This window comes from Cajanus cajan, chromosome 3 (assembly GCF_000230855.2).
Source record: "Cajanus cajan strain Asha chromosome 3, NIPB_CcT2T_4, whole genome shotgun sequence".
Lineage (NCBI taxonomy): Eukaryota > Viridiplantae > Streptophyta > Magnoliopsida > Fabales > Fabaceae > Cajanus > Cajanus cajan.
In genome coordinates this window covers 8595156-8667244 of record NC_138519.1, presented here as the reverse complement: position 1 = coordinate 8667244, position 72089 = coordinate 8595156, and the positions used below count along the sequence as shown (strand labels likewise).

Below are 72089 nucleotides of genomic sequence, written 5' to 3'. Positions count from 1 at the left end.
GTGCGCATCCACGTGGCATCCACGTAGATGTCACGTGGCCAACAGTTAACTCCGTCTAAATCATTTGGACGGAAGTCCCAAATTGCACTAATTTAAGTTATTGGGGACCAAATTGAGACTAAAAATTAAATTGGGACTAAATTGAAACAAAAAAACATTGTAAGAGACAAAAAAAGGTATTTAACCTATAAAAATTGATGTATTATAATAATAAGTAAATTGTTTTCTTTTTCATTAGTCTTCAACATTTTTATAGTAACTTTTTAGTCCTTGACTTAGTTGTTAGCTAGTCTTTGTTTATTTGATTCTAGCTTAACTAATAAAAAGATATTTCACGCATGCCACATTGAAATACATTGGTGCAGTGTAGTGGGATTGGGAATGCACAAAGGCTTTTTACCTTGTGGAATGTTTATTTGTAATGTGGTTTCTTGGAATGCAATGATCACAGGTTATGTGCAAAACAAGAGGTACTATGTCTTCGTGGGATCAAATATGTCTTCGTGAAATACTATGTGCAACATGAATTAAGTGAAGTAACAACGAAAGTATTTAACAAAATTCTAAAGATGTTTACAGATATGCCAAACAATTTTTGTATAAGTGACTGCATCACTGATAAATTCTAAAGATGTTTACTGATATGCTAAACATTTTTTGTTCAAGTACAATTGCATTACTGAGGAATAAGTAAGAATGTTTTCGTCTTTTAAATATTTTGCACCTGAGATAAAAAGTTGTCTCCTATTTTATTTAAAGGTTGATTATTTATTAACAAGTTTCAACATGATTAAAGAATATCTTTATTGTAAACAAAATAGCTAGATATTTGTCATTTATATTTTTTCCCCCAATTTATGTTATCTGATCTTTTATTAAATCAAACATAAAATAATTATATTTATACCGTATTTTTTTTATATAAAAAAAAGTAAATCAAACAAACCCTATAATCCAGATTCCAGAACCATGTTGAGGTGATAATTTCTCCGATTTTAAGCAGGTAAAATGTCAAGACATTAAGAAGTGGGCATGTGCATGAATGAGAGAACTTTGAATTAAGCATATGGCATAACAAGTAAAAAGTGCTGCTTCTATTCTATATGCCAAGACAGCAAATACTTACCTGGATTCAAAAAGATTCACTACATTCATGTTGTTGATGTTATATTTCCACTACCACCTGCGTCTTATAAACTATTAAACTAATAAAAAAAAAGTATATATTCAAAATTATTGGGCTATAGGAAAATTCATACATAAAGAAAAACAAATAAAGTGAAATGCATGCAGTACAGATGCATAGATAAAAATTAAGCTAGTTTTTGTTTATGTATAAAATACAATGTATTGTTTATATAGCATATATATATTGTTGACTTTAAAGACATGGTCAACTGTATTCTATATCATCTTTATTCATGTCTGCCTAATCGTAAGGATTTTGTTAAATTTTAAATCATTGGCCGTGTTACCACTCAATAATTAAAATTTTATAATGGTATGTGACACGGTATATATTAGAATATTTAGGGCTAATTTTTTTTTTTGGTGAAGAAAGGGGTTAAAAGCCCAAAACAAACTCAGAGAACGCCCGCCAGATCAGCGTCTAAAGCGCGAAAGATGAAAATAGGAGGCGAATCGTAAGTAATTAGATTCTCCTCTCCTATATTACATTGTTTAGCTAAGAGATCTGCCACTAAGTTGGCCTCCCTACCAAAATGCAGGTACGAAACTATCTCACAGGAAGCCGCTAACTCTGATATCTCTTGAACTAGATCAAAGCATTCATTCTGATGGGGGCATCCATTCCTTAACAGCGTGATTGCTTCTAGTGAATCAGATTCTATTAAAATGTGCGTACCCAATTTTTTAAGGTGAATTAGTCGAAGCCCTTGGATGATGGCCCACAGCTCAACTTTAATGACAGGGCAACGGTCTAGCTTTCTTGAGAATGCCATGATGCACCTCCCATCAGGGTCTCGAATTAAACCCCCACATGAGCTTGTCCCCGAATATGACACAGCCCCATCGCCATTTAACTTGATAAACCCCGAAGGAGGGCAAACCCAGTTCCTTGTGATAAGTGTGTAATCTGACTGGTCTCCTGCATCAAATGAAGTGCTACTGTTGATTATAGAATTTGCACAGTTCGTTACCTTGAGTACTAGTTGGCTTGCCGATAAGGACGACTGCTGAAACACAACTTCGTTTCTTCTGTTCCATAGTGCATCAATTGTGATCGCAAAGGTGAGGGGCCAATTCATCAGCTCTGTACGACTCCTGGTTAGGTGGTAGATTAGCCATTCTTGAAAGTTACTTCCCGTGGGTTGACTGATGCAACTTCCCCAAGGTATCGAACTCCATACTTGGCGAGCAAAAATGCAATCTCTTAGAATATGCATGGTATTTTCCACGTCCCGCATGCAGATAGGGCAAATTGGGCTGGTCGTTAAAACTCTTCCAAAGCGAGCTTCATTCGTCATGAGACTCTCGTGAGCCACGCGCCAGAGAAAAAGCTTGATCCTCTCTGGTCCTTGCCATTTCCAAAGGACTTTGAAGATAGGGGCACAGGGAATTGAGTCAAATGCGGACAAGCTTGCATAGGCGGATCTTATGGTGAAAAGTCCATCAGTAGTAAGTCCCCACTGAATTTCATCAGCCCCAGCGCTAATCGTGGGAGGAGTTTGGGCTTCAATGTTGTTCAAGGACTCCCGAGGGAGCCAATTGAGAATCTTATCACTCTTCCACGCTCCTTGATCAATCACGTACTCTCTAACCTTTCGAAAATGTTCAACAGGTGGTACGAACGTAGTTGCATAATGAATAAGCGAAACCTGTTGTGGCAGCCAAGAGTCGTACCAAAATCGTGCAGATTGACCATCCTTTACTCGCCACTTAACTTGAGGAGTGACATGTGTCCAGTTCAAGCAGATGCCTTGCCACAGATTAGACATTTTAGCCTTCTACTTCTCAACTCTGGGTATTGCACCATCTTGACATTTATACTTTGAGCGAATAACTTTCACCCAGAGCTTGTTGGGTTCCGTAATTAAGCTCCAACAATTCTTCATCATAAAGGAGTTGTTGACCGTTCTCATTGACCGAAGACCTAACCCACCTTGATCTTTAGGCATACAAATAGTATTCCAACTAATGGCATGAATTTTCCTTGAGGTAAGGCTATCACCCCAGAGGAAGCTCCTACACAATTTATCCACTTCATCGTAGATGCTCCGGGGTATGTGAACTGTTTGCATGGTGTAACTTGGAATAGCCTCGATGACTGATTTGCATCAGGTAAGTCGACCCGCGAAGGAAAGCGTAGATGCTTTCCACCCACTAAGCCTCTTATTTACGTAGTTGATCACATTTTGGTAATCTCTCTGACAGACTCTGGAGTGGTGGGCCGAAATTCCCAGGTATTTTCCTAGGTTATTTGTACGTTGGAAACCTAGGCCTGAGCTGATATCATTTCTCACAGTATGTGCCACGTTCTTTGAGAAGAAGATCCTAGTCTTCTCTAGACTAACCTTCTGACCAGAGCTGGCACAAAAGCGATCAAGGCAGTCCTAGATTATTTCTACTTGATTCATAGAAGCTTCGGCAAATAAGATAAGATCATCAGCAAAAGCAAAATGGGAAAGAGGGCTTTTGCCAATCTGATCGGTTGCCATCTCTTCGCTTCAACCTCCTTGGAGATAAGTTGGAAGAGTCTCTCTATACATAGGATGAATAGGTATGGAGAGATCGGATCTCCCTGGCGAACACCGCGGGAGGGAAGGAATTCATCAAGGGTTTCTCCATTCCAAAGCATGCGCATTCTTGGAGAGGAAATACACGCCCAAATAATGTTAACAAATTGTGTTGGGAATCCAATATCTAGAAGGGTATCTTTCACAAAGTCCCACTTCAACCTATCGTAGGCCTTCTCAAGGTCAATTTTGATTGCCATCCACCCCTTTGCTCCTGATTTATATCTCATAGAGTGAATTACTTCCTGAAAAATTATGATATTGTCTTTGCTCTGCCTGTTTGGAATGAAACTGCACTGGTTAGGATGGACTAGTTTTTCCATCACCTGTCTAAGTCTATTAGCCAAGACTTTAGTTAGGATTTTGTACGAAACGTTGCATAAACTGATGGGCCTCATCTGTTTTAGAGAGGAGACATTTTCCATTTTCGGGATTAAAACAATCAATGTCTCATTGATATCAGCAACTCTAGAAGGTACAACTTCGATCTCGTGGATTAATTTGCACATAGCATTACCCACAATGTCCCATTGGGATTTAAAAAACATAGCTTGTAGTCCATCTGGGCCCGGAGCCTTGAACCCACTCATACACTTCACTGCATTATGAATCTCTCCATTGCTGATGGGCGCTTCTAGAGTGGAGAGTTCGTCTTCGTTAAGTCGCGAGAAAGCATTAGTCAAGCTGAAAGGTTCCATATGCCCTTCATCAGTGAAGAGCATTATGTAAAAAGTAGTTACCATTCTTTCCAATTCGGCTGGTTGCTCCATCCAATCTCCATTTTCATTCAGTAGCTTAAACACCTTATTTCTTTTGCGCCGAGCAATGGTAGTTCCGTGGAAAAACCTAGTATTTTTATCTCCCATGCGAAGCCACTTACACCGGGATTTTTGAAACCAAATAATTTATTCTCTCTTGAGAATTTTGTCTAATTCAGTCCATAATTCGATTTTCAATTTTTCAAGAAAACGGTTAGGGCCTTGAAGTAATTTTGTAGTAATTCCATTTAGACGTCTGAGAAGTTTCCGTTTTGTGAAGAACACGTTCCCAAATGTGGACTTATTCCACTCTAGTAAGGAGTGTTTCGTATGATTTATCCGTTGATTCCATCCCTCTTTAGCATTCCACACGTTGCGGATAGGGGTCGGAAATTCCTTGTGGGTCATCCATGCAGCCTCAAAGCGAAAGGGTCGACGATAGGTATGGCGCTCATGTTTGTAGAAAATCTTACGAGTATTGGTGTGTGGTCAGATTTTAGGGGATTCAAATGTGAAAGCGAAGCATCCGGGAACCTTACACACCACTCATACGACACCAAGGCCCTGTCCAATCTTTCAAATAGGTTCCCACGGCGCCATGTGAAAGGGGCTCCGTTGTAACCCATATCCATGAGGCTGGTTTGATTAATGCAGGATCTAAAAGCTTGGACCCCTCTAAAGAAGGTTTGGCTAATACTTCCCACTCTTTCATAGGGGTGGAGTATTGCATTAAAGTCTCCCATCACTAGCCATGCTCCATCCACAAAACTCGCCAGCCGAGATATATCCCGCCAAAGTGGAATACGGCCTTGTGGGTGTGGGCTTGCATAAACAAAAGTGCAAAACCACAGGTTATCACCTTCATTGATCTTGATATGAATGAGGTGTGCAGTGTGCTCCAAAATGTCCACGAACCATCTGTTAGAGTCCCACATGAACCAAATCCCTCCTGCTTGTCCTTGAGCCTGCACCATGAAACACTTGTCAAGTGAAATCTTACGAGCAACCTTCCAAGCACAATCACCACTGATGTGGGTTTCCATAAGGCATAGGAGTCCAACATTATACTCCCTGATGACGTCATTCATCAAAGAGGGAAACCTTCTTCCCCTTGCTCCCCTACAGTTCCAACTTAAGCAATTCATTGGGAACTACCAGTGTTAGTGGGTTTTGAAACCCCCGGACTTCCATCATGCTTTGCTTCCGAAGAAGGTTGACTAGCAGAAATACTAGGATTATTCCTTAGCTTCGGGTCGAAATGCCTCTGTAATGCCTTCGCATAGATTTGAGTTTCCTCGTCAGGTAGAGACACTCTTGAAGCCATGCCCTGTAGTAATAGCTCTGGTGTAGGTTTATTCGTCATTAATCGTAGACCTTCGAAAACTCTACTGGAGTTCTCTTGTTGATTCAGTATTGTACTCGTAGGTGTATCTTTAAGGATGCTTTTGACTGTCTTGAGAGGGGCGTTAGATCGTTCTTTGAATTGGCCCTTTCTATCAACAAAAACAATGCACTCCATTAAAAGAGGGATTATATATCTTGTGGACGGCTCATGATATATATATTTAAGTACACTTCCTTTTTTAAAAAAAATTATAAATATTTTTAATTTTATACATTCATCATTCAATTTAACACCTTTTTCTTCCTTTCTCTTTTTAATTTTCACATTCACTATTTTATTTTCTCTCCACTTCTTAGTAAGCATTTTTAATTCTTTTAATTTTTACATTACTTTATTATCTCATCACCTTTTAGTTTTTACACTATTATCCTTTATCTCTCTTTTTTAATTTTCACATACACCGATATCTCTCTTTTACATTGTAGACGCATGCGGCTTCCTCGATAACATTGAAACTGTTGAGGCAAATGTTCATTTTTTTTAGTATTCCCCCTCCTCCCCCCCCCCCCCCCATTTACACGTCTAGAACAAACAACATTAAATATAGTGCTTCAAATAACTTTAGTGTTTCGAAAAATATTTTTTAAAATAGTGAAATTATACAAGAAATATTACATATAGTGATATATAAAAAATGTCATTATAGGTACAATATATGTAGGTATATATTTATTTAACATATAGTTACATACAATTTTATTGTTGATTTTGAATGAGATTTAACAATATATTTTGTATGTCACTATAACATATGCCCACACTTTTTAACAATATACCAACATATATTATGTTTATTGTGTGGGTAAAAATAATTTTTAGTGACACGTATTGTGTCACTATATGCCAATTTTATCGTAATGTTAGTGTTCTAAAAAAATATTTTTCATAATTATTTTTTTGAATAACTTTCAAAAATTACTTTCCAGAACACTAAATTTATTGTTTCAAAAAAAACTTTATGGAATTATTTAAACTAACACATTTTTGAAAGTACTTTTTGGAACATTGATTTTATTATTTTGAAAAGTACTTTATGGATGTGTTGTTTTACATAATTTCAAAAAGTTCTTTTTGGAACAATAAATTTAATATTCTGAAAAGTACTTCTCAAAAGTATGTAAAAGAAACAAATTTTTGGAAAATAGTTTTTGGAACACTAATTTTACTATTCCGAAAAGTATTTTTCAAAATATTAAAACTAATGTTTTGAAAAATATTTTTTCAATACTAAATTTAATGTTAAAGTTTTTGGAAGTGTAAAAGGATAGAATGTATTTGAAGAAAAAACGAGTGTTTGGCTTGACACATTCAAAACTGTTGAGGAAGTTGCAGTTCCTTACAACACTGTTGTGCACCAATTCTATAATTTGGGTGCATATAAAAGTTAAAAGAGATGAGGGAAAAGAGAGTAATATGAAAACCAAAATAATTCGAACTATCTGCTGAAATATGTAAAGAATGGAAAAAATGCAAGGGAGTTTATGTAAAAATAAAAAGAGAAAAAAAAAGGTGTGTAAAAAAGAAGAAGGAAGTACTAAATTAAAAGTTAGAAGTATAAAATTAAAAAATTAAAAAATAAGAATATTTAAAAAAAAATAAAAGAGATATACTTATTAAAAAAAAATATGTATTTATCATGGGCCAAAGGAAAGAGGAACCGAACGGAAATGGTTGATGAAGAGAAGCTCAATAACTCCATATAGAGCCCAAGAAACTAACAACAACTTCAAGCCCAAGAATTAGCATACTTTACTTCTTTCACTAATTTCTGTAGGCTGATGATATATACACTTCCATTTTTTTATACATACACCCCCTTTTTAAAAAAAAATATTAAATTCTTAAATTATCCTTAATATTATTTGAAATAAAAAAAAATTATCCTGGAAAATTTTTTTTGGAGGTGTATTTGTACATAATTATGGAAAGTTCTTTTCGGAATACTAAAATTACTATTCCGGAAATAACTTTCCATCGGAATAATTCTGGAAAGTACTTTCCGTAACACTAAAATTACTATTGCGGAAAGTTCTTTCTAGAATTATGGTAACAAATACAAACACTATTAATATTCCGGAAAGAATTTTTCGCAATAGTAATTCTAGTGTTATGGAAAGTATTTTCCATAATTATTTTGACGGAAAGTTATTTTCGGAATAGTAATTTTAGTATTCTGGAAAGTACTTTCCGTAATTATTCTGACGGAAAGTTCTTTTCAGAAGGCTCATGATATATACACCTCCTGTTTTTTTTATATTTATAAATACACCTTCTTTATTTTTTTAAAAAAATTATAAAATATTATATATATATATATATATATATATTTTAATTTTATACCTTTAACTTTCAATTTTCTACTTTTTTCTTTTTATTCACACATTTTTTTTTTCTTTCAATTTTTACATGCTACCAAAATATGTGGGGTGAAGGAAAGATAACAGGGTGCATGTAAAAATTGAAAAAAGAAAAAAAATAAGAAAAAAGAAAGATCTGTAAAAAAAAAGTACTAAATTAAATGTTGTGAATGTAAAAAAAATATTTTAAAATTTTAATTATTTTTTTTGAAAAGGAGGTGTACTTTATAGGAAAAAAGATGTGTATATATCATCAACCTTTGAAAAACACTTTCCAGAATAATTTTTTTTTATTCCAAATAATATTAAACATAATTTAAAATTTTAATATTTTTTTTTAAAAAAAAGGGGTGTATGTATAAAAAAATGGAGGTGTATATATCATCAACCATTTCTGTATATGGACTTGGAGGCTTTAAGCCCAAAGAACATTAGGTTTCGGCAAGAATTGTACACGAGGTTCCAAAAACTGATGTCCAGCTTTCGAATATCTTTATACTATATTTTTATACTTTCTACTACATTATTTTAGAATTTAATTAGAATGGATCAATCATTTTTTTAAGTTTCTTTTAATTATAAATCATCATATAAAGGAACATAATTAATTTTTAATAATTATTTCAAAAATTATATTTAAAGTGATTCTTAACGAGTTGACAATATAATTTATTTAATGAACTGATAATATATAAAAAATTTAAAAGATTATTTTTCACACATTTTATTGTTAATTAAAGTTTGTTATACATTATGATTAAAATAAGAGTAAGACTCACGCGCTTTACCTACTTAGATCTAACATGAGATTATAAGTTTTACTGTGATCATTGTAAAAAAAAAAAAAAAAAAAAAGTAAAAAATTACTAGAGTTAGCTTAATAATAAAGGAGGAAGAGATTGAAATAATAAAAATATATAAAAATAGGTTTAATATTTATTGAGATTATTTTTTGTAATATTTTTTATTTTTATAAAAAAATTGTAATCAAAAGAAGAAAAAAACTCACTAGTTCGGTATATTTTAGCAAACTTTAATATAAGACCCTTTATATGGTAAACTTATAAGAAAATTGGCGATCGCGATAGTTAAAAATTGTGACTAAACATTGCCAGTCTTAAGCACGGACAGATGGAGTGATTGTCTAAGGCTCTAATGTTGAAAGGGCGTCAAAATAAAAATATTATTTAGTCTATATTATATAAAAATAAAAATTTTGATAATTAAATTATATTAAAAATAAATTAAATATGAATAATTAATCAATAATTGACTTTTTCACTACTCAACGAAAATCTATCTATAATTACTTCATCTATTCTCTATTATAAGAAAAAAATATTTTTTTTAATATAAACAAATTTTAACTACTTTTCTTTGGACCGTTAGGTGGGGAGGGGTTGGGGAAGTTAGAAGCATGAGGACCTAGGTTCAATCCTCATTGCAACAATCTTTGTAATCTTCTTTACAAAAAAAAACTACTTTTCTTTCATTTAATGATACTTTCTAAAAAATATTCCTCATTTAATATATAACATTTTTGCATTAGAGCAACTCTAATGGGAGTTGCTTGTCCCATAAAGCAACTTAAATCCCGGTTGCTTGTAATTGGAGGACTCTGACGTGGCAACATGAGTTGCTTGAAGAAGAGAGAGAGTTGCTTCCTCAAACAACCGTTCCTTACCAGATTTTAAGTAGATTTTATTGAACATATTTGGGAACATTTCGGAAATAATAATGATGAAAATTAATTTCATATAATATCTATGTATTTATTATTATTTTATTTTATTTTTAATATCTACTTATTGTGTATTTTTTCTCATAATTTATTTTCTTTCATTGTAGTGCAATTATCCTTTTTAATAAAAATTTAAAATTGGTTCATAAATGATTAGAAAAAAAATTCTAAAAGTTGAATTTCTTAAAGTTTCTTACCATTGGAATAAATTTGTGTTTGAGTTGCTTAATACTGACATGACATGGCATACTAGAAACCATTTTTTTCATTTTTCAATGCATGAAGCAACTCAAATGAGTTGCTTCTATTGGAGATGCCCTTACTGATTTTGACATTTATTATAAAAATAATTTAGGAAAAATATTATAAAATTAATAGAATTTAATATAAATAATTAATTTTCTTTAATATGTGTAAAATTAGGTTTTTTTTTTAATTTTTATTTTTGCTTATGATAGAGAACGAAAGAGTATTAACTTTTTTTTTTATTTCATAGTGTGAATTTTTATAAGTATTAATGCAAAATTATAAATAAGAGTTATCTTTAATTTTTTCACTTTTCTTTTATCTCTCTCATTTTCCCTTTATCTCTATTTTTTTAAATTTTTTTTTTTAAATCATGACTTAGCTAACTTGTTGAAATCTCAAAAAATAGTGAATTTTCACCTTTTTTTTGTTTGTTTTGCAACTTTCTTTATGATGTGTCACTACTACAGATTAATCTTCTTATTGTGTAATGACTTTTAAAAATAACTCAGTGTCATATGAATGTAGGTTTAGTCTTTTATTTAGCAAATGTGTTTATTTATTTCCACATTTACACCTTTAAATTTAGGAATTAGGGTAATAAGTAATATTCAAATAATTATAAGGGTAATATTTTTTCACTTGACACAGGACACCAAAAAACGTGATCCTGTGACTAAAAATAAAAAAATTATATATATATATATATATATATATATATATATATATATATATTTTGTATTGATTTACAAATGATATATCCATCTATTATGCAGATTATATATCAACAATTTTTCATGTTTTATCTACAACAATTATATATACAAATATTTAAGTTTTACCTACACTAAATATTAATAAGTAGAAATATTTTTTTGTTTTACTCAATTATATGATTTTAAAAATAAAACATCTGTAGATATAAGTTATTTTTCTTATATAGTATAATTATATTTTAATTCTTATAGAAAATAAGGAGAAAGTTGATATAAAAAATTTTGAATTACTATTTGTGTTTATCTATATCTTATATAAAAAAAATTAATATCATAAAAAAATAGAAATACTATACAGCTGTTTTGAGTTTAATAATCATGCACTAATACTATTAATCAATTAGATATTGTCATTAATATAAATATTTATTTATTTATTATAAAAAATTAATTTTATTATGAATGATAATTTATATATAAATAACAATATAAAACTACTTTATACAATGAATGCATCATTTATTTTCTCATATGTATTGTCCTTCTGTATCTAAACCCTAAACGAACATAAACTTTGTATCTGCTTTATTGTGCTTCTGTTTTTATTTAATGTTAATAAATAATATACAAATGTGTAACCAGTCATTTATAATTAATTAATTGTATATAAACGATGTGACAACTAGGTTTGTCGTTAGATAAAAAAAAAAAAAAAACTAAGTTGTCGCCATAAGCAACTTAATATGGATTGATGGGAAAATTAATTTAAAAATGTACCTTTGTTAAACAAAACACGGAAAAAGGCAGTGAGAAATGCTGGTGCTCTATCTCTAACACTTTTTCTTTTATCATTGATGAAATTCATCAAATATTATATTTTTTTGTGATTTTTATTTTATTTAATAATTCTCTTTTAATTTAATGGTAAAATTTATCAAAATTTTAAAGTTTTCAATCAATAAAAAAAGAAAAACCACTAGAAAAGAGTGTTACTAGAATCTTTAAAATAAATTATATTTAGTTATTAGTTACTAATTATGCACTAAAAAAATTGTCCTATAACATATTCTATATTATCCTATGACATAATACTTCTTACTAAAAATTACTTTTATCTATATTGTAAATATTATATATGTTAATATATTGTTAAAAAAATATATATGAACTATAATAATAATAATAAAAAATATTATTAAATTTCATTCAAAATTAACACTAAAATTGTGTATAAGTGCATGTAAAATAAATATATATATACATATATTATAATATATAATGACACTTTTTATATGTTATTATATGTAATATTTTTTATAGTAATATTTAGTTAGTTACAAATGATATATAATAATGGTTGTTTACCTAAAATAAAATAAAAATGTTAGTATCATATTTTCTAATTCAATTTTTTTAATGACATAGTTATTAATTAGTCAAAATATTCTAAAATTATAAAAATTATTGATGTGAATTTTTGAAGAAAATATTGTTTGAATAGTTTGAACAAAGATTGTTTGAATATATACTAAATATTTTCTCTACAAAATACACATGCTAAAATATTATTTTTTTAAAAGGCAAAGTTGAGGGTAAATGAGAAAAAAAAAAATACAATTAAAAGTTCAAAATAGCTTTTTATTGAATAAAAGCAATTCCGTACATAGGATCCGTTTATTTTTATTTTTATTTTTGTTAATTTCCTGTTTTCATTTTTTAATCACAAAATTGTCACCTTATTTTCCATTTATTTCATGCTTTCAAAGATATGTACAGAAAATACTTTGTTTTTTCCTCTAGTGTACAAATATCTGAAAATAAGAAACAAATTATTTGTGTAACACTTTATGTGTGGAGTGTTTTAATTTAATTATATGTGATATATGATTAATTAATTATTATTAGTTGTCAGTATGTTGTTTGAGAACTTTAGTGATTAAAGTACTTTGTGAGTTAAAGTTGTCTTTGAGGTATATAATTTCAAATTGAATTAAGTTGGTTCAACCTAAGAAAAAGTATATAAAATTTTTCTTAAGACATAAATCTCATAAGTTCATATTTTAAGAAAAGTAAGAGAGAAGTTAGAAGAAAGACCTCTAGAGCTAAGAACCTTCTTCTTTCCCTTCTACTAAAACCCTTTCCTTCTAACTTTCCTATAGTTACGTTGAATACACTCGCGATTTTCAAGTTCTCGAAGTTGGAAATCTCAAGTCAGAGTTATGCGATTTTCTTCATTCTTCTTCTCTTCTCGATTGATCAATTAGAGGTAAGGAAAACTTTGTATTTGGTCATGGTTGGATTATGTTGGTTAATTGTTAGGAATCAATCTATTGTTTGTTGTTTTGATTGAATGAAAAGAGATGATGAGTTGTTTTGGGTCTTTGGTTCATTAGAGGTATTGAATATAATTTGATGATTCTTGTTTTAAAGTGAATGCATGTTGTTTTTTATGATGAAAATGAGTTTTGCATGTTATTTATATGTTGAATATTGCAATGAAGGTTTATGTATGTTGGATTTCAGGTGGATTGGGTGAAAATGAGCTTCTACCAAGTGTAGAACTCATCATCACGTCAAACGTGCCTTCATGGTGTCGAACATTATTCAAATCAAGAGTGTTCTGTCTCACTCGTGTTAGGTGCACCATTGGTACTATTAGGCATGAAGAGAAGTATTTATACAACATGATTTATCAATCAGAACAATATACTACAACACAGTTCCATAATAGTTCAACTCGTCATCTTAGCATATTATATAATAACATTAAATATATAAGTTGCCAAACTAGGGCTTTTGTTGGGCAAAAGTATTCTCGTTGGGCTAGTTGAGATCTTTAAAGCTCTTTGCCAGTGACAATACTCTCATTCAATGAGGGAAACACCTTGTCACTTTCCTCATTGGGCAAGCTTTTGATTCATTACATGGCCAAGCTCCTCTAGATCTTTTCGTTGGATGACCAAGAGCTCAGTGAGTGCTTTACCTCCTTTGTGGATATTGTCGTTGGGCTAGCATATCACACTAAGTGACCATTTCCAAATATGCATACAATTTTTATTCAATATAGGCAATTATTAATATATCTTATACTTTTAAATCTTGTTTTTGGTCACAAAACACCTAGTTCAGAGTTAATTTTTATTTTAGGATTTAATTATTTAAATATTAGTTATTTTTAATGTTTTTCTTTGTTAAGATATAACATAGGGAGAAAATAATTTGGAAGCTACAAGTCTTAAAAGGAAGTCATCACTCCAAAGACCAACTAGAGGCGCTTTGAGTGGAGCGAATTTGCTTAAAGCTCCCAACAATTCGCTTTAAGGGAGCTAAATTAGAAAGCAACACTTGGAAATAACATCAACTCGCTTAAAGCGAGAAGACTACTTTCTCGCTTTGAATGAGTGAAATTCATTTAAAGCAACCTTAGAGAATCAAACCATCTCACTCAAATCGAGCTACATAGACTCTTTGAGCAAGTAAAATTTAATTAGAACTACCATAGAAACACTCCAAGTGAATCAAGATGGAGAGTACATGTCTTCTCTTGTGTAATCCTTATTCAAAAGTGACTAAGTTCTCTACTATTAGAAATTGAGGTAGCTATTGTACCTATGGTAAATTCTTTGTGTTTTTCATTCAATAAATTCTTTATTCAGTTAATCATTTTTATCTTATACTTAATGCTTGTTGTGACTTGATCAACCTCTAGATGATTTTATAATTTTTAATTGAGGTAGAAAATCCTTTTAAAATTACCACCTAAATCAAGCATTGATAACATTTTTTTTACTAGGAATATAACCCTTATAAGTCAAATTTTTAGTTCTTAACCTTAATGCAAATGGTTTAACAAAAAATACCAAGATATTGAGATTTACCTTAAACAACAAAAAATTCTCGCCTAAGAAATTATGGTTTAAATATAATTGTAGGCTATCGAATTAACTATATATAATTTCAACATTGAATGGAAATTTAAGAGGATTTGCATGAGAAAAGTTAGTAAATCAATCTCTGATTGTTCTCATTATAAAATCAAACTTGTAAAAAAAATTGCTTAATTTTATTTTCAATAAATTTAACATTTCTTGTTGAATAGTTCTAAATTTTCATTGAATCATCTACTTAGTACCAAAATTTCATTAACAATTATAACTCAAGTCCTTATAGATTCAATTACTTGAATATCTGTCCAATTTACTATCTACGACAATTGGTAAATTTTCCAAATGCATATCACTTAGCCATAAAATTTTTCTCTCATTGGGAAATGCATCTATTGCTAAGTGAGAATACGATTCTATGTTGATGTTCATATGTTCACGAATCTGCTCTACATGCCATAAACTCGCATTGGGAGAGAGCAAGGTTTTCACTCACAAAACTACATTCCTCTCTACAAATTTTGTCACCAATTCATGTCAACTCAACATGCAATCCATGTATAAATACATACATATCTCAAACAACTTAGAATTCATAAGATTTACAACATTTAACAACAACAAAACCTTGTATCACCAGTTCTTCTTCAAAATACTTAAAACAAACAAAAAACTAAAACATACAGGTTTTTCACTTCTCAATTCAACACCAAAGATACCAATGGCCAAATCAACACATACAACATGAAAGGATTAATCTATAAGCTTTCCTTACCTCGAATCTCTTAGAAACAAGGAAAAGAAAGAAGGAAACCCTGAGACTAGACCCCAAACTTCTGTACAACGAATTCTTTTATTGATTCTCAGCTCTACAACTTTAAATCTCAACTTAACCACTAGAATCCATGCTCTAGGGAAGATCAAAACACTTCTATGAAATTGAAAGAAAGAAATATCTCCTTTGCCTCTAGAGTCTATCTCTTTAAAAAATCTCTTTGAAACTCTTGAGAAATGAATTTAGGAAGTTCAAGTTCTTATCAAACCTTATATACCTTCTTTCATTTTAGGTCAACTCTGACCTTAACACAAAACAACCTCAAACAAGTAAATTGTTAATAATTCCATAATTCTTAGAGTTCTAATATACCAAAACATAACTTTAGCATAGATCAATTAAATATTGAAATTTAAAAATAAACAACAATTCACAATACAATTGTTAGTGATATTATGTCAATATTTGATACTTTAAAAAAATTTACAGATTTTTTTAATAAATATTATTCATCTATCTTAAAATTTTTATTAGAGATTAAAAATAGTAGCTTTAAATTTTAAAAGAATGAAATAAAAAAAAAAGTATTTTGCAAGAGTAAAAATTAAAATTTATTTATTTTACATAAAAAAGAAATAATATTTATAAACTTTATAAAGATTAAAATAAAGAAAAATTTTACATGGACGACAATTAAAATATATTTAAGTTTTATAAAAAAATAAACGTTGAGTTTTTTTTATATATATTTTTTATTTAATGAGTGAAGGGTGAAGAGGTGACCCACCTCATCTCATTTTCAAGTCTCAACTGGTCACTGCCGCTCGAGTGGAAAACGACTCATAGCCTCCCAACTTCAGAGCCTCCCCTATATGCGCCCTCTCATCATTTATTTTATTTTATTTTAATTTCTAAATCATATGTATAGCTCATCTTTTAAAAACAATCATTTTACTTAATTAGTTGGGAATATTTATAATACGGCGAGACTCTTTCAATGATTTTTTTTTTTCTGTGTATTTGGTCGCGTATTGCAAAATTAATTTTATGAGTTAAGTTTATTTTTGTTATAATTAATTTTTAGGTAATTAGAGTGATTTATAATTTAATATTTTTATTCTAAAATCAAATCAACCATAAAATTCTGTTAACTTGTTTACTTAACGTAAATGTTACATAAATTTTTCGATCTACATGAGATCTAACGTGCGAACATTTATCTAAAATCTTGTTAGATTAATGTTTTAAACTGATTTTGAATGATCTAAACATGAATCTTGTGTGTTTGGGTAAACGTGCAAAATTAATTTTGAGTAAGATTTTTATTTAAAAAAATTGATTCTGATATAATTGGTTTTTCACACATACAAAAAAATTGGTTTTGAATTGAGTGATTTAGATTTTTGAGTTTTTAATTTATTTTAAAATAAATTAGTAATAAAACTTAGTACTGTATAAAATTTTCAATCTAATATAAAATCTATTTAAAGTTACTTTAACTGAAAAAAATAATTTTGAATCCAGAATCAATTTTTCAATATGACAATAAATATGTGAATATTTACCTTCATCACATTAATTGATATTTCAAAATGAATTTTGAATGTCTCGATGTGAAAATTAATTTTTTTTAATGTATATATCAAGTTTAAAAATTTTTAAAAATTTTTAAAATCGTATAATATTTTGTTATATAGATTTAAATTAATTTATAAAATACTTTTATGATTATTCATCTGTTTAAATTAATGAAATGAAATATCAAAATGTAACACTGTTCATTTTCTTATTAATTGTTGATTTTATTAAATTATGTGTTGTGATGATTTATTGTTTAATTATTGAGAAACTTTGATAATTAAGGAATTTCTAATGTTATAGTCATTTAGGAGTTACTCTAGTTAAAGGTCAAGTTCGATATGTAGGGAAAGGTATAAGATTTTTTTTTTTAAATCTACCTCAAAAGTTCATTTCTTAAAATTTTTTTAAAGAGAAGTTAAAGAAAGGAGTCCTAGAATCACAATTCTTCTCCCCTCTTCTTATCCTTCTAGAGAGTGTAGAACCTTTCCCTTGATTGTAGTTTCGTAGTTGAGTGGAGATTCAAAGCTTTTGGAGCTTGGAATCAAGTGGCAGTGGTTTCGTGCGAAGTTGGCTCGAGATGGTCTTCTTCTCCCTTCTCTTTTTTTCTCTTCAATTTATAGGTAAGGGAAGCTAGAACTTTATTCTTTGTTGTTCTATGATGTTGTATGTTGCTTGAACTCATTCAAATAGTGGTTGAATGGATGATTGAGAGGAAATTCTTACGCGTAAAGTTTTGGTGTTTTAAAGCATGTTGAGGTGAATTTGGTGATTCTAGCCAATTTGTAGTTGCATGTTTCTATTTTCACGGGAAATGAGTTGTTTATGATGAGTAGATGTGTTTTATTGTATTGCATGCTTAGGTTTCTTGAGTTTCAAGTGTGGAGAGCCAATTTTGTGGTTCTACCAAGTGTAGAATTCATCATTGTACCAGGCACAACTTTATGACATCGAGGGTGATATAAGTCAGAGGCTCTCTACCTCATTGATTTTGAGCATAGGATTGGTAGCATCAAGCATGAGTTAGAGGAGAACGTGCTCTTTGATTTGGTCACATTAGACGTGGGTTGAATGACATTGGGCGTGGATCGATAGAGACTCTCTGCCTAGACAATGTTGGACACTAGTGTAGTGGGGTTGGGTGTAAGTTAGGCAGAAACTCTCTACTTGAACGAGGTCGAACATGGATTTAGCCACGCCATATATGATTGCCACAAAGGTTCTCTACCTCATTCATGTTAGGTACGAGAAGAATGGCATCAAGCGTGGGTTGCCTAATGAAAATACGTTGATTTCTTTACTTAGGGTTGTATCCCTCACATGTTGTATGTTGATATATGATGTTAATTCTTTATACATTAATCTAGGATAATGTATATTAATGATTGAACTATTGAGAGTTGTAAGTTGAGTTATATGTTGTAGTGTTAAGGTGGTTGTGTTGAGAGTGCTTAAGACATTATACTGAGTTATGTTGATTCGCTTAAGACTAGAAACGATGTTGTTTTACAAGTTAAATATCTCATTGTGAAGATATTGAGCTATGGTACTCTACGAGCCTAGTTGTTGAAAACTCTTATCAAGAAGTTGACTTTTAAAACAAATTATTGAGTCTCTTTTAGGACCTTAGTTGATACAATATAAGAACATGGTTGACCCATACTATCTATAAGTGACCACATTATAGAGGTTAGGTTGAGTTATACTGGTTATAAAGCAATCAAATGTTGATTCGTATGGGGCCAGGTCGGGCCATACATGTATAAAACGACCAAATAGAGTAAGGTACAAGGTCAAGGATCAAAATTCCTAACTAAGTATTGAAAGGAGCTTAGTATTTGGAGGTACTCAACAGGCTAATCCCAAAAGAGATTTAGTTATGCATGTTAAGGCCATTGTAGGCTCATACCCAAGTTGTTCTATCCTAATAGGAATACTACACTTTCCTAGTTTAAGGGGAAAAATTCAAGAAATCATGTTGTGTTATAAATTTTTTTTATATCTAAATTAACTTTTGATTTAGCTAGACTAAAAAAATTGTGTTGTTAGTTTGTTTAGTATGGTTAAACCACTTAGATTGCCCACCTGTGTTGTAAGAGATATCTTAGTTGAAATGCATAATGACACATTTAATTATTGTGTTGTTTGTATGTTATTGAGTTGATCAATTATGTTGTGCATATGCTAGGATGTTATGCAGATAAGTTTTAGTGTGATTGTGTTATTCAAGTTGAATATTGAGTTGTGTTGTTCACATGCAATATTGATTGATAGTCGCATGATTGTGTTATAACTTGAGGATAATGTTGTGTTGCTAAGCTATTGCCTTAAGTCATTGTTGAATGTTGGATTGTTAAAGTTGTTGTATAATTAGTTTAATACTTCTATACCTTATTATTTTGAATGCTAGCATATCCTTGCATGTTTCCTTGTGATTGAATTGCGATGATCAAATTTTTTTATATAGAAGCATGACATAAAGCTAGAGGAGGAGGTTAAGTTGAGAGTCAAGCTAGATGACAATGTAGCTCGGAGCTACTTTTTGTGGCTATTTTGTAGTGTTATTTAATTGACAACCTAGGTTTACATTCCATTGAGGGACATTTTTTATTTTCAGTTGATTTTGAATTCTTATACATATATTATTGCAAGTATATCTAGGAACCATTTGTATGTTAATCCTAGGTAGTTATATTTATATTTTTCACTACGAGTAGCTAAACTGTAAAGTGTGGAGACTTTGTGGGCTGTTACACAAATATTTTTCAATTAAAAAAAAAATTGTACATTTGACTTATGCATTAAATTTTTTTATTTTAATGTTAAAATTTGTTATAGAACATAAATTATTAAATGTAAGTCTATCAAGATTTACTCTTAAAATAAGTAAATTATATATATATATATATAAATAATATCTTTGAAGTTTTATTATTTGACTTTATATCTAATTAAACTTGATAACATTCACCTAATAAGGATGCAAAGGTGAATTTTATATAATAATTAAATAAATTAATTAATCAAGCATTTATTTAATAACCTTTTAATATACGAGAGTTTATGACACATATTTTATCATGAAACTTGTTAAAATAAACTAAAAGAATATTGATTTATATATGTTTTTTTCTTAAGTTTAAGATAAATTTATTTTTCCTCTCTTAAATTAAAATTTATATTTTAGTCCTTATAATTTAATATATATATATATATATATATATATATATATATATATATATATATATATATATATATATTAGTATATATCTCAAGATTATTAGTAACATTACTAATGGAGATAAATTGAATAAATTGTACATCATTAATTAGGTTTAAATGTGATATTTTCACCGATAAGAAATTAGTAGGTGAATTTTGTGTGATAATAATAGTTGAACTTTACTTAATATATTTACTAATGATATTTGGGTAGAGGAATTGAAATAAGTTTTTTTTCAAAATAAAGAATAATTTTTAAATTTGAGAAAGAAAAAACAAATTTACCTAATATTTTAAGGACTAAAACCATATTACAAAACTTGTTAGTTTAAATGATTTGACACTTGTACTCCTTAATCAATAATTGAGGTTTGATCTCAACTTTAAGCATGAAATAACAACTAAATATATCACTTTACCTTTATAATAATTAATTCGATGAGAAAGAGTTATGCCTCCTTATTAAAAAAAGATAAACCATATACTTAAAGTGAAGAATATATAAGAATTTTGCCTTATAATCATAAATAAATGAAGTTTTACTTTGCAAAAAGCTCTTTCAAACGCTCAAATAGTTATTAATCTTCTCCTTTGTTATAAATTTAATTTTTCATCTTGAATAAGTTATTTTTCATTAAGTCACACCTCTCCTAATCATCACATATATTAAACATTTAATTTTTTCCCTTCATATCTTCTTTTCAGTATATGAAAAAAAAAAGTCTCAAAAGAATGATCAAAATATACTTTTCAATTTTAAATTTATTTTAATTTATTTTATTTTAAATAGTAAACAAATCTATTAGATTTTAAAATAATAGATATATAACTTATATATTCCACATGTTAAAATACTAATCAATTATAAGTGACATTATTGTTTGTAGTAACAAGTAAAAAAATTGAAATTATTCATGAGTTGTGAAAATCTTGATCCCCTATATTAATGCAAAATCTTAGCTACCAATTAGTTTGGGTCTAGTTAAGAATGTTGCACAATCAAGTTTTTCTGTATTGAAAGTGACCCTTCTCCTACCTAGAGTCTTCTCAATCATCTAACTAATGTTTAATGGACCAATAATGGGGGTAAGAGGCCGAGGCCACGAGAATGTGTTTAATGCACATATATCTCAGACAAAAATGTATTAATTTTCCATATTCTTATCTATACTTTTAGTATGACAAAAATAATTAATCAGCACTTTAGTCCCCAAAAATGATGGCTAGAGACAACAAAATGAATGGTTTCTCATCCACAAGTTTTCAGAGAGCATTATTGTTCTCTGGATTAATAAATTTCATGTGGGCTATAGCTCTATAGGCGATTATTGAATGTACGCATAAATATATGACTCGAAGAATGTCCAAACTCCATGTACTGCAGAATTTTCTACACGCAGTTGGATCCAACTGTTGATTTTAATTGCATGGACATGGTATCATTGTCCTTTTAGCTATTTTAATTTAATCGAAAGAAAATAAGGATCACATTGTTAGGTCTGGCAGAAAGATTTAGGGCTCCACACCAACCATGACACATTTAATAACGGATTTGATTTGCGTACGTTATGCATAGATGTGTATGTAACGTGTTTGTGTGTTCATATCCATTCGGTTCCTTAATCTACCCACGTTAAATTGTGTTTAAGTCTGACGTTATGAACATGCATGTCACATGATTTTCAGATTCCTGTGCAACGATCATCTTATTCTAAGAAAGAAGTGCATTTAGTACTTATAAAGTTATAATGGCTTGTAATGAATTGATAACGAGGTAGGTTAAGGATTAAATAAGTAATGATTTACTTTTTTTTTTTTTTGTGGTAGTAAGTTGTGTAGTTTAATTTTAGATTTACATGAGATATTATATACATACATATTTATAAGTAGATAAGTTTATATATATATATATATATATATATATATATATATATATATGCAGTAATTCTTAATAAAGTTATTTTACTCGATAATTTATGATGTAGGTTAAAATTAGCGTGTAAAATACTTTTATAATTATCTATCAATTCTTTATATATATATATATATATAAACTTGATCTATATGTTAAATTTTTTTAATTTAATAGTTAAATTGTTGAAATTCAACATTAAATAAAACATTATTACTAAAAATTGCTCATAGAATATTTTTTTACTCCTCACATGCACACACGGACCACACTCCTTTTCATTTTCTTTTGACATTTTAACATTTTATATTCATTTCAATTTAATTGTCATTTTACCATATCAATTTTACAATATCAATGTAACATTAAATATGTTTTTCTTAATATGTTTTTAATCATTATTAATACATTTTTTAATTATTGATGAGAATTCAAACATTCTATAAGTATATTAGTAAGTTATATAATTTATTTTATAAAATCAACCATATTAGTTTTATTTCTCAATAAGCCCCTTATCAAAATCTTAAACATTAAATAAAATGGAATGTAGGAGTAATATTTATAATACATAATTAATGAATTACTAAGGTCGATTTAGTAATGGTGTCGAAGAATATAAAAAAGTCCTATATTTAAATTTTATTAAGGCATTATAATTTTTACCGATAAAAAATTATAATAAATTATCAATTAAAACCTTAAAGATAATAAAATTTATAATAATTTTGTAATGAAAATTGTATCAATTATTTAACGCATGTTATAACATTTTTTTTAAACATTCATCGTGTATAACTCGTTTGGTCTTTAGCCATCTTCTTGACATATATGATTATAAGATATTCAGTGTTAATTGTGTCATTAATCTTTTAGCTAATTTTTATAATTTTAAAAACAAATACTATAATTTAAATTATATATTTTAAAGTCTTTAACAAATTTGATAAAAGAGTAATTTTTATACATAGAAAAGAAAAATGAACAAGATTGGAACAACTAAACAAAAATGTAAAAGAGGAGGAGCAAAAATGTCTGAGAAAAAAAATATCAAGAGATGACACATGTATATATTGTTGAGTAGTGTAATTTAAATATATGATCTACATGTATCATCTGTATGTATAATATAAGTGTTTAGTCTATACACGTAGAATCTAAAGGTTTAGTCTATACATATTGTCTGATAATATAATCTGTAAGTATCATCTATATACCTTAATTTTCATTATTATATATTTGTATCATCTGTTAATGTACTCTATAAATACATGTTTGTATTACTACTCATTAATAGAGGGATAAGTAGTCATGTGTAATATACAAGTTTGAGAATAAAGTTTTTTTCTACTTAATTTTTAGTTATTTGTTATGCATGTGTATATTTCTGTGCGTGTCATCTTTAACAAATTGGTATCAAAAGCTTGTTGATTGTGAGAGACCTATAGGTGGTGTGTGTGAAACCCACTATATTGCAAGGTGTTCTACTATGAGGGAAACTCTATATTGTGTGAATTTCTACTATCCGCGTATGGATACAAAAAGTGTTGGAAATCATGAAGAACAAGATTCAAGAAGTGGAAGAAGGCACTATAGAGGTGTAACAAGAAACTGGTAGATAGTTTGAGAAGAAAGACTGTAAAGCTCTCTTCTTGATCCATCATTGTGTGGATTCTACATGTTTTGAGAAAATTTGTTCAACTAGTTTAACAAAAACTTGGGGTATTCTACATAAAGCTTATGAAGGTGTTGATAAAGTAAAGAATGTGAAGCTTCAATCTCTTCAAAGGCAATGAGAATTATTATCTATGAATGATCAAGAGTCCATAGCTAATAAGATTGAGATTTTTATCAAGTAAACTTGCAAACCATGAAGTGTTTCCCAATGATGTCGTTTCGACTGATGGAGAGCTAGTGCATTATTTGGCTTTCATGTTAGACTTAGAACCAATAAATTAGGAGCAAGCTCTTAAACAAAAGGAGTGGAAATATGTTAAGAATGAAGAAATTAATGTTATAGAGAGGAATCATATAGGGGATCATGTAAATTCTCCAATTACAAAGCAACCAATTGATGTAAATAGGGTGTTTAAATTGAGGTTGAAAACAAATGGTTCAATTGAAAAGCATAAGACAAGACTAGTTGCTAGAGGCTTTCGTCAGAAGGTTGGAGTGGACAACATTGAGATATTTGCTCCAATTACAATAATTGAAACTAGTAATTGCTATTGCTAATTCTAGAGGTTGGCCTCTATTTCAATTAGATATAAAATCTACCTTTCTCAATGGTTCACTAGAATAAGAGGTGTATGTGTGGTAGTCGCCAGGATTTGAGGTGAAGGGAGAGAACATGTAGTATACAAGTTGAGAAAAGCCTTATATGACTTGAACAAGCCTCTTAGGCTTGGAACAAGAAAATATATGTTTTCTTACATTAACAAAGGTTCTCAATATATTTAGTAGAGTTTAGGATATATGTGAAGATGAAGAATGATGTTGATTTGATTATGGTATGTTTGTATGTGTATAACCTTCTTATGATATGCAATAATAAATTTAAAAGTGAGGAATTCAAAGGGAGAATGAAGTTAGAATTTGAGATGATTGACTTGGGATTTCTCAATTACTTTCTTAGTTTGGAGGTTGTTTATAGTTGTAGACTTGGTCTATGAATTAAGAATTTTTTAATTTAATGGTTGGATTGTTAAAAATTATCATACACAATGAGTTATTAAGTAGAGTAACTTTTGTTAAATTTCAACGATTAAATCGTCAAACTAAAAGTTCTTACTGTATAGATCAAATTTATAAATTTTTAAAAAATTTATAAATCATATGATACTTTATTATATAAATTTAAATCAACATTAAATTACTTTTTTGATTATCCGTAAATTTGATTTAATGAAACAAAATATTAAATAATTTTTTTAATTTTTTAAAAAGTTCTAGACTTCATTTATACATTAAGAAATTTTTAATTTCATGGTTGGATCGTTGAAAATCAACATACATAATAAGTTATTGAGTGGAGTAATTTTACCAATAATTACTCTTAGAGTTATTTGATCCCCCCTCACACACACACACATATATGAAAAAGAATCCACTTACTCCTATCTACCAAGAGTTACTATAAATCCTAAACCTTAAACCCTTACTCCATTGAATAACTCATATTTTGTATCAAATTTCAGTGATCTAACCGTTAAATTAAAAAATTTTAATATATAGATGAAGTTTGCAAATTTTGATAAAATTTGAAAACTGTTTGATACTTTGTTTTATTAATTTAAATTAACGTATAAAATATTTTTCTGATTATCTGTCAATTTGAATTAATATAAAAAAGAATCCAATAATTTTCAATTTTTTTTAAAAGTTTGCAGACTTGATCTATGCATCAAGAACTTTTAATTCAATTGAATTATTAAAATATAATGTCAAATATGAGTTATTAAGTGAAGCAAATATAGATAAACTTACTCTTGGAGTAAGTTGATCCCTCCTATATATACTAGTAGGGAAAAAGGCACTTTGTTCCTCTATATATTTAATTTTGAAAAACATTTGAAAGAAGAAATTTTATTAAATTTAAGGATAATAGTGTATAATACAAAAATGGAAATCAAAAGAATAGTTACCAAAACTTATTCCCTTTATAATAGGTACAAATATATACATACATTTATTTTAATCTGTACATTTCACAAGCTAAATATCTATTTCATATAACTAAATTTATAATAAATTATTCATATATACAAATAAATATTATACTTGAATATATAGATTATATATTAAATTTGTATAAATAGAATTTAAACATATAAATTATATTTTTGATTTATAATAAATAATTTATATTGTGACACATGATTCTTTATAGTTATTGATAATTTATTTTAAAAATATTAAATTTTTAATTCATAAATAAATATGATAAATAAAAAAATTAGATTGATTAAAAAGTTAAAACAATCCTTAAATACTCTCCTGACAAAGAATAATTCTTAAAAATACTTTCATATAAGATAATCATTTGCATTTAATATATTATATATATATACACGCACGAGGAATTCACTTGTTCTGAGGGAGCATTTGGCATGTGTAATAATTTTACTTTCCTGAAAATCTTAAATTAAGAATTTTGTTTTTCCATGTTTGGTAGATATTTTAATTTTTTTTTCTACAGGAATATAGTTTCTCAGTAACTACTTTTATCCACTTTCCCACACACACACACACACACATATATATATATATATATATAGGGAACATATCAAGTGAGAGAGAATTTATTGTGAGAGATGAGAGGGTTAAAATATAACCCTTAGATTAATTTCCTCTCACTTGATTAAACCTCAAATTTTCTCTCACTTGATTAATCTAAGGGTTATATTTTAACCCTTTCATTTCTCATAATAAATTCCTTCTCACTTGATATGCTCCCATATATATATATATATATATATATAATATCAAATGATTCCAAGAATAACTCTTGATAAAATTATCCCCACTCAATAATTCATTGTATATGTTGATTTTCAGCGATCCAACAATTAAATTAAAATTTTTTTTATTGCACAGATCAAATATATAATTATTTAAAAAATTTAAATATTATTTGATACATCATTTCATTAAATCAAATTGACAGATAATAAAAAAAAAATATTAATTCGAATTTATATAATGAAGTATCATATGATTTTCAAAATATATGAAGACGAATCCAATTACTTCAAGAATAAGTTTACGTAAAAACAAGTCTATCAAATTTACTTCATTCAATAACTTATATTCTATATCAATTTTTAACAATTTAATTATTAAATTAAAAAAATTTAATATATAAATCAAATTTACAAATTTATAAAAGTTTTAAAAATTATTTAATATTTTAATTCATTAATTTAAGATAATGTATAAAAAAGAAAAAATGATTTAATATGGTGATAATATATAAAATAATAGTGAATATTATATGAGTGGCAATCATATGATGGGTTGAGAATTGGCCCGGCGAAAGCGAGGGCGCGCCGGTGGCATGTCTCCGTCTATATGGACTTGAACGGTCAAAGAGTGTGAATAATGTCAACAGACTGGCTTATGCCATGTGGCCATTCACAACTCAATTTTCTCTTCCTATCCTATGCACTCTTGCCACCAAACATTCAATCACATTCATAACAACTAACTATTATATTAAATGTTTTTCTTTTTTAATTTTAAATTTTAACTTTATTTTTTATATATACGTAGGTGTAAAATACCTTTTACACTTTTAACCTATCAACAATCATTGTTTGAATATTATAAGATATGAATTTTAAAACTCAATTAATTTTACTATATATTTATAAGAAAGTCAATTATCATTGTTAATCAATATAAAATAATTTTATATTATCATCGCTTAATTATAAAATATCATGTACTTATTTATAATTAAATGATAATATAAAAGTATACATACATTAATTATTCATACTTAAAATTTATCTAGTCTTTACTTTAAAACTTTTTAAGAAAATTACCATATTTTATTATATATATATATAATTTGCTTGTTTTAACAAAATTTTATTTCTTATATAACAGTGACACCAATAATAATTTTTATAGTGATACTAATGATAATAATAAAACGATAATAATAATAAAAGTGTTAGTAAAAAATAATGTATTTTACACAAAAATATGTAAAAATCTATATTTTTACTATTATTCCAAACACGTACGTTAACAATTTTCATAAATAATCTTTATTTATTTTTACTGATTTGCAAAACATACTCTTAATGTTTCATTACAATCTTTAGCCAAAATGAATTTTCTGGTCAGTTTCCTTCCAAAAGTTGGGATCAAGTTTAATTGGGCCTTCCTATTTCCATTTCAGTTTATTTTCTCTATTATAAGCTCTCATTCTAATAATAATAGCAAAAAAATTAATATATTTTCCTTATACAATAATTTGAGCTATCTCATTGATTAAAATTGTTTAATTAATAAACACTTATGATACAGAAATATTTATATGCAATCGATATCATCATAAATTGGATGCACTGCATCAATGTTCACCTACTTGTTCATTCTCAGCACATCCTCCCTCGTGAACACTATAAACTTTAAAAATGTGTATTTGGGACCAGCCCAAAAATCTGGAATTTGGATATTGCATTTATAGTACGTAATTAAAAACCACCAATATTATAATTGCAATGACAATGACCTAGGTTGATTTTCAAGTCAAAGAGCCACCCTTTTGCTCAACTTGTCTTCTGGGGCACACCATGGATGCATATATTTGTAAAAGGGTTATGTGAATTTGTATTAATACCATGTTCTGTTAAGCTAATAGAATTTGGGTTCAAATTCATGTATAACAAACGCATATAGTTTGGGGCCATGATCTTGAATATTGTTTCTTACCCTTGGACTTAGGCAGTGATATCCTCATTATTATAAGTTTTTGTATACAGAAAACAAAGCCAAATTGCTATAGTTTTCTTTTGTACGTCATATTTTATTTATCTAAGCACAATTCAAACCTCAAAAGTTAGAATCACCATCTTGGTTTTTCAGCCCCAAAAGGCAAAAAAGGTTGATGTATATAACTCCCAACGATTTAAAAATTAGATGGGTACAAAATGGTATCAAGAAAAGACATGAATTTTGATTAAGAAAGGACAAAAACACAAATGATAGACAAAGGAAATTAATTAAACTTCTACTAATCACCATTAACACGCTTTTTTCCTGTTGGATACTAGAATAGACGAATATACTATCCTTTATTCGTGGAGTACTAGTGAGGTAATTCATGCCTTAATTCTGCAATTTATTAACATTATGCCTACAATACCAAATTTATTTGTCGTTTTTTTAAGCTAGGGATACTTTTGTAAGCAGAAATAGAAGATGGTGCAAATAACATAATCGAAAAGGATCAATTTAACATAGCACTTTTAGATTATACCTAAAATATTGAAAAGTTTTTCCAAAAGGACAGCTAGGGTAAATTAGTCATTCTAGAAATACACCCTATAATTGTCTTGTCCACATCGTTTTCTTCAGCTGAGTTGCTTATGATTGTTGCTATTTGTTAAATGTAATTTTTCTTATGACAGACTTTGACACTTCACACGTGCAGCATTAAATGCATGTTCTAGGACCATATTCTCATCATCCAATCTACCATTCGATTCATAAAGTAATCAATCTCCACCGTCGCATTTTAATTACTATTTTTGAAATATTTTTCGCTATTAAAGTATTAATCACTTTATAATATTAATTAATTTTTTTTCCTTTCTGTAATACTATCTGGATATGATTATATAAATACTGGTAAATGTATAATTATAATTTTAGATAAAAATAATAAACATTTTATATTAATAATATAATTATCTACAAATTATTTATAAAATAAAAACATTTTTGACAATTTCTACCCTGATTTTGCTGTTTACTAATGTCTTCTTGAATTATTGACACGAGTTAAAACACTTACAACATTAAATCAAAATATAAGGAGATTGAAGAAATATTTTCCAAACACATAAAATTAATTTCTTTGGTCATAACACACAATTTAGTAACTAACTTTTTTTTTTTAGAAGAAAACTAGGTAAAGAAATTTTTCTTCTCCCTAAAATATGTTGGTCTTTTTTTCTTCTTCTCTTTTGTCTCTCACTCCGTACTTTTAATTCATCAATTTTAAAGAAAAAGAAATAAAATTTTATATTGTTTTTAAAATTTTTGAACTTTAGTTTAGAGTATTTTTCAAAGCAAAAATGACAAACATAATTTTAAAATAAAATATAAAATTGTGATCATGATATATATATCATCCTACTACCTTATAAATAAAGTACTCCTTGAATAAGAAGTACATGCATTTGAATCTTGAAAATATAAAACATAGTATTCAATACTTATCGTAACAGGAAATAGAATGGTTAATTATTATAGTAAGAGAATCAGGTGGGAGGATTTAAAATTGTTCATTTGAATCAGAATCAATCCTTCAAAATTAATTTTATCTAAAACAACTGTTGAATTGTGAACCATAATAAGCCCCTATTACTTTGACATTTATATCCCTATGTAGGCCTATAAATATGTGACCATCCAACTCCACATTCCCATGCACAGAAGACAGCAAGTTTCTATCTAATTAATCCTCATCACAAAAATGGAGCACATATCCACCTCCTTTGAAATTTCAGAAATGGAAGCATGTGTGCCTAAGAAGGAGGAAATGCAGAACAAGGCAACGGTGGAGTCACTCTACAAGGCCTTGCTGGGGAAGGGCCAAATGGACACGGTGGCAAACATGCTAGCAAGTGACCTTGAGTGGTGGTTCCATGGCCCCCCTCAGTGCCAACACATGATGAGGGTCCTCACGGGAGAAACTGCCCTCAACAACAAGGGCTTCCAGTTTGAGCCCAGGACTGTCACAGCCTTCGGCGATTGCGTGATTGCCGAAGGCTGGGAAGGTAAGGCCTACTGGGTCCATGTTTGGACCGTCAAGAATGGCCTCATCACTCAGTTCAGAGAGTACTTCAACACATGGCTTGTGGTCCGGGATTTGAGATCACAGACATGGGAAAACAGGCTTGACAACATGACATTGTGGCAAAGCCAGCCCCGCGATCTCTACCGCCGATCCCTGCCAGGACTGGTGTTAGCCATTTAACCAGAAATGCTAGCAACATACTCATAAGATAAAGATATTATTATAGTCTAAGATCATACCGTGTTCATGGTCTTCTTAATCTCTATATGAAACTGTCATATTGAGATTAATTAGAACTATGGACATGTGATGGTCATGCATCATATAATAATTTCTACCTAAGATGAATTTTGAGTTTCATTAGTTTTATTCAATTAGTTGAGTTATTATTTAATGAAACCTTCATGAATTTGATCTAATGGAGAATGTATCGGAAAGAGTATGTTGCTGGGATAGCTCTAGGTGATGGTTAAAATTGAAGGATGTGAACTTGTGGACAACATGGTAACTTGGGATGTAATCTTTGTAGGGTTGTGAAATTGTGGTCAACTCAACCGCATTGAGTTTTCGTACATATTTTGCTTGGGTAACTGATTAATTGTTCAATAAAATGATAGTGAAGTTAAAACCAAAAATGTATGAGCCAGACACATGCATATATAGATATCTTTGTCCTATTACTGGAATTACTTGGGAACTTGAAACTTAGACCCCTAAAATGGGAATGAACAAAAAGAGAAGCCATACATGGATATAGATATTTTACTCCTACTGGAATTGCTTTGGAACTTGAAAGACCCCTCGATGTGGAAATGAACAAAAAAGGCAAAAGTTTTAATAGTTAATGCTGATAGCAAATTGATATTAGAATATTGGTCTTTTTTGGGGGATTAAAGTTCGAAGTAGGAGAACTTTCTATGATGAATTTGGCAATTATATGATCATGAAAATGGTAATTCTAGAAAGCAAATAGAACTCTGCAAATAATTCCGAAATATATACTTTTGTAGGAAAATGCACGTTCGTCCCAATTAACTTAATATACTGCTTACTTAAACTTTTTCGTTTTTGCATAATGATAATTTGCTAGCCAAGCTATGATAATCAACCCGTTAGGAGTTAGTTCAGGAAAGGCTAACAAGAGAACAGAGTTTGTTTCGTCCTGCAGTGTGTGTTTCTATCTTTGAGCTCGTCAATAGAGAAGATGCAACACTTGATCTTCATGTTTTTAAAGGTCACAATAAGCATTAGGGGCTGGTGGTTTCTATTAAGCCTTGTTTGTAGATTTACCTCTGAACTCTTCAATGGAATCATTTTGCTTTAGACTTGTAGTTAATACTTCAATATCTCAACCGAGAGATGTATGTCAAAGGATTTAGTTTTATCAATATATAGTTTTGGACTGGTAGTTTTCTTTTTATAATGAATTTTTTTCATTGGTTAATTTAACCAAAACAGATTGAGTTCTTTTGAACTGAAATATTAAAGAATTGGCTAATTTAATTCCCATGACACTAAAAATAAATATGAACACTGCTCTAATCGCCTTTAGTTCTTTTCCACTTTTCTTGGAGAACTGATTGATATTGATGAGAGACAAAGAAATGTAGAGCAGTGATATTTTCCATGTGGTTTTTGTATGTCAATTACAATTCATGTTCTGAAACATGACTGACACAACGTGTCCAGAGGGCTTACGACGAGAGGCTTGTGGAAAAATTGGGATAAATCAATGGAGGAGCCACCAATTACTATTTAAGTAATTAGAAAAATCTTTATTTTAATAAAATTGGTCATAAAAAGATCTTAGGTTCAAGTCTAATTATGTATAGAGAATGGTGAAAATTGAATCTTACTACACTCTTAATACATTTGATAAATAAAGGGTTACTTTTAGTGAATTATGTAAAATATTAATAAATTTCAAAAGAAAAAAATCTTAAAAAAGTTTAGATTAGAATAAGGTATAATTCCAGGTTAAAACCATCTACCAACTTCTTTAAGATTTTTTAATATGATTATAAATGGTTTATTCATCTTCGATGCAATTTAATTCCTTTTAACTCACAAAAATGGATATTAAGATAGTTATTATTTTATGAAATTGAGAAAATATTTATGAAATGTGAAAGTGGAACAGTCGGATTCATTCAACAAGTTGCACCAAATGTTTACCCCACACTTAAGAAGTTATCGGTTGTTGCTGTTCAAGTAATTAGCATCACGTACACGTGGTATTGTATCCATTTTCACCATGTTTAAGATGGAAATTTCAATCTTGTTTTAACAATGTCTTTTTAAAATTTTCAAACACATGACAACATGTTACCATCTGATTCGAAAATTGATGTTTAAATATTACAATGTAAAAGTCTATTTTGGAATGCATACATGACTTATCAGAATTAACATTACAGTAACAATATTAACCTGGATTTGACATCTAAAAGCATTTTGAGGTTTCCCCTCTCTATGTTCTTTTGCTGTCATTGTCATCTATTTGAATTGATAGAGGAATAGGCGCTTCCATAACATTTTGCTTTTTTTCTCTCGAATAATCTTTTGACTCTTCAGACCAGATCTTAGACAAACCATGACTGCTCCAAAATGAAGTGGACATTGATGTAACATGAGGAGCTTTATCTTCAGCAGGCAATGAGTTCAGTGCAGGCTGAACACAACTTTCAGTCTGTCTTTTGCTGAAAAATTTCTCATCAACTATGTCATAGAATTCTGCAGTTCTTACTTCCTGTGCAAGGGAACACCAGCAACAAAATAGCCACTGTATGCAATCTGTCATTGCTGGGTTCCCACAACAAATTTTATTTGGTGGCAAGTTAAATCTCTCCCTCATTTGAATCCTCCAATAGCCACCATAGAGTAAACCAAACACACAAAGCAATATACCCATCAACCCAAAAGCTCTTCTCACAGACTCATCATCAATATTCAAGGTAGCCACATTGTAGATCCAAAAGGGAGCCACACAGAAGAGGAGGAAAGTTGCAATGTGGACATACATGTTACCAAAATGAAGTCTTTCCATATTCCTTCCAAAGACACAAAAGCTACAAAAGAGAGCAAGACATGCCACAGAAAGATTGTCCAAAAAATCAAATAGTCCCCCTCTCCATTGAGGTGTGTACTCAACAAGACTATGATCATTTCTTGTCGCAAATGTGTTATTAGTGGGAATATGATTCTGTGCTTCTTCATCAATTTCATACTCCTTGCCTAGAGGGCTGGCAATGCAGTATACTCCTGCAATTGCTGAAGCAGCAATTGCAATGGAGATGCATATACCAACCCCAACAACAGGTCTTTCAAATCTATTGAAACCCCAGTTAAGGCCACAAAGGGCATACTGAGCAAAGCAAATAACATGGAGTAACACAACTACCACCATCATATGGATCCATTCATGAGGCTTGCAAGTGCCATTCTTACAATATATTTTTCTTAGGATTATAATGTCCTTTGGCTTCCACCTACAGAGAAGTACAAGATGGTGGAACCGCTTTGGATGTTGGTATAGACACATGAGAGTAAATAGAGCATTGAGAAATTGGTTGTTGACCTCACACCATGAGTTCCTCTGTGACTGCTTTGTGAGGACTTTGTTCAACATTCCTGTCATGACAAGAAAAAGAATAGCTCCTGAAACAGCTACACAAATTATCCATAAAAGAAGGGCCATGTTCAAAGGATTCTTAATCCATTGCTTGCAGCTTCTCCTGAGAGATTGCCAATCAATCTGGGAAAAAACACAATTAAAAGGTTTTCTGAAATTTTCCTTGACAGATGAAGGCACAAAATGTGAGAATTTATAGATATTAGCAATAGATGTCAACATTCTGTGTTTTCCTCTATGATGACTTTTATCGCTTAGAAGTCCCCTTTGCGATGATGAAATTTGAAGAGCACTATTTGCATTAATCTTGAAACCATTTGAAGGTCCAACTGAAGCTGCATCTTGTAGACCCTCTTGCAAGCTACCTCCAATAGTATACTCTTGAGTCATTTTACCAGTCAGTATGATTATAAAAGCTTTGATTTGAAGGTCCAATAATGACTTGATTATCTGCACAAAAGAAGTCCATAAAGCTGAACAATGCTGAAGACTACTGTCTAATTGTTAAAGGAAGAAATATTTTAAAGCTGATTCAAATGGTCATTGAGAATGGAATCTTAAATCTTGAAAAATAATAGAAAATTAACATGTTAAAACTATTCAGATTCTTACACTTTTGAAGCATCATGAAATGACAGTTATCAATGACAATTTGGTGAGTAACAACGTTCAATTTTAGGTTTGCTAAACGGGGGATCAGTATCTATTTCTCTAACACAAGGACTTAAAATGTTTCTTAACAAAAGGAACCAGCCTTTTCTAAATCCGAAATGATGAGATTACTTGAAGTCATACAAATACAAAATTATTAAAAATATCAGCCAAAGAAACAAATATTCTTCTCTCTAAATGAACAATGAATGTGAATAATAGGATGAATCTGCAAAGAAATCATACCACAAACCAGAACATAATGAATAACTCGGACGAAAATCAATATGGTCTTGAAATTGGAAATTAATAGTATTTGCATCTTATCAGCCAATAGAAGTACAGCAAAGGTATCAACCAATACACAATAATGGCTAACCACATCGAGTTGCATATTTCCTAGCTTGAACTATTATATAGTAAAAAGCAGCAAGGTTAGTCTGTTAGTTATTCAAAGGCAGAACCAATTTGTTCAATAGAAGGATTTCTACTACATCAGATAAATGAGGGGCAAAATCAACTAATTCATTCAGTTATATTATAGTTCATTAGTTCTTTATAAAAGGGCCGTTCAGAATCTTCATTTTCTCAAAGCATTCTCAAGGCATTAAGAAAAAACTTGCACATCGAAGGCATGCACATTTTATGAATATCTTAAAACACGGTTTTATACATAACCAAGCAACTATAGTGAAAAATGAGAAAAAGGATGCATTTTTGAATGGCCATGTTAAATGTGGGGTGGTGAAGAGATTGTTACCGATAGGTCGGGTAGAAGTGCTTTAGCCAAAAATGGTGGAAGTGTTACCAATTGAATCCAGAAAAGAAGCTAGTCACAGTGAGAAATATGATGAACGTGGTAACTGCTATGGCTTTGTGAATTTTCAAACTGCAACGGTTTGTGGTCAATTGTTGACTTTGTTAACAGTTGCATAAGCGGGAATGTCTTCAAACTTTTTTTAAAAACTGGATGGACACGTGGCACTTGTATGCTGTAAGGACAATGACATTGATGTCATAATGTCTAACCATGTGGCATGTAGGAACATGCAATGCAGGTATTATTTTGAAAAGAGTTTATTTTGTGTTTATACTTGCTCCCAAATTTTCATCAAGTTAATTTTATGAAATTGATTTCGGTTGGATTAACACCTAACAACATATATATGTGGCAAGACATGATTATGATATTTTAAATATGTATTAATATTATTTTATGATTATTATTAATAGATAAATATATATAATATTTGAAATACTATAATATCTGTGACAATTTTTTACTTATATTTTTTATTATATTTATATAACTGAATAAAAAATTGTTATATATACAAAAGGTGCATTTTACACTGTAGCTTGATGTAATATATGCTACTGTAAAAAAATGCACCACTTTTAAATAATAAAATATGTTTTTTAATCGACACTTAGACAAAAACAATCCAACAATGCTCTTAAAAAATTATTTTCTCTTTATCCAAGTGTTACATGGAAAATTTGAGGTAAGACAAAAATTAAAAATGAAAAAGAAATATTGGGTGTTGTTTGAGTGTATGTTGAAATATAGGTGAAAAAATAGAACTCATTTTATATATCTATATATTATAATAGTATGATATAAATTATATCTATATAACTGAATGAAAAAATATTTATTATATATATATATATATAAAGTAGATTTTGCATTGTAACTTGATGTGATATATATGGTTTAAAATGCACTAGATTTAAATATATTTATAGATGATATAGTTATAAATATAATATTATGTTAGAAAAAATATTATTTATTAAGTTAAGAAATTAGATTATTAATACATAATTATTTAAAAAATCATATTTTGTAAAAGATTATATATGACATTAATTTGAGTTGAGAGAACTTAAAATATAATTTGTATTCGTCAAATAAAATATATCGAATTAATTTCTTAAATTCAAACTTGTTAAAATCCTTAAGTCGGATTAATTAGATATGATAAGTCATGAATACTCCTAATGCAATGTACTTAATACAACCTAGTATTTTAATATATATAATGTACATGATAAATATTTATTTTATATTACTAAATTTTATAATAAATAAATATTTTTGAATGTATAAACTGTTAATATTTTGTGAAACAAATACTAATATTTTAGTTTGTGAGATATACTATATAAATATTCATTATTATATATATATATATATATATATATATATATATATAAATATTAATATTTACTATTGATATAATGTTTTGACACAATGTTTTTTATTAAAAAATTAGTAAACTTCTGATGTTGAAAGGATAATTGTATGTATTAAAAATGGAAGGAAAAGAAATAAGTCTATCGAAGAAAAACCCAATTGTGGCACTCTTTTAGATGTCTTGTAGACAAGAGAATCATGCTTCTTAATATAGATACAATCATCACTAACAGTTCAAAAGACCAAGGACTGGATATCGAAGACTTAGAACTTTCATTTGAAGATTATTTTCTAAACATTTCTCCGCAAGTACACTTCCTAAATAAACCCATTAAATAAAGTGTAATGGTAGATTCGTTGCCAGAAATATTGTAAAATCACAATTCAATGTGCAGGCCTTGGGCCGGATCAAGGATGAGGGTGGAGGTTTTGGGCCTGCTAACTAGCTTGGCCCGAATCTGGCCTTACACTCGGCATACGGCTGGATCATAAACATTTTATCATTCTAAATCTTTTTTCTATTATGAATCTACTAGTATGGTCGAGGTACTTTGTGTCTCTATTAAAGATAAAATAAAATAAAAATTAAGTAATAAATATACATTAATCTAATGTCATAATTATTCAATTAAATTTAAGGTCTTGATTTTGAGAAAAATATTATTTTTTTTTAATTTTTAAAAATGAAAGGATATAATGGTCAACAAAATGTGGTGACCAAGGTGGTTACTAAAAGATGTATCTTTTTTATATATTAGTATAGATATAGATGTAAATGTATATAATTAATTTAATTTTTAAAAAAATAATATTATTTAATGCCACATATTTTATTTTTTAAATTAAATTGAAGGAAACTTTTGAAATCAAACGTGAAACATGAAGATATTCTCGATGGTGACTTTGATTTAAAATCCTTCTTATATGTGAAAAAAAAAATAATATCAATGGTAGAAAAATCAAAGAAAAGAATGGAGGAATTACTTTAGTAGAAGCAGAGGGGAGTACAGAATGTTGGATCTCAACCTTATCGCAAAATTTTGATGTTCCAAACGCAAGCAAAGCATTAAAAACAACCCAAAAACCAAAATCGAAACTAAATTAGTGTCATTTACTCTACAAATCCAAATTTCGTTTCGACGTACATACCTACAATTTCACAAATTCTAATTTCTAACATATCTAATTGAAGATGATTTAGATATAAAAAAAAAAATACTTGTCAATGATGTAGTTATGACAATGAAATTATTGTTGTTCTTCACCATGTTGTAATATATCCTAAAATTTCAATAGAAAAAGAAACAAAGAAATTTATTAAAAAAATATTGGAACATTAAATAAGATTAGTTAAAATATATTACAACTTGCTTCGAAATGTGATTCATACCAAGATATGGTGTGATTGAGTTTGAAATAAAGGGAAAATTGAGAATCGATTGGTATGAAAAAACCGTAGAGGGTGAAAATGGAAGAAAAAAATGTACAAAAGAGGGAGAAAGAATTTTTAAGATGAAAAAGATAAAAATAGATAAAAGCATATGTTGAATGGTTATTATTTTAAAAGAAAATAGTTATTATTTCAAGAGAAAATAGTTATTGTTTTAAATTAAAAGAGAGTTACCAGCAATAAAGGTTAAAATTGGATAAATGGAGACCAATATCTTTTTATATCTTGTAATCTTAATCTTAAGTTATATCTATACTTATTTATAACAGATTTTATGAACTGAAATTCGCTTATCATGCTACTTCCTTTGTATCATGCTTTTGGTTGATATGAGTATGTTTTTTAAGCCAAAAATGAAGGAAAAAAACAAAAAATACAGCAAAAACTTGACATTTGTACTTTAAATTCTACCATATAATATTCATCACATATATATGAATTAAAAATAATAATAAAAATTTAGTTATACCATATAACTTGACATTGCGTGTGTTGAGTTCAACTTATGTCAAGAAAGAACGAAAAATTGTATAGAATAAAGAATAAAGGACTAAAAATAATTTATTTAATTATAAAACTATTGAAAAGAAAATAAAGTTAAAAATAAAAAAAAACAGATATATTATAAATTTGTATTTTTTAATTTTAAATAAATTTTAAAAAATAAATTGAAATTCAAAAATGAAGTCATCTTAAATTTGAATTTTTAAAAAGTTGAGTAAACTTGAATTTTAAGGGGTAAAATTGAATAGACATAAGTGGAAACCAAAGACTTTGTATTCGTTTTAAATTTAGTTATAGATATTAAAATTTTTAAATCTATCTATTAAATAAATAAGTTTTAAAATGCATTTTTAAAATTTTTACAATCAATTTAAAAATACAAAATCAAAATTAGGCATATTTTAAATATGAATTTTTAATAAAATATGGTTAAATGTTTAAACTTTTAAATCTATTAAGTTGGTAAGTTTAAAAATGAATTTTTATAATTTTTAAAGAAAAAATGAATTCAAAAAATAGATGTATATTAAATTTTGATTGTTAAAATGTTGAGCAAATTTAAATTCATTGTTAAAATAATACACAAAATAAAAAGTAATTAAAAAACACTTTATTAGTCAGAAAAATAAAAAAATAAAAAATATCTCAATTACATGTTGTGATTGGACAGAGCGCAAGTTTGCATTCTTATTGGCTTGCGCAAGAACTGTCATCGTGAAGAGATTAAAATGAGTAACTGATGATGATAAAGAAAAGAAAAGGAAAATTTTCAAATGAGTAACTGAAAATAAGCATACAAATTAGAGAAGGAAAATATCATGTGAAATGATTTCATTACAGTAATAGTTTACACCTTTATTCATTTACCCTTTTAATTTTTTTTGCATTAAAAAGATTGTAAAATTGCATTGGAAGCAAATGAAAATTAAAAATTGGGAGGAAAGTGACTATTGTACAAAACAAAGAGAAGTACAATATGTTAAAGGGTAGTTGATAGAGAATTACAACCTCTTGTCATTATGTGTTATTGTAGTTTTCATTATCCATATGACTATCTTTGCAGGACCCGGATACTAACTTCCATTCAAGAAATAATATGTCAACCATCAAAGAAAATAAAGAAAAATGAAAAGAAAAACAAAGGAGAAAAGTATAGTTAACATAAATACCTTCTCAACTAAAGCGAATTCACAGAATAAAACACACAATATTAATTCTATAAAAAATTCATGGAAAAAAACTCTAATTTAAAATAACATATGACAACAAACACACAAAACTACAAATAAAATCTATGGTGAAAAGATGTTTGAAAGTATAGTTACATAAGATTTTTACGAAGTTTGAAAATTTAGAATAAAGCAATGAAAAATTTAGCATAAAGGTAATGAAAAATTTTAGGGAGTCTGGTAGAATGCAAAATCAGGGAATGAAAGGAAAAACTTATAACTAACCTTGAGATCTCATTCGCTGTTGCCATGAAATTTAAGACAAAACACGTATTTTATTAACTAATAATTCATACATTCGATTTCCAAAGAGTTTGTAGAGTGAATAAAAATGTAAACCAAATACTCCAACAAAATTTGTTAGATCAAATTACAGAAATGGTTGAAACTTTGGTATTGAATAATTGCATCCATATAAATTTCATCACGCACACCATCTGCATGAAGCCAACAAAATGAGAAGGTAATGAATAGAATATGCGGTTACAAAAGACAGGAGGTTGAATAGAACATGTAGTTACAAATTTATAAAATGTGGGAGAAGTGGGTTAATACCAAAATTTTTAATTTTTCATTTATGCTCCAAGTAACCACACAAATTAAGTACCAGAATAAGAAATTGTTAAAGGGTAAAACAGTATTAAAAATTGTGGAGACGAAACCGAAGTATTCCTTTTATATAATGTTATAGATGATGATTCTAGAGTATCGGTTTAAGTAATATAATTTTATTTTTTTTAAGAAGGTGAGGGAGAGAATAAATCTACAACCTGTTTTCTTGTTCAAGGAAATGTTTGTAACTTTCTGTTGCTATCCTCATTTTCATTTTATATCAATATACTGCATGGTGAAATCATATTACGAACAAAAAATGTCAGTTAATATTATTAATAATTTTTTTTCGAACATTAGGATTTTTTATATATATATTTTTGTTAGTATAACTTCTATCTATTAAAAATTTAAATTGTAATATACTATGAAAGTTTACACTAATAGTATGATGTATTGTGTTAGCATTTGATGTAAAAATTAAATATCATATATCAATATTTTGAGTAAATAGCGTGCTGCGTGCATATTGTTTTGTGTACTGTAATATAAAATGGTAGTACAAATATGAAAGTTTACACCATAATGATTTTTAATTAATTGACAATGTAATTTTTTTACACCATATATTAACAATATACAAAAATTAATACCATATATTATAAAAATAAAATCATTTGTCGATATAATATGTCAGATGCACCGTCAATATAAAGCCACAATTTAATTTCTGTTGGAAAAATATATGTTAACAATGAAAATCTTAACCCAGCTGAATATATATATATATATATATATATATATATATATATATATATATATATATATATATATATATATTGTATATTAGCAAATATTAAGTGTTTAATGCGAATTTTTTTTTATCACCGATGAAAATGAGTGAACTAACAATGTACCAAATTTACTTTGACGATTTTTACTCTCCAAAAGAAATTAATCTCCACGAGATATTCGTAATGAAAGAAAAAGTGTTGTAGATTATTTTTAGTAAATTAATGTTAGTCAAGTTATATTGCATTAGTCCTACATGACTTCATGGGAGAAACTTTGTTCTCTTTGCCTCGAAAGTCATGCCTAAAAATATAATTTTATCTTATTTACCTTGTAACGTGTCGACTAGAAGAATGTTCTACATTTACAATTCTCCACGCAAACTAAATTTGGTTTTACTCGAGAAAACAAAAAATGACTGAGAAAGTTACATCTGTGGAAGAAGCTGAGTTCCATAAGAACATTGATGAGTATGACTTGAAATGTGAAGCTAAATCATGGAGGACTTGCCTATGCCATGCAGATACGTGTACCTTTCTGTATATGATAACTACTTTATTAAGTTTATCTTTAACTTAGCTAAATTAATGCTTCATGGTTTACTAGGTTGATACTCAATTATGCCCTTTATGATAGTGTCATGTACCCCATAATCCTGACTTTTAGTATCCTAATCCCATTATATTATATATATATATATATATATATATATATATATATATATATATATATATATCAGAATATATATTAATTGTTGATCTTTGAACCATCTGTTAAATGCTTTTTTCCTTTGACAAAATTTGCTATTATGCATTTAATCTTGCCCTAGCTTAAAAGGTATATATTAATATTTTTGCTTAATTTCACCGTTTGGTCAATGAGTTGGGCAATTTGGAGAGAAGTTAATAAAACTTATTATCTGCTTTCGTTGTCATGACGATGTGATTGTGTCAAGTGCTATGCCAATTCCTCCTCCCCTTTGGTTGAAAATAATAGTACAAGAATAACTTATATGCATTGTCATGGTTCTGCCTTATTCGACTAGTGTCATTATTTTAATACGTTTGGTGGTTGAATATGATATCAGAATGAGTAGGAAATGATAAGATTAGGATAAACATAAATTCTATCACATTTTACACACCACATAATAATAAATAAGATAATATTATTACAATGTGATTTGTATTAACATATATTAATAAGATATTATATAAATTTTATTAACATAAAAAAAATTTATATTTGACTCCTTTAAAATGAGGGAGTATATTTTAAAAGATAGCACTCATAATTGTTAATTAAATGAGATTTGTGATAAATAAATAAAATTACATAATTAAATTTAAAATTAAATATAATATCAATTATTAATTTTTTAATTAATAATTTTTGTTGCACTTTATTTTCTAAAGTGCAATTCACTCATTTTAGAGGAATCAGATCTCAAAATTTTTGTTTCATAAAAATTACATATAATTTTAAAAAAATTAATTTAATTATTTAAAAAAATTATAATAAAAATACAATTTTAACTATAAAATACAAAATTTATTATAATAATTTTTTTTTAAAATATAAGAATTATATAATATTTTTAAAATTATAATTATTATTCATATATTTTTTGAAAAATAATTAAATAATAATTTTTATTTTAATATTTTAGTTAATAATATACTTTAAATTAAGATGACAAAATTATTATAATTATATATAAGATTAAATTTTGAATGTAAAATTTATAATACATATTGCATCAATTATTATTATATAATATATATTGTTATATATATTTTTATAAATCAACATTAAATACTATATATGTTATATTTATTATTTTATATATATTTTAATATTTTGTATATAGTATTATATTATAATATAATCAATATAGTTCAAATTTACATGTCAAAATCATTATAATTATATATAATATAAAAATGTTGAATGTAAAGTTTATAATATATACTATATAAATTAATATATACATTTTAATATAAAATATAACGATATATATTACTCTATAAGTTAATATTATATAAGATATATTTTATAAATTAATATTTAATATTATTTTTGATATATTTATTATATATATTTGACTATTTCTATATAATATGTCAAAATAAATGACATAATATATAGAGAGAAAAGATAAAAGAGTTTATCCTATTCTATTATTTTTTAAACTTAACTCCTCCCTCAGAATAAAAAATAAATAAAAAAATATATTAGAGTAATAAGATAGGATAGAAAAATAAGATAGGATTATCTACTTTAATATAAGCTTTGAAATTGAAAATTTTCATTCCTATTGACAATTCTCATTCTCATATCACTAGCGAAATAAAGATATTTTGTATCTTATGAATATTGTGTATGGGCAAGTTACATAATTATAGGAAAGTTGTAGTTTATTAAAGAAAAAACTGTATTGGATAAATAATAATGGTTTGTTTAAATTAATAAAATAAGATTACTGAATTGTCCTACATTAAAAAAAAAAGTGCATGTGCATGTGATTATCAAAATAAATAAAGAATAAAAATATCATTAAAAATGTATAGATAAAAACAATATATCTTTTATATATATGTATATTATTATAAATATAGATATTATAGATATTCCTTAAACACATGTACCAGTGTAATAATATATTTATGTTTAATATATTTATATATATATATATATATATAATTTTATATTCGCACATATCTTATATTATTTTATAATTTATGCAAACATGTGTTTTCAAAAATAATATTTTTTTTGTAAAAAAATATTATTTTTAATTATTTTTCATTTATATATATGTTAGATATATACATAATTTTAAGAGGCATTGAGATTTGAGTGAAATAGAAAGGGAGAGAGAGGAAGAGAGGGGATAGAGATAGAATGAGAGGGATAAAGAGAAAAAGATTTTCTGTTTTAAAAGGAAGTAAAATAGTCCTTTTATATATATAAAACTTTCCTTCTAACTCGAAAAAATTTAATTATCACCCATCAAAATGTTTTTATGAAAAAGTGAGATAAAAAATAATTTTTTTTTTTGAGGTAGATAAAAAATAATTATTAAAAAAATTATATTCTTGATAATTTTTTTTAAAAGAAAACTATCAAACATTAGATACTAAGATTTTTAATTTAAAATTTCTAGAAAAATAAAAATATTTTATGTACCAAAGACTCCCTTAAAAAAAGTGATCATCATTTCACACACACTAACAGTGAAAAAAAAAACTTTGGTATTATAATTCGAGTTTATGTTTCTCATAGTTTATACTTAGCTTTTGATTTCTAATTTTGTCTGTATTTCTTGTAATAGGTTGGAGTACTCCTTGTACTCCCTTTAATTTAAATCTCATTTATTTATAAAAAAAATAGTGAAAAAAAAATAAAGAGTCATTATTTTAGTAAAATAAATGAAGAGCCATTTTTTTAGTATTTATAAAATATTTTATGTTTATTTTTTAACGTTTAAAAAGTAAGTTTTTTTTTAATATAATATTAATGTTCTCAAAGTGTCCAACTTTAGATAAGTGTTCAAATGGACAAACAATTAACTTATAATTAAACACAAATTAGTTTGCAACACGTGTCATATATATGAGCATGTTAAAAGGATATTGGTGCCACTATTAAAATAAAAGGAGAATATAGGATACTGGTGCCGAAAACATATCCTACTCCATCACCTCCATAATGGGAGTACTGTCATGACAACTTCTTAGTTATACACAAATTTGCAACACAAAAAGAAGGCCATGATCTCGACCATTCTGTTCACAGTAAGGTCACAGTGGTTGTAATTGTATTTACATTCAGCAGAGAGGTTATAGATTTAATTAAGTCCTGATCATTAATAGAAGAAAAAAAGAACTATCTAAACCTTATAATAATATTAGAAGGTATTAAAAGTTTTTAACAAAATAAGTTCAATACTAATGTTTATTAATTAAAGATTGAGATTCAATCTCTCACATAAGTATTTAGATGCATTTGAAAAGTAACATATCATTTCTAACTAAGCAGTCTCACCATCTTAAATAAAGATTGTGATTCAAGTTTTGGTATAAATATTTACATAAAGCTATGTCTAGAAAGCACCATTTCACTTATAAATGGGTAGATTTCAATGCAAATATATAGCAATAATTTAAAATGTAATTTTCTAAAGGCACCGGGCCTCATAAATGTCTAATTAATTAATTTCAATTTATTAATTAAGGTATGATTATAAGTTAAGTATTATTATTTGGCTCCACTATTAGGCATGGTGGTGATGAGTGATATGCCCATTAAGCAGTGCCCAATGGCACGTTACCCACTTCCTTGCTTGTCTGCTTCTGTTCCTTTCTCGGTGATCGAACACCTCACAAACCACTACTTCCATTTCTTTTAGAATGTGATGTCAAGTGAAGCTTGCAAAATTGACATGTCTGAGACAATATAATTGTAAATAAATTCAAAAAGGCATAATTCCAAAATGTATGTTTCTTTTCACTTATTCCTATTATTTTATCCTATAATCTATTTGGTTAGTATTGTCTTCTACTACTCACATCCCTGTCAGTGTCCCCATGGAGTGGAATGCCAGATCGCATCCAACATATCATTAATCACGTACATGAAAATATGAAATGATGATGATAACAAGGACCATCATATCAGTCATAAAGTAGCTTAGAGCACCTCCAGCAGCACGTTCTTAGTGTGTTGCTTACTGACAAGCAACGGTGCTTGTTAGAAATTGCCATTGGACTTATCCTACGTGGCAACTCAGTTGCTTATATATTTTTCACAATTGTTTCTACAAGCAACGGAGCTTAGCACTGACAAGAACAATTTCATTGGTTGAAATTCATCTACGTGGACCACATTTATGAAAAAGAAAAATAGAAAAAACCATGCACCTCCTGTTCGTTCATCCGGGGAGGTTTGACAACCTCCGCCCAGCATGTGAACGGCCTCCACCCCGCACTAGAACCCTCTGGCGGAACCACCCGTTCGCCACCCCTCCGCCCCCCGTGGAGGAGCGGTGTCCAGTGGAGGAGGTGGCGCTGGTGGTGCCGGAGACCAACGACCCTTCATTTCCGGTGATGACTTTCCTGGCATGATTTCTGGCAATAGCCTCGTGCGTGCTTCTCATCTTCCTGAACACGTTCTTCACCTTCAGGACGCAGCCTCTCACCATCTCCGCCATTCTCATGCAAATCGCGGTTCTTCCCATAGGGAGGTTCATGGCCGCGACTCTTCCCACCAGAGAGTACGCTTTTATTATGTAATTTTTTATTATTATTGAAATATGAGTTGTAAAAAAATTGAGGTATCAAAAAGTGTAATATGAGTTGTAAAAAAGTTGAGGTGCTTATAAGCAATTTTTATTGAAGCAAAAGTTATAAAAATATAGTATGAGTTGCTTATGAGTGACGTGACACAGTAGGACCCATTTAAAATGGTTGGGAGTTGCTTATTGTAGATGCTCTTATATATATGGTTGGACCTTATGTAACTATTAATTTCATGGTTAATTAACATTATGGCAATCTTATCATAATATACGAAGAGTTTTAATAAATAAAAGTAAGTTTAAATATATTTTTAATATTTTAAATTTAGAAAAGAATTTAAATTTAAAATTAATTATTTTAGTCCCTATAATTTAAAAAAAAATCTTATTTTACTAAAAGATTGAGACAATTATATATATCAATTGTGTTTAATATAATATTTTTACTATTAAAGACATTAATGAATAAATTTTATGAGATATATTAAATAATATGTAAGTTTTATTTAATAGATTCACTAATGATATTTGAGAAAAAAGATACTTTTTTTTATCATTAATAAAAAATTAATTTTAAATTTAAAAGTTAAAAACAAATTTACCTTATATCTAAAGAATTAAAATGAAATTAAGTCATAATAGCAAAACTATATTATAATATATCAAACATAATTATAAAAAAAAGCATAATCAGAACTAAAAAAATATAATTAAAACAATTGATCTAAATATAAATATTCTAAGAGTTTAAAATTAATTAAAAAGTTAAAATTAAAGCTAGGAAAAAAATATATTAAAATTAAAAATTTATATAAAAATATTATATTGATATGCCTATTTATGTTATTTAACATTTATCAACTACTTCAACATATAATTTTACTAAATCACTATAACATACTAATTTTTTCTTAGTTACCGATTATAGTTACTAATCAGTTTTCCAACATTATATTATTTTTTAAAATTAAAATATTTTTTTAATATTTATAGTTTAAGATAGTTTTTTTATTTATTTATAACTTTTATATTTATATTTTTTTAATCATTTTATATCTGTCATTAGTTTTTTTACAACATTATTTCTGTGTGAATGATGTAGACTTATTAAATATACTGGACATTGATATATTTTTTTGGATGACGATGTGACATTTAATAATTTACTATGCAATTATTGACAATTTGATCATTCATCTGGATTATACAATAATAAATATTAATTGTTCACAAAATCATCTAAACTCTTCATTATTTTTTTTCTCCCCAAACCTATATGTGACATGTCATCGTCCACAAAATTAAATACATTATTGTCACACAGATTTAATATTTCCACTCCTCACATGGAAACAATGTTAGAAAAAAATTAACCACACGACAAAAGAGATTAAAGAAATGGAAGTATATAGACTAAAATTGTCTATTTTAACCTATAAGAGTAAAATGTAAAGCCAATAAAAATATAGTATTTTAATTATTTTTATCAATTAATTTTGTATTTATAACTTAAAAGACTCAACTTAAAATAATTGTTTATTTATTTATTATATAAGATCCAATTCATATTATCTTATTTATTTATTATTTTTAGATTAAAATATTTATAATTAAATTATTATTATTTTTAATTTGGTAAAGTGCATTAATTATATTTTTGTACATATGTACATACATGTGTGTGTTTTTGTATATATATACATATAATATGTGTGTAGACTATTGGACCAAAAAACCAATTAACTCTTATGTTGTCTCTAGACGTTTATATAAGAAAAAAAAATGCTTAAATTTTTGAATTAAAATATAAACAAATTTTAATCAAGATAATATTATTTAATACTTTTAAACTAGAAATATATCTGTTATAAGTGTACTTAAGAATATTTTAGTAAATATATATATTTTATATGAAATCGTAAAAATTAAATATATTTAATTAACTTTTTTAATGTACGTGTGAAATTAATTTTTTTACTTATATATAAGTTGAAAGTATTAAATCTTGTAATTTTTGTTAAGTAATTACAGTACGGATCATGCACATATACGGACGTACTATATGCACAAATAACAAATATGAGATTGTGGAAGAATAAGTTTTTGAATTTGCTCAAACAAATGCCCCTTTTAGTAATAAGAATATTTATTGTTGATGTATAATGTTTGAATCAAAGACGACTAAGTATTGCGAAAACAAAGGATTATGTGCGATGTACATGTTTTGCAAGAGTTATATGCGATGACATGATTTCATGAATTCTTACAAATTCACCTTATTGAGTCTCGAAATGTCAAAGATGACATGCTTACGTAGAAATCTTTATAGTATGTTTGGATGAAAAATTTTAAATTTTTAGTATTTGAATTATGTTGATTTCAATTTCAATATTTTTAAAATATTTTGTTTGGATAAGTCAATTCAAATTTCTTAAATTTTAAATTGTTAGGTTGAATATGATAATTTGATTCCATCATAGTAAAATTGATTTTAAAAATATATTTATATGTTGAGATTTTTAAATTAAATTTTATAAAAATAAATATTAATCCTTTTAAATATTTAATAATTTTAAAAATTAATATTAGATAATATTTAATAATTTTAAAAATTAATATAAGATAATATTTAATAATTTTAAAAATATTTTTGAATATCTAATAATTAAAAGAATGAAGAGATAAGATAAAATATATAGGTGAAATAAGAAAAATAAATATGAAGAATTTCAAATTCTCCCATTTTTGGGAGAATTTGAAATTCTACTATTTTAAGGAATTTCACAAATGCTTGGATTTCAAATTCTTTGTAAATTCATCATTCAAACAAAACATTTCACCTCATATACAAACCTCTATATATATATAAACAAATGTTTAGAATTTAAAATTCTTCAAATAAATAAATTACCCTATATAAATTCCTCATCCAAACACACCATTAAGCGGACAAATGTGTAAGAAATTTTGTGCAATGAAAAAAAGTGTCCTATACAAACCTCTGAACAGACAAATGTACATGACAATTAATTTGTGCAAATTCTATTTGAAAACTGATTTAGAAAATCAAATTTTTAATTGATTATAAGTACAACGATTTAATTTCTCTGAATTTATTATATATAAAGAAAATAATAAGTTTACATAAATTAAGAAAGTTAATTAAATATATTTAATTTTTACGATTTCTCATAAAATATATACTTATTTACTAAAATATTTTAAATTATATCTATAATAAATAATACTGTCATTTATATATACATGTATAGGATAATAAAATAAAACAATTAAAATCATAAATCTCCATATAGAGTTACACACATACCCTGTACACATATATAATATACATTACTTACATAATTGTACATCGAATGATCTTAATTACCGATTAAATATCTATATAACTGCTGCACTATGATGTGTGTATAAATTATCTTTGCATTCATACTTTAATTTAGGCCATTTGCATATATTATTGCATTGTTTGAATGATTTTATCATGCATTATTTTTGTTTTATATTACACTTTTAGTTTTCTTGTTTTTCTTTGTAAATAAGTATTTTAGGTGCTTAAATCATTGTTTAAAGAGATAAAATATCAAGATGGAAGAGTTGAAGTCAGAAAATTCCACAAACAGGTTGTGGACTTGGGCCAAATGAAAAGAAGAGGAAAAAATAACTCTTAGGAATTAAAAAAAAAAAAGAGTTGAAAATAAAAGAGGAATAATTAGAAGAAAAGAAAAAGAGGAGGAGGAGAACTGATAGTCAGAGAGAGGAACGACTCATCAAGAGGAGATCAACTCACCATCGGAAGATGAACGACTCATCAATCTCTTTTGGTTTTTCCTTTTTCATTATGCAGAACTAATTTTCTTTTTGTTAGAGTATTGATGTAATATTCTGGATTATAGTTTCTGAACCTTTTCAATTGATGTTTAGTTAATTTTAATTATCTCAGTGTTCTATCCATGTCTCTAATGTTTATTCTATGAACAATTTTACAATTGAGAGATTGGGGATTGTTTACGATTATAGATAGAACAGATTAGGTTTTGTCACAATTGGAATATTGGGCATATCTAATTAGTTTGTGTTTGAGATGATAATTGTTCTTCATGATTCTATTGAATTTCATAATTGTCCTAAGGAATTGGGGATTAGGGTTCAATGAATAAATTTACTTGCCTAAGGGATTAGGGGTAAATAACTCTTAATAAACTCAAGTGGGTAATTACAATTCTTGCATCAATTGAAAAGGATAAGAATCTATAGGAAAGAATATGAAATCAATTCTCTAACAATTTTAATATTGAGTGAATTTTTGTTAATTTTCTACGTTCGTTGTTCCATCTATTTTTCAATTGCTCAAAATTAACGTAAATTAGTAATCTAGTATTCAACAAATTTAATCCTTGAGGACGATAATATTATTACTACAATAACAATTGGTACACTTGCCAAACATGCAACACACTACATTAGAATGATGTCAAAATGAATCATCAACAAAAAGCTCTTCATCAATTAGACAAGTCAACTTGTTAATCATACTCTACTTCAATACCAAGTTAACCGTTGATTGTAGTTTTAATCACAAGAAAAATAAGGATAAGTTTATGAAAGAAATTCAACATACAACAAACAACATCTAGTAATTGTTAACAATATAAAAAGTATTAACTTTTTATATTTATATTGGTTAAGTTTTTTTTTTTTATCTAAACATTGAATTAATCTAAAATGTTAAAAAGTAACATATGTTAAAAACGTTTCTTTTTTATAGTAAAAAGTCTTTTTGATCTTGAATATTGTTATATTAGCTTTTAAAATTAAAAAATTTCAAATAAATTTTTATATTTTATTATTTATTATCATTTTTCTCTTAAAATATACACCAATTATATTATCATTAGAGTTACACATTTTTTTTTTTATTTTAGACTAACATAATATTAATTTGTAATTTTAAGAATTTATTTGAGTTCTCCTTAGTTTGAGAGATTAACATGACATTGACTTCTAAATTTAGGGACTCACCATTGATCTTGAAATGTAGACAGATCTTTTATCTCGAGTAACTTCTTTTCTAAGAAAGAGTTAAAATTATCACATGTCTTAAAATCAATACTCCCACTTGACCTATATATAACTAAAAAAATTTAACTGAAATATAAATAAATTTTAATTTAATTATTTTCATTAAATGTTTCTAATTTAAAAATATATTTATAATAATAAATGAAAATAATATCTACATAAATGTAATTAAAGATATTTTACGAAATATATTTTATATTAAATTATAAAAATTAAATGAATTTAATGATTTTTTTTAATTTACGTGAAATAAATTATTTTTCTTATATATAATTGCAGACCAAGCAATATTTTTTAAAAGAACTAACCAGACATATTTCAGTGTTGCCCACAGTTTTAGTGACTGTCACGGGATGTTTTTCTTTCCGATGAATTGTCAATTGGGAGGAAGTGTGTCTAGAAAAGAGAGATTAAGTACTACAATCATGAAACTTTAAAACCTTAACACATTTACATCACCTGGTCACAAAGAGAAAGACAAGGAACCATATGCTCTTCACAGATTTTTAATTAAATTTGTTTGTGCAAATTATATTTTTGATAACTTTTTTATTTCTTAATTTTGATTTATCTATTTTAAAATAGAAGAATTTAGTCTTTTTATTTTTAAAATATAAAATTTTAGTTTTCTCATCAATTTGATATTCGTTAATCGTTAAATTTTAGCGTTATCCAGTGATTTGTCACTACTTAAATGAAGTGATATTTAGTATGTAATGTATATGTAACGACCTGTCATGACCGTCACACTACGGAACTACACTACACACTACTGGAATATATACTAAGTATAATAAAAATAATTATAACACAAGTTGCTAATCAAGCAACCAACAACAACCAGCTATATACAACAAAATATGCTACTATAAGGTAGCCTACAAAACAAAATCCAACTCCAGGCACCTCCTGTGGCTTCTAGCAACTATCTCCCAGCCTATCCCTGCCCTGCTCCCATACATCGTATGATCATCGCAATCCAAACCACATGGAAACATGCAAGGGTAAGCTAGAAACAATAAAAAACTTATAATAATTAAATATGCAACACACCAACAATATAATCATCTTCACATCCAACATAGAAGACAACAACACATATATTGTACATCTTAACATCATTTCAACTTGATTCAACATATCACCACTGTATCAACACTTCAACGCAACTACTGCACAAACCATTGGAATAGTTACCATATTCATCATAACAACAACCAACACATGTATTGCACACCTCTCAACAACACACATTTAAAAGCAACTTACAACATAATAACACTATCATCATCCTCAACAGTGTCAACATACAACACATAACAACACACAACTCAATCACAGCTTCACAACACAACAACACATATACAACTCATATCAATATTAATTAAACACATCAACAGCTTATGCATCGTCACGCATTTCAACTCGGACCTACCGAACCGACAACAAATAATTTTTTTGGGTTTGCTAGGTAAACAGCAAATTTGGATACCAATTCACAGCATGATAACGATTTCTTAGACTTTGCCACTTAAACAAAGAACTATAGTACTATGTCAGGATAGAACAACTGGGTTTAGGCCTACCACGACATTAGCTAACTTAACTAAGCCATCTATGGGATTAGCCTACCGACTATCCTCCAAATACTACAACCCTCCGATACTCGGTTAGGAACTAAGTTCCCGACTTCGTACTTTACTCAAATTGGCTGCTTTGTAATCGGTATATCTTGACCTGACCCCTATAACATGGTTGCTTTGTACAAGTGTGCCTCGACCTTGCCCACACATGGGACCAACTAAGTCCTAGAGGAGAACAGCACAACGTCCACTCCAAGGGACAACTGCCCAAGGAGGGTTTTGAACAAATTGGGTTTTCTGAGCACCACAGCTTTCTCAATCCACACAATGGGATGAGCAACTTCGAAAACATCTCCTCTAATCCTGGTGATCAAATTTGGTCGCTTGTAATCGGTATAGCTCGACTTGGCCCCTATACCATGGTCGCTTTGTACACGTGTGCCTCGACCTTGTCCACACACGGGACCAACTAAGTCCTAGAGGAGAACAACACAATGTCCACTCCAAGGGACAACTTCCCACAGAGGGTTTTCAACAAATTGGGCTTTCTGAGCATCACAACTATCTCAATCCGCACAATGGGATGAGCAACTTCGAAAACATTTCCTCTAGTCCTAGTGATCAACAACTTAAACAACATAATCAACTCAACAACACAGCTTAGTTCAACAACTTAAACAACATAATGAACTCAATAGCACAGCTCAACTCAATAACTTAAACAGCATGATTAACTCAACATCACAGCTCGGCTCAACAACTTAAACAACATAATCAACTCAACAACACAGCTTAGTTCAACAACTTAAACAGCATAATCAACTCAACAACACAACTCAGCTCAACAACTTAAACAACATGATTAACTCAATCAGCACAACTCAACTCAATAACTTAAACAACATGATCAACTCAATCGTCATAAGATAATATCTTTCAACACATAGTACAACATACAACTTTATAGCAACATATAACTTTCCTCTAACAACTTAGCAACATAGTCTACTAATAACTTCTATATAAATCTCAACACCTCTACACACTTCACATCATGCTTTTCACAATATTATCATCATGCACTTCACAACTTTCAACTATATCATCTCATCATATTTCACAACAATTAGCCAACTCATAACATAAAACAACTTTAACCACTTAACTTCAACATGCTTCAACAATATCATCAATTCAACATATAATAGATCAACAACTTCACAACATACAACATATTCAACACATAATACAACTCATCCATCAAGTTTACAACTCATCTATCCTGCCAACCTACACAACATATACAACATGAATTAACCTACACACCCAAGACAACCTTCAACTTATCCAAATCACTCCTTGTGAAATTATAAACTTTACATAAAATAGCATATCGGAAGTTATACTACTCTTATCATTCTCATCCTTATCTCATATGAAAGATAAGAAGATTTCCTACAACTCTCATGAAGACACCAAGTCCTAATTCCTTCATCTATCTTGTTAAAAATTCTAAAAACTGCAACAGCTAAAACCAATGCTGGCAACTTGACCCCTCTTCACTAAAACAACCATATATAGAGTTCTAGACCTCCTTTTTGGATGATTCCAGCGCCATTGGAAAGCTAACATCCAAGGCTATAACTTTCATGAAGACTTAAAGGCAAAAATACTCACGCCCGACGAATTAACATCACGTCCGGCGCAATCTCAAACAGAGACTCACAAAGAGTCTCCCACGCCCAACGTGACTAGCCTTGCGCCCGACGTGATTTAACACTGGTGGCCCCCCGGATGAATGCATGCCCGACGCCAAGAACTGAGCCCGGTGCATATTCAACTAGAAACCTCCAAAAACCTCGAAAATTCCTTCAAAACCTGAAAATCAGCAACTTCAACCACATGCAATCCATGAAATGCAACATATAGACTCCTTACAACTCAAAAACGAGTTCAAATTCAACATGCAACCAATCAATGCACCAAAAATTGTCAAAAACCCCATTTTTCCCAAAAACTCCAAAAATGAGGAAATCACCCAATTCAGACACTTCTTCTCGAATTCCATACATCAATGGAGTTCCTAAACTCTCATGCAACCAAACAACATACATTCTAGCTTCCCTTACATGAAGATTGGCTCCAAACAGCCAAGAATTTGTGAAGAAGAAAACTTTCCTCCGAGCTCGACTCCCGAGCTTCAATCCTTCATAATCAAGTTTCCTAGCCTGAATTCCAAGAGAAGACAAAAGAAGTTAGTGATCTAGAGAAGAAGAAGAATCAACCAGAGAAATTTGAGAAAGAAAGTAGCTCACGGACCTAGAGTCCTTCTCTCTAAAACTTCTCTCTAGTTTTTTTGAGAATGAACTTATGAAGTTCTCTTCTAAGAGAAACCCTTATATACTCTTCTCTCTCTAGAGTCAACTAAATTCAAAAATCTCCTCACTACGTTACAGTATAGAAATAAAAATTAAAAATGGAAAACAAAAGATTTTCATATGTATATATTTTTATGAGTGATTGATATTTATTTTATTAATAAAAATCTTATTTTTATATTTTTACCAATTTTTTTATTTCTAAATTTTATGTTCCTAATTGTTATATATTACTTAAATACGAGTAAACGTTACAAATTTATCGATTAGTAGATGCTAATTTGATGAAATGATCAAAGTTCTGTATTTTTAAAATTAGAGAGGTTAAATAACTCTATTTTAAAATAGAGAGATCAAAACTACGGATCGACAAAAATAGAAAAATCAAAAATATAATTTTGCCAATTTATTTTAAGTTTAATTATATTTTTAATCTTTCAAAATTGAGATATGTATTTTTTTTTTTACTTTTATAAATTTAAAATTTGTGTTTTTAGTTATTAAAATATAAAAAATTATTATTTTGATCTCTCAAATTTAAAACTTATCTTTTTAATTTTTATAATTTTAAAAATATTATTTTAAGTGCTAATATCATTTAAATTGAGAGACTAAAATAATAATATTATTATATTTTAAGAATAAAAACATAAATTTTAAATATGATATGGACCAAAATAATATTTTTTAAAAAGTTACAGAAATTAAAAATACAAAAAAAATTAAATTTGAGAGAAAAAAAAGACATACTTCAAATTCAAGGGATTTAAAACATATTTAAATCAATTTATTAATTAATTTTTATGCTATTTTTAATTAATTAGAAGTTTATCTTATCAATTCACATAATAAAAGTTTATATTAAAGATGAATATATATTAAAACTTTAATTTTAATAAATGAAAGCCATGAAATTTAATGAATGGAAGCGGCTTCTCGGTAAATTGGAAAATAATTGATGGAAAATCAAAATTTCCACTATGCAACTAACTTGGATTGTTTGAAAACAAAGTTATACTACTCATATAACATTTTTTTTTAATTTATCTTTATCATGTTTTTCTTTTTCTTTTTTATCTTATTGCACATTTTCTCACTTTTTTTTCTCTAATTTTTTATTTATATTAAAAGAAATTAAGCATTATTAAACTTCAGTTTTACAAATAAAATTGTGAATCAAATTAGACATTATTGAGTTTCGACCTACTATTAAATGAACGATAGTACTTGATTTAAGAATCTCTAACATTTCATTAACTCTATATCCAATAATCATAAAATCATGAGAGGGTCATCTCTTCAATCATTTTAATGATAAAAATAATAAAAATTCACCTAATATTAAAATTTAAGGTATCATGAAAATGTAACTTTAATATAAAAATTCTCAAGATATAATATAACAAATCTATCCCTACTTGCTGACAGAGTAATGATTCTCATATTAGCAACAAAAAAAAATGGTTTGTTTTAAATCTTGATTGATAAATATTAGTTTTCCAGTTGTCATATTTGAAACACATTACAATCTAGTTAATTGAATAAATGATGAAAATCAAATGAATTAGAATTAATGAAGTTATTAATAACTAATTTAGGTTATTAAATTCATTATGTTAAATATTAACCTAGTATGTAATAAATTACCTGCATTGTATATAGCTCATTTTTTTTACACTAATATAGCTCATATTATGAATCATACTTTCCTTGATATTTCCATATTATGTTAAGTATATTCTTCAATTGGATTTCATTTTTTTTTTTGGTTAGATATCTCATGTAACCTTTTATCGTGTATTTACATGCCCCAATTTACATATCTCTTATATATATATATATATATATATATATATATATATATATATATATATATATATATATATATATTAATTAGTAGTGTTGAACTTTATTTATTAAAGTCAAGTTATTATATTCCTCAAGTTATTGAGAGTTATGAAATATCTTGACTTTGTTTTAAATCTCACTCTATAATTGATCTTCACTCTAATTATTACAAATATATTTAAATGTTATCTATTTCAAAATTTTATTTTATGATTATGCATTTTGTAATCAATAAATTACTTATATAAACAATAATATTGTTCTTATCGGAGATCGGTCGTAGGGACGATCTGCTGAGTAAGATCGGTGAGTCTCCTTCGCTGGGTACGATTGTTGTTCCAAGGCGGGGGTGGTACCTACAAAAGAGACTCTGATGCTAAAGTTAGTGTTTGTGGATGTATGAGTCTCGTATAAGTAATGCACGTACCTTTGTGTGAATTAGGGTTTCATTAGGCCTTGGGCTTGAGATCAGTTATGATCTACTTGGATGTCAGGCTGGCGTTGCCTGGCGCGTGTCCGAGGTCACTCCGCGCTATGATGCTGAACTCGAGCTCGGCATGGCGGTATGGATAATACACTAGCCCCCCGAGCTCCGAAGACCGAGGGTTGAGGAGCTAAGACCGAGCTTGGCAAGGAACCGTGACCCTTCGGTACGCCTGTCTGTCACACTGCCACGTGTCATAACCGTCACCTTGATCCCATAACTGTAAACACCCAATTTTGTCCCCCTTTTTATTTATTTATTTATTTATTTTTCATTCTTTTTATTATTTTTCATTTTTTATTAATCACATTATACTATTTCTTCTTTTCTCAGGAATAAGGTTAAGATAAATATAAAAATAATAAATGAATCTAGTGTTTCAAAAATACTGAGTTTTAGTATATATATGAAAACAATAAAATAAAATAAAATAAAACAAATAAATATCGAAAAAGTAATAAATAGAAAATCTTTAGAAAATCTTCGAAAATCTTTCTCAACCCATTCCTGTCTAATCAGCCACCAATCTCAGTCTAGCTACTAGCGGACCTATATTGAAGGAATCATATCCCCTACGAATAAAAAAAAATGAAGAAAGAAAAAGGACAAAAATAGAAGAACATTCTACACATTGCAAGGGGGAGGAGCGGGAAAGCTCATCTCTCACAGTATATAAGACTGAACGCATTGTAAGGGAGGGGCTTTTTTTTTGGACAGACAGCATTCACACCTCACGCTTGAAACTAGGCACCTTTCACACACAAAGAGTACCCACCGGAAGATCTGGATCACATACATTAAACTTTGATCTTCCTTGAATCCACCATGGCTCACGCAGTCCCAGAGCTCGAGTTAGCAGCCACTCCTACCTAGCATTGCATCTTCATTCCAGCATTAGTAGTACTTGTGCCTGCCACCAAATCACCCGAACCAGATTTTTTCTTTTAATCAACACCACAAACACGAAACCGCTGCGTAAGCAAAAGAGTTGGTAAGGCACATTTTTTCCATCTTTGCCTCAGGCCCGCAACTTCTATCTTTTATTGCTCACACTTTCGTTTCATTTGTACTGTGAGTATTTCCACTTAATGTGTTGTTATATTATTCGCCTCATCCATGCATAAAGTCGACCTCAGTATCACGTGTCACCAAGACCATGACCTTTTCTTTCTTTCTTGGATATATCACACTTCCATAGGCCACGTAATCCTGGTGCATGTGGTTTTGTTTTTTATCTTGGATAGAATATATGTTCATGCCTTTTATTATTATATTTTTTTGTGCAAAACTAACGAAAGTTAGATTAATATAGGAATGAATCGTAGACTTACCGAATATGAATCAAATAATAACCACGTAATTCCGCATTGAAATAAGGATAAAAAAAATATCAATGAAATCATTTGGAATCAAAGTTCTCATCTAATAATAATAGAATGAAATCAAACTTTTGTGTCTTAATTAAAATAGTTATTAATAATAATATATAATTTCTTTTAATAGTAAAATAAGAGAAACAGTTTGGTTAAACGTAACATTTTTTTACCTCTCAAAATTTTAGAGCACAAGTTGTGACAACTTGATTGTTCTAAAAATTAGAAAAAAATACTTCAAATATTAAACTTAAGTATTTATGATTTAAAATCTAAACAATACTACAATAAGAATTTTCTAGTGGAAAATGGTCAAATAGATGTGACGTCTTTTTGTTCCCTAAATTGCCTAAAAACATATAATTATAATTTGTAATCTCGAGATCTTTTAAATGAAACACATTACGAATTATAAGTTCAATTTAAAAGGAAGTTTTATATTTTATCAATAAAATAATTCAAGTAATATTTGACAAAAAGATTATTTGAATGTGACATTCTCTTAATCTTAGAAGGCAAGGATACAAGTTGTGACAACTTATTATCTTATAACTCTCTTCTAAATCAATTCAAACGTATAATTCTTACCATTAAAAATATCATTATAGAATTTTTGCTAAATATTAAAAAACATTGTAACATAATTTATTACAAAACAATTAATTTTTTTATTTTACCACAAAAATTATAATAATCATGATTAATCAAAGTTAAATAATTAAATAAATTGATTTTGGTGTACACCTTTGTCAATTTTAGGTTGTATGAGCTGAGACAGCCCAAAAGCCCCAAATTAAACTAAAAAGAGGAATTTAATTAAAAAACTATTTCTTTCAAGAACTACGTGACTCTAATTCTTCGTTACATATGGAGATACATAGGACCAGGAAATTATTCCTGTCAAGCCTAAAAATAAAAATAATAATATTATCTCAGTAATAATAATAATAAACAACTTTAACCGCACTTGTTGAATAAAATATATGTGATTATCATCGTTAATTCCTATTAATTTGGGGTGAGATAAATATTTTAAAAGTTATAATAGTTTGCTTGATTAATTAGAGGTAACCGTCTTTACGATGGACGTTGTAAGGTGCTAATACCTTCCTTACACGTAATCGACTCCCGAACTCAAAAATCTGATTTCGTAGACCATTTTTCTTTAATGTTTTTTTTTCAATGTTTTTTCCATATAAATAAACATTGGTGGCGACTCCATATCTCTCAAAAATTTATTTTGTTGTCCCGTGGTGACTGAGGTTGCTACAATAACGCATGGGCGGCGTGTTAATGGGAAGTGACGGTTATGCAATGATGGTCGTGCCCATCATAATGAGGCTCATTAAATGTGTCATCAGTTACGCTCCCCAGCTGGCACGTGTCGTGGCCATTTGAATTTTGGAAAACCCTTTTCTCTCTCTCGTGCCCTTTACCCTTTTCACTTTACTTTTTTTTCGTTCTCTCTTTTCTTTGGCTTCCTGTGCACGCCGATTTCTGCACTTCTGTTTCCACCATCTCCGTTTTCGCTTTCTTTGTCTCCGTCCTCCTCCGTCCCCCTCTCCGGCAACCGAGTTCCCATCCTCTCGTTTATGTTCTTTCGTTTGTCAAAGGAGTACCAGGTACTTCGATTTCTCAATCTTCTCCTTCTTCCCAAATCTTTTCATCTTCTTGATGGCTGGTAACAGTGATGTCGCTCCTTCCGCGCCAGCCAAGGGTAAAGGCAAGGCGAGCGGCAAGGCGGTGGCCACCGCGAAAAGAAAAAGGGGGGGAACTAGCCTAAGGAACCCTTCCTCGTCATCCCTGGCTACGAATAGGTCAAGGGTGATGTCAGGGAATTCCAGAGCGTCTTTAAGTCATTCATGGAGACTAATGCGATGTGGAAATCGCATAGGATATGTGAACCATCCATTTATAAGCTTATTCGGCTTGAACCCTGTCAGCCCGGTGAGCGTGTATATATGGGGGGTACCTCTGACCCTCCCATCTTTTACATGTACTAGTGTTTCTTCAGGGATTTAGGCGTATGCCTTCCCTTTACCCAATTTGAGTGTGATTTTTTAAATTTTATCAACTCGGCTCCTTGCTAGTTGCACCCCAATAGTTGGGGTTTTTTGAGGGCTTTCCAGGTCCTGTGCTCGACCCTAGGGATAAGGGTATCTCTCCCTATTTTTCTTTATTTCTACCAACTGAAACTGGGTGTACCTCCTTATGGTTGGGTTTCTTTGAACGGTAGTAAGGCTGGGGGATTATTTTCTCTCTACTCCCAATCTTACAAAAATTTTAAACAAGAGTTCTTCCAGGTGGCGCTTAGGGAGGTCGACCTGCTAAAAGATTAGGTGTTCCACTTCGGCGGGTTGCCGAGATTCCCTCTTTACTGGCGGAAGGCTTCGGCCAGGTTTAACGGGTCGGCCAACCTGCAATTGACGGCCTCGAATGTTGCTGCCATTAAAGACCTAGAAGCACTTCCTCGTCCCTTGGATTGCAAGCTCGTCTTGTCACTTGCTAACTCGGCGTACAAGGAAAGGGGTCTAGAGAGTGAGTACCTCGTTGTTCTTTGCTATTAGGGTTTGTAAGAGTTTCTTTTACTGATGTACTGAGCTTTTGTTCTTGCAAGCATAATGGGGAGGAGCAAATGGCCCCAGGGCCTGGGCCAAATGCCGCCAAGGCCCGTGTGGCGCTGAGCTTAGAGGTGCCAGGGCCGAACGCCCCTACTGCTGCGCGGGCGGCCTCTGCCCCAACTCCCACCGAGGTTCGCCGAGAGGGGCTGAGCTCCGAGGTCCCAACACCTGCCCCAGCAGCCACTGTGCTGTCATCTCGCCCTTCAAAGGGGGCCCCCAAGAGCATGTACCTCGCCCAACGCTTTGAGAAGGACCGCCCTCTATCACGGTTGGATCACGTGAGCGCCTCCTTTGATATAGACTCATTGTGGAGTGCGGGGGTGACCGCAGAGACCTTCTACCCCAAGGGTTCGCTACGCCCGGCTGATTAGGCTATGTTTGAGAATGTCGAGGCAGTAGAGAGTTTCAATTCTGCCAAGGTCTTCCTGCAGCGGTCGCTTGCCATTGTAGACCACTGGAAGCATAGGTGGGCGAAGCTGCAGGGGGACCTCGAGAGGGCTAAGACCCGAGTCCAGCCTTTGGAGGAGGAGAACAAGACCTTGGGAGCTGCTTTTGACGAGGCCATAACGCAGAACGAGGCCGAGCTTCAAGCCACGAGGAGAGATCTCGTGAGGGTTCAGAAATCTTTGGAGATCGCCTTGAGGGCTAATGAAGGCTACGCCGCTCAAGTTGGCGAGCTTCAGGAGCTTTCCACCTTCTCCCGGAATCGAGTGCGCTCTCTTGAAGATGAGGTCTCGGCGTTGAAGGCCAACCTGGGGGAAGCTGCTGAGAGGCGTCTCTGTGATGAGGTGCTTCTTAGTGGCAAGGAGGAGGAGACCGCCACTTTGAGGGTGGACCTTGACAAAATGATCGCAGTGAAGGCGGAGCTGGAGAGGAAGCTTGCTGAAACTGAGCGAGCTGTCTTGGTCGAGCATAAGAGGGGCTTCGTCAAGGCAGCTCGTCAGGCGAGGTTGCTTGCTCCATGAGTCGACCTCTCTGCTATGCATGTGGAAAAAAAGGTGCGCTTCGGGAGGCTGGTAAGGGAAGACGACCTCCCAGACAGCTCGAGCGATAATGCCTCGGGCTAGGCTGATTCTGTAAGAATTTAGCTTATTTTTCGCACTTTATTTTGGGAACATTTTGTATTTTCCAGACTTGTGTATATAATTTGCTTTGTTCATCTATGGTTTTCATTTCGCGCTTTCAATGGTTCTATTGTGTCCTTTTGTGTTGCGCTCATGTTTTAGGCTTAATTTGTGCCTGTTTTTTTTTGTGGTTTGGAAACACTTTTAAACTTTGGCTTAGTTTAAAGTGATTTGCACCAGTGTTCGAGTTTGACCTCAGCATAGGGTAGGATAATTCGCTCCGAGGTTCGAACTCGACTTCGGGTAAAATAGAGCGATTTATACCAAGTTCGAACTCAACCTGAGCTTGAGATAGAATAATTTGCATCAAGGTTCGAATTCGACCCTGGATGGAATTTTGACCTCAAGGTTCGGATTCGACCTCAACGTAAGATAATTTGTACTGAGGTTCGAACTCGACCTCGGCCTAAGGTAAGATAAATCGTACCAAGGTTCGTACTCGACCTCAGCTTAAGGTAAAATAAATCGTACCAAGGTTCGAACTCGACCTTGGCTAAAGGTAAGATAAATCGTACCGAGTTTCGAACTTGACCTTGGCTTAAGGAAAAATAAATCGTACGAAGGTTCGAACTCGACCTTGGCTTAAGGTAAAATAAATCGTACCAAGGTTCGAACTCGACCTTGGCTTAAGGTAAAATAAAATGTACCAAGGTTCGAACTCGACCTTGGCTTAAGGTAAAATAAATCGTACCACGGTTCAAACTCAACGTTGGCTTAAGGTAAAATAAATCGTACCAAGGTTCGAACTCGACCTTGGCTTAGAGTAGAATGAATCGTGCCAAGGTTCGAACTCGACCTCGGCTTAGAGTAAAATGAATCGTACCAAGGTTCGAACTCGACCTCGGCTTAGCACAAAGCATCTTATGGTAAAATGATGTAGAGTTAAGAAACTATGAATAGAAAAAGAATGAGTCATTTTATTAATGTTGTGGGTGTGCCTCGTTAAAAACCTTCTCAGCCAAAACCTATTTTTCTATTTTTTTGGACAAAAGACTAAGGCAGAAAAAGAGTGCACAGCTCATTCGTACAATTTCAACTAAAGTAGAACTTGAGATGCGTGGCATTCCAAGTTCTTGGGATGACTTTGCCGTTGAGCTCTTCTAGACGGTACGCCCCATTTTCTAAGTTTTCTGTGACTCGGAATGGGCCATCCCAGTTAGGTGCTAGCTTCCCTTCTGACGAATCTCTGCGGGCGTCTCCTAATAGTCGCCAGACCAAGTCGCCAGCCCTGAATGACCGAGGTCAGACTCGCGTGTTGTACCTCCTGGAGGCTCGAAGCTTGCAGGCCTCTTCATGAATCCGAGCTTCGTCTCTGAGCTCATCAATCAGGTTAAGGTCGCTTGCTATTTCCTGAGCATTCTGCTTGTTGTCGAAAACTTGGCATCGATGAGACGCCTCTCCGATTTCCAGGCCTCTCCGATTTCCACTAGATCATGGCGTCAGCTCCATAAGTTAGCTTGTAAGGCATTTCCTGCGTCGTTGATTGGGGGGGTGCAATGGTACGCCCAGAGGATGTTGGGGAGCTCGTCGGCCCAGCGTCCTTTGGCGCTTCCCAGCCGCTTCTTGAGTTCTCGGAGGATCACTTTTTTTGCAGCTTCGGCCTGGCCATTGGTTTGGGGGTGCTCCACCGAGGTCGGGAGGTGTTTGACACCGAGCTTGCGGAGGAAGTCTTCGAAGCTCTACGCGATGAACTGTCGGCCATTATCGGTAACAAGTGAATGTGGGATGCCAAACCTACATACGATGCTCTTCCAGGTGAACTTTTGTACGTTCTCAGTGGTGATCTTGGCGAGTGGGCATGCCTCAATCCACTTGGTGAAGTAGTCGATTGCCACTAGGAGGAATTTGAACTGACCCTTTGCGGGGGGAAATGGTCCGAGGATGTCCATTCCCCACTGGGAAAAAGGCCACGATGACATCATCTGGTGAAGAGCTGCGGGCGGTTGTCGATATGTATTGCCGAACTGCTGGCATTTCTTGCATCTTTGTACGTAGGTTTGGCAGTCCGACTTCAATGTGAGCCAATAGTATCCAGCTCGGAGTACCCTAGTCGCCATTGAGCGTGCTCCGGAGTGTATACCGCATATCCCTCGATGTATCTCCTCGATGACATACGTAGCTTGCGGCTCGGTTAGGCATTTGAGCAATGGGGCGGAGATGCCGCGTTTGAACAGTTCATCTCCGACAATGACGAACTTAGCTGACCTTACCCTTATCTTCCAAGCTTCATCTTTGTCCTCGGGCAAAGTTCCCTCCTTTAAGTAATTCCAAATACCTGTCATCCATCCGTGGTCTCTACTGTTACTGGTGTTGACGACCTTGTCGTCTAAGCTAGGTGAATGCAGGGTCTCCTGGATGATGGTTCGATGTTGTCCAGGGCATTTGGTACTGGTGAGCTTTGACAGGAGGTCAGCTCTGGCATTTTTTTCTCGTGGTACATGATGTATGGTGAACTCGTCGAAGGACGAGATCTTCTGTGATGCTACATGGAAGTACCTTTGTAGAAGGGTGTCTTTGGTCTGGTATGCCCCGCTGAGCTGTTCTACCATGAGCTTTGAGTTGTTGTTGCAACTCACTCTCTGCGCTCTAAGGTCGTGAGCCAACCTTAGCCCTGCGAGAAGCGCTTCGTATTCCGCTTGGTTGTTTCTCACTTTGAAGCTAAACTTGAGGGATTGCTCCAAGGTGACCCGATTTGGTCCTTCCAAAATAATACCTGCACCACCACCTTTAGAATTGGAGGACCCGTCAACATGTAAAGTCCATACCTGTTGTTCGTCAGCTGATGTTGGACTCAGTTCGGCCACAAAATCTACCAAGCATTGGGCTTTGAGGGGGCCGCGACTTTCATACTTGATACCGAATTTGGACAGTTCTACTGACCAAGCTATCATCCGTCCAGCGAGCTCCAGCTTCCTTAGGATTTTCCTAATCGGGTAGTTAGTTTTGACGACCACCTGGTGACTCTAAAAGTAGGGTCAGAGATGTCGACCTGCGGTGACAAGCACCAGCGCGAGCTTCTCAATCATTTGATACTGCCTCTCCGTGTCTTGAAGGACTCGGCTGATGAAGTAGATCGGCATTTGCACCTTCTAGTTCTCTTGGACTATGACCGCGCTGATTGTGCTTTTTGCCACGGCCAAGTAGAGGAGGAGGTCGGCGCGATGATCCGGCCTCTAGAGGACTGGTGGAGTTGTGAGGAAGACTTTGAAGCTCTTGAAAGCTTCTTCACATTGGTTCGTCCACTCGAAGTTCTTTGGCTTTCGCAGTAGGGTGAAGATGGGCCATGCCTTCTCCGCTAACGTGGGGATAAAACAGGAGAGGGAAACTAACCTTCCCGCCAGGTGTTGGACTTCTTTCACAGTCTGAGGGCTTTGCATCTGGATTATGACTTTGCACTTCTCCGGGTTGGCCTCAATCCCCCTGCTAGTGATCATGAAACCAAGGAATTTACCTCCCTGGATGCCGAAGACGCACTTCTCTGGGTTGAGGCGCATGTTGTGTTTTCTGATCTGGCTGAATACCTCGGCCAGGTCGGCAGCATGACCTTCGGCCGAAGTGGTTTTGACCACCATGTCGTCGACGTAAACCTCCATGTTCCGCCCAATCTGTTGGTGGAAAATATTGTCCATCAGCCGCTGGTTAGTGGCCCTTGCATTTTTAAGACCGAATGGCATCACTTGGTAGCAAAAGTTGGCGTAGTCGGTGATGAATGACGTGTGCACCTCGTCTGGTGGGTACATCATGATCTGGTTGTATCCGGAGTAAGCATCGAGAAAGTTGAGGAAGGTGTGCCCGGATGCTCCATTGACCAGTCTGTCAATGCTCGGTAAGGGATACGAGTCCTTGGGGCATGCTTTGTTCAGATCGGTGTAGTCGACGCACATGCGCCACTTCCCCGAGCTCTTCTTCACTAGTACCACATTTGCCAGCCACGTGGTGTATCTGACCTCGCGGATGAAGCCCGCGTTCAGTAGCTTTTGCGTCTCGGTGATGATGGCCTCTCGCCTCTTTTCGCCGACCTTCCTCTTCCTCTGAGCCACTGGTTTAGCCTCCTTGTGAATTGCCAGCCTGTGACAGATAAAGTTAGCATCTATACCTGGCATGTCGGCGCTGGACCATGCAAAGAGGTCGGCGTTCTTGGAGATTTCGGCTTCAAGCTATTGCCGTAACTCCAGGATTAACTGCCTGCTTATTTTAGTGCACTATCCAGGGACTCGGTCGTTCCTCATGGGAGTTCGACCTCGGATCTAGGTCAGCGATGTCCACGTGGGCGATATGAGTCACTATAGGGGGTCACTTTTGCGGCGCTCCTCGGATGGTGAGACCTTCAAACTTTTGGCGTAACATTGCCGAGCTGTCTTCTGGTTCGCCTTGACAGAGATGACCTTACCACCACTCCCTGGGAATTTCATGGTGAGGTGCGGGGTAGACACCACTGCCCCGAGTTGGTTCAACGTCGGCCTTCCAATGATTATGTTGTAAGACGTGTTGGCTTCCACGAGGAGGTATCGGACCATGATTCGCCTTGAGTCGGGAGAAGTTCCGAAGGTCGTCAGCAGGTCTACATACCCTCGAGTGTGAACTCGTTCCCCTGCAAAACCGAATCGGGGTTCTGTGTGAGGTTGGATGAGGGAGTAAGGGATGTCTAACCTGAGAAACGTCGGCCAGTATAGAACGTCAACCGAGCTGCCTTGATTGATCAGCGTCTTGTGAACCTCCCAGTTGGCGATCTCCACGACGATGACCATTGGATCATCCTGGTTGGGGCAGACGCTAGTGTAGTCGTCGTCGATGTAGGTTATTGGTGGTGTGCTTTGGTGCGGGGCTGAGGTAGCGGAATGAACATTGTTAATATTGCGCAAGTGTCGTTTTCGCGTCGAGCTGCTAGAGCCTCCCCCTGCAAAGCCACCTACAATTGTGTTGATAACTCCCCTCAAGGAGGCTGACCCTGTTTCTTGGCTTACCTCGGCCTGTACCGCGCCACCAGTGTTTTGTTAGGATCCGGATGGTTGGTCTGCGCAAGTGCCTGAACCGCGACCTCGCCCCCGTCCTCGTCCATTGTAGCCTCCTCGGTGGCCTTGCTGCCGTTGGACGTATTGTCCGAGGTGTCCCGCCTGGACGAGCTCCTCTATACGATCCTTGAGTGTACGACATTCCTCGGTTGTGTGACCATGATTCCTGTGGTACCGACAGTACTTGGATTTGTCCGCACTGTTGGGGCTGTGTCCGGGTGGTGGCAGGGTGAGCAGATTGTTGTTGCTGGCCTCCTCCAGGATGTGTACTCGGGGCGCATTCAGGGGGGTGTAAAAGTCGTACCTCCCCCCTTTGTTTGCCCTAGCAGCCTTCTTGAATTGGTTGTCATTGGTAACCTTCATCTTGTCTTTGTGATCGTGGTCCTACTTTACTTGTGATTTTCCACGAACCTGGTCACGAAAAGCAGAGTGCTCTTCCATCTGTATGTACCCTGCAGCTCGGGCATGGAGTTCATCCATATCAACGGGAGCTTGTCGATACAGGCTGTCCACGAAAGGTTCAGGCTTGAGCGCCATGAGCATGGCGTGTAGGGCGACCTCGGGGTGCAAATTTCGAATCTTGACCGAGATGCTGGCGAAGCGCGCCATGAACGCCCTCAGTGATTCGTCGTCGCCCTGCCTGAGACTGGCCAAGGCAGCTGATGTGACATGGTGAGGCTGACTCGTGACATACTGCGCCGTGAATCGCCTTACCAGAGTGTCGAAGTTGTCAATCGACTCAGCCGGTATTTGGGTGTACCAATTGAGTGCATCTCCCTTGAGCGAGGTCAGAAAAACCCTACACAGAATAGCATCTTCGTTAGTGTAAAGGTTTACCTGCGTAATGTATAGGTCGATGTGCTCGTCCAGATCCGTCATGTTGTAGTAGCGGTCGATGTGGAGGGGCTTCCAGCCAAAAGGCAGAGGCGTCTCCATGATGCCGTCTACAAAAGGATGGCGACGAATGCTCGCCCGATTTCCAAGAGCTTGGGCAGGAGCATTGCTGACTTCATGGGCCGACCTATTCGTTGGTGCGTGCGACCGATGTGTGGCAGGCCTGGGAGTCGGTGCCCTAGGTGTAGTCGACGGTTGAGAAATTGAGTGCCCCTTTTCCTCGTGTTGGTTACTCGGCTGAGGGGGTTGATCAGGAGGGCGCCGAGGAATCTGGGCACGAATACGCTCATTCTCGACGCGTAGCACTGCTAGGTCAATCTCGTTCACGGTGTGCAGCGTTGCCAAGTCAGTTTCGTGCTTGGCACGAATACTTTGCAAGTCGATGGCGTGCTGCTGCCGCATCTGTTTGACCTGCTCGATCAGTCTTCTCAATGCTGCCTCGTTGTCCATGTTTGTCGGGCAATCTACGTTGTCTGTTGCTCGTCTACTTTGGCTTCGGGTGAAAACCATAAGCGTGGCCGATAAGAGCTGTCTTGATCGGCTCCTCAGTGGCACCAAATGTTCTTACCGGAGATCAGTCGTAGGGACGATCTGCTGAGTAAGATCGGTGGGCCCCTCCTTCGCTGGGTACGATTGCTATTTCAAGGCGGGGGTGATACCTGTAAAAGAGATTTCGATGCTAAAGTTAATATTTGTGGATGTATGAGTCTCGTATAAGTAATGCACATATCTTTGTATGAATTAGGGTTTCATTGGACCTTGGGCCTGAGATCAGTTATGATCTACTTGGATGTCGGGCTGGCGCTGCCTGACACGTTTCCGAAATCACTCCGCGCTGTGATGCCGAGCTCGAGCTCGGCATGGCGGTACGGATGGTAGAAATATTATTAATGCAAATCATCTTAATAAATTTAAAATATGTGTAATAACATCAGTGTTATGTCTCTTCATCAGCCTAACGAAAACACGGGTACCATACTGGTATGCATTAAATATTTTCAGTACCTTGCTATTTTGCTTTCAAACATGGTTGGTTCAAAATTTAACACGACGAATTGAAGTTTTTATTTTGTTTAATTAATAAGATGGGCTTTTAATTCATGATGTGCTTTTGTGCTGCAGGCACTGAACTAGTGCTGAAAATTTCAATAGAGTAACTTTCAATTCCCCTCTACACTAATTATTTTTTCTCCTTTGTTTTTGTTGTTTATGAATTGTTCTTCAACATTTCCTCACTTATAATAGGTTTTTCATGAAACAAAAGTGTCACCAAACTTCATAAAGCAACATTTCTGATTATGACTCAGCTAGCTAGGCATGTTGTGCGGCATGAAAAATTATTCCATCAACTAAAATAGTGTATATAAATAAAAAAAGTATAAGATTTAATTAGATCTAACATAAAATTAATAACTTTTATTGACCTGACAGGGAATACGAAAAAAAAGTTAAAATTAAAATATGTTTCTAATTATTATTAAATGAAAAATGATTCTAGTCTTTATAAAAATTTATTTATTTTTTCTTTTAAAATTAAAAAAATGATTAAAATGAATTTAAGATAGTGTATATATATAAGTACATGTAAGATTATTTTGTAAGATTGAGTTATGTCAAATATAATATGCATTGCAAGGGATATGTAAAAAATTTAAAGTTTAAATATATTTTAATTTTATAAAATAAAAAAATGATTTTAGTCTTTATAAATATTTATTTATTTTTTCGTTTAAAGTTAAAAATTAATGCTTTGCTCTCTACTATTATACAATAGCAATTATTAAATGAATATTTTATGTATTATCCATATGTATTTACAGTATTATAATAGTATGTGTCACCTTTAATTTTTTTTCCAAAAATGTTTAAAATAAATTTTACTTTTCTAACTTAAAATGAATATTAGAAACTAAAATTTTCAATTTTAGATATTGAAGAGAAAAAAAATAAATATTTTTACAAATACTATAACTAAAATTTACTTCTTTTATACAAATTAAAAAAAATTATTTCAAATTTAGAGGATGAAAAATTAAAAATTAAAAAATATTTTACAATAACAAAAATCAAAATATGTTTATTTTATAATGATTAAAACACATTTAAGCCAAAATTTAAATATCATTTGACTCTTAAGATATATATATTATTTGAGTTTTGCCAAATTAGGGCCAAATTGTTAGTTAGTTTTTGTTTTAAAAAAGATAATTTTTTTAATTAATTATTTTTACAAGTTTTCATATTTCTATTTTAATTCTTCAAACAATATAAAATGACTTTGTTAAAATCTTAAGCTTTAAAGCAAAAGCTATTTTGAATAACCCTATTTTTTAAAAAACTAGCTTTTTAAAGTGATTTTTATGATTAAACAAACATAAATTTAGCTTCATTTAATTTTAATATGCAGCAAACTGATCTAAGTTCTAATCCTCTAATCCTTTATAGACTTAAACGTTGAAAACACGAACAAGCGAACCTT

At 31.0% G+C, this 72089-nt stretch overlaps 4 protein-coding genes across 4 annotated transcripts; 1 reads left to right on the top strand and 3 right to left on the bottom strand.

The window, feature by feature from the left end:
* Positions 1–4917: 4917 nt before the first annotated feature.
* LOC109816188 (uncharacterized) lies at positions 4918–5658 on the bottom strand. The gene has a single exon (XM_020381084.2). The coding sequence runs from the start codon at positions 5656–5658 to the stop codon at positions 4918–4920; it is 741 nt and encodes a 246-aa protein (XP_020236673.1).
* Positions 5659–30500: 24842 nt separating this feature from the next.
* Positions 30501–31562, top strand: LOC109816198 (wound-induced protein 1). The gene has a single exon (XM_020381099.3). The coding sequence runs from the start codon at positions 30562–30564 to the stop codon at positions 31063–31065; it is 504 nt and encodes a 167-aa protein (XP_020236688.2). The 5' UTR covers positions 30501–30561; the 3' UTR covers positions 31066–31562.
* A 1619-nt stretch (positions 31563–33181) lies between these two features.
* Positions 33182–36092, bottom strand: LOC109816194 (uncharacterized). Its single transcript, XM_020381092.3, has 2 exons — positions 35928–36092; positions 33182–34966 (listed from the first exon to the last, which is right to left on the bottom strand). The coding sequence occupies exon 2, from the start codon at positions 34904–34906 to the stop codon at positions 33356–33358; it is 1551 nt and encodes a 516-aa protein (XP_020236681.1). The 5' UTR covers positions 34907–34966; positions 35928–36092; the 3' UTR covers positions 33182–33355.
* Positions 36093–66877: 30785 nt separating this feature from the next.
* LOC145956018 (uncharacterized) lies at positions 66878–69079 on the bottom strand. Its single transcript, XM_083071573.1, has 4 exons — positions 68731–69079; positions 68030–68613; positions 67587–67861; positions 66878–67517 (listed from the first exon to the last, which is right to left on the bottom strand). Exons 1-4 carry the CDS (start codon positions 69077–69079, stop codon positions 66878–66880), a joined length of 1848 nt encoding a protein of 615 aa, XP_082927699.1.
* Between the last annotated feature and the right edge of the window lie 3010 nt (positions 69080–72089).

Coding starts and splice junctions, on each gene's coding strand:
- LOC109816188 (XM_020381084.2), bottom strand. CDS start 5,658: ATGAATTGCTTAAGTTGGAACTGTAGGGGAGCAAGGGGAAGAAGGTTT.
- LOC109816198 (XM_020381099.3), top strand. CDS start 30,562: ATGGAGCACATATCCACCTCCTTTGAAATTTCAGAAATGGAAGCATGT.
- LOC109816194 (XM_020381092.3), bottom strand. CDS start 34,906: ATGACTCAAGAGTATACTATTGGAGGTAGCTTGCAAGAGGGTCTACAA.
- LOC145956018 (XM_083071573.1), bottom strand. CDS start 69,079: ATGAAGGTTACCAATGACAACCAATTCAAGAAGGCTGCTAGGGCAAAC. Junction 68,614..68,730: donor GGGGCGAGGTCGCGGTTCAG/GCACTTGCGCAG, acceptor ACACAATTGTAG/GTGGCTTTGCAGGGGGAGGC. Junction 67,518..67,586: donor AGCTCGGGGAAGTGGCGCAT/GTGCGTCGACTA, acceptor GAGCATTGACAG/ACTGGTCAATGGAGCATCCG.